This window comes from Nicotiana tabacum, chromosome 23 (genome assembly GCF_000715075.1).
Source record: "Nicotiana tabacum cultivar K326 chromosome 23, ASM71507v2, whole genome shotgun sequence".
In the NCBI taxonomy this organism is placed as follows: domain Eukaryota; kingdom Viridiplantae; phylum Streptophyta; class Magnoliopsida; order Solanales; family Solanaceae; genus Nicotiana; species Nicotiana tabacum.
Genome location: NC_134102.1, coordinates 38,169 through 110,257, shown reverse-complemented (window position 1 = coordinate 110,257; position 72,089 = coordinate 38,169). Strand labels below are relative to the sequence as shown.

At 42.6% G+C, this 72,089-nt stretch overlaps 1 pseudogene; it reads left to right on the top strand.

Moving 5' to 3' along the window:
- Window positions 1–57,796: 57,796 nt before the first annotated feature.
- On the top strand, window positions 57,797–63,393 carry LOC107815062 (protein CHROMOSOME TRANSMISSION FIDELITY 7-like; annotated as a pseudogene).
- The last annotated feature ends 8,696 nt before the right edge of the window (window positions 63,394–72,089 follow it).

The following is a 72,089-nucleotide window of genomic DNA, read 5'->3' as shown; positions in this document are numbered from 1 at the left end:
AATCTTGCATTTAGAGTTGGGAAATTACTTAAATAGTTGGGATATGAACTTTTAAGCCTATATTGATTAGTTTTTACACTATTTGGATAGTTTTGGATTGTTCGACACCAAATCAAGGGTTTGGGCATAAGCTTGGACCGGAAAGTAGGCCTTGAAGCGAGGTAGGTCTCTTTTTTAACCTTGTAAGAGGGAAATTTTCCCATGGGTGAACTTAATCTATATGTGATTATTTGTGGGGGCTACGTACGCACGAAGTGACGACAGTCCTGTGATGACCCAAAATGTCATCTTTAAATTTAATAAGAAATTATGTGTTCTAAGACCTCGAAAAACACCATTTATCATTCCTCGACTTGCGTGCGCAACCCGTAAAATTTTCCGAAAAGTTTTCATGTGAAAAATAGATTAAAATATGAAATATAGCTTTAAAACTCAATTGAGTTGACGTTGGTCAACATTTTTAGTAAACGGATCCGGATCAGTATTTTGACAGTTCCAGTAGCTTTGTATCATGATTTGGGACTTTGGCGTATGCCCGGAATTTAATTTGGAGGTCCCTAGCTCACGTTATGACCATTTAACTGAACTAGCAATTTAAAGGTTAAAGACTTCCAAGTTTGACCACGGGGTTGACTTTTTGATATCGGAGCCGGAATTCGATTTTGGAAATTTGAATAGCTCCGCTGTGTCATTTATGACTTGTGTGCCAAATTCGAAGTCATTCCGGATTAATTTAATATGTTTTGGCACAAACTTTACAAATTGAAAAGTTTAAAACTAAAAAGATCGAATCGAGGTGTGAATTAAAATTTTGATATTGTTTGGCGTGAATTGAAACCCCGAGTAAGTCCGTACTATGTTCTGGACTTGTTGGTATATTCGGATGGGGTCCCGAGTACCCCGAGCGTGATTCGAATCGAAATCGGAACAAGAAATGGACTTAAGCCAATTCTGGAAATTTATGCCTCTAATGTAATCGCACCTGCGAGGGTCTTGGTCGTAGGTGCGGTGGAATTGCGCAGATACAGGATTGGGCTGGCCTGGGATCTTCACAGGTGCAGCCATTTTGCGCAGAAGCGGATGTCGCAGGTGCGACAGGAATGTCCGCAGATGCGGAACTTCACCTGGCAGCCTGGCATTGCAAATGCGAGCCTTGTCTCGCAAATGCGAGTCCGCAAATGCGAAAATGACTAGGCAGAGCCCATAAATTCGGAAAGTCGCTATTTTTACTCATTTTTGAGTTTCAAGTCTCGGATTTGTGCGATTTCAAGGGGGATTTTCACGACTTTGAATTGGGTAAGTGTTCTATAACCAAAAGTGAGTATATTTCACAAATCCGTGTCTATATTCATCATTTGTTTCGGATTTAGATGGAAGAAATTGGAATTTTTGTAAAACTTTCCAAAAAACAAAAATTTAGATTTGAAGGTCCATTTGACATCGGAATTGGATAATTTTTGTACGGTTGAACTCGTAGCGGAATGGGTGTTCGGATTTCGTGAGTTTTTCGGGGATTTGAGATGTGGGTCCTACTGTCAAATATTTTAATGAATTTCGGATTTTTATCCGAAAAATTAGTAAATTCATATGGAATTAATTCCTATAATTAGTATTGAATATATCGAATTGTTTGTGAATAGATTTGAAGCTTTTGGAGACAAATTTAAAAGGAAAAGTTGTGATTGAGTAATTGATTGGAATTTGCAAAGCGAGGTAAGTGTCATGGTTAACCTTGACTTGAGGGAATAGAAACCTAAACTATTTGTTATGTGAAATGCATGTGAACGATGTATAGGCGAGGTGACGAGTGTCTATACGTGGTCAAATTAATTGTTTGCATAATTACTTGAAAAATCATAAATCGTTTTAAATCATGAATTAATTATTATAATAATTGTTTCTCTATTCTTTGTCAAATATTAATTCTTGAATTCTTGCATTAATTGTTACCTGCTATTTGAATTATGTATCTTAATTGTTATTTGACATTTAGCATATTAAATATTAAACTGCCTATTTTCTCACTGATTTCCTTAATAATTTATTATTTGTCATTGTTTGTTTCATAATTAAATCATAATTATTGTATGCTTGTTGTCTTATAATTTTATATTAATTGTTGCATTTATTGGGAAAATTTCTTCTATAAGAATTGGGGATCGTATTGCACGCCGCAATAGACTTATTTAAAATTCAATATATATACTTGATTAAAAATAATTATATGAGAGGATTGAAAATGAATATATTGTGAGAGCAGGTTGCACGCTGCAACAGAATTGAATGTGAATATATTGTGAGAGCGGGTTGCACGCTGCAACAGAATTGAATGTGAATATATTGTGAGAGCGGGTTGCACGCTGCAACTGAATTGATAGAAATGATTATTGGTTATGACTGCTGAGTTGGCTTCAATTATTATAAATGAGTTACCTGATTTATTTCTATTATTGTTGTTGTTACTAATATTGCGTACATGTAATGTAAGTGACCCGCCTCGTCACTACTTCGTCGAGGTTAGGCTCAGCACTTACCGGTACATGGGGTCGGTTGTACTGATACTACACTCTGCACTTCTTGTGCAGATTTTGGAGTTGGTCTCAGCTACTCGGAGGAAACTTGAGGTATAACTGCATGGCGTCCGCAGTTCTGAAGTCCCCGTCTATTTTACTTTAGCTGTGTGTTTATTTCCATACAGCTTTATTTTATTCAGACCTTTATTTGTATTATTCTAGAAGCTCGTGCACTTGTGACACCAATTCTGGGATGGTATTTAGACACCATTGTTTTTATGGATTATTCACTACATTTTAGACTTTACTTCCGCATTTGTTCTTTGATTATTAATAAATTTAAAAATTGTTTTAAAAATAGATAATATTATTCTAACGCTGGCTTGCCTAGCAAGTGAAATGTTAAGCGCCATCACGGTCCGAAGGTGGGAATTTCGGGTCGTGACAAGTCCGTACATAGCTACTATACATGTCATGTCCGGGTAGTTCTAGGTTTACACCATGCTTTGTGGACACCGTTATTTGATTATACTTGCTAATTGTAACAAATGGAATTTAGTTGAGGATTCCTAAGGATTTAAAGGTTTCAAGTTAAATTGTCTTTATTTTCAAATGATTCAAGAAAGGATTATGACTTAAATGATTAACTTTAGACCTGACTGCGTCTCACGTATGATCCGCGAGCGGGGTAATTCTTTTACTTTATGTTTGACTGTGTCGCATGTATGATTCGCGAGCAGGGTGAATAGATGCATCTATGGTTCACGCCATTCGACCCTCGACCGTGCACATTTTACATTTATGTTGGATCGGGCCGAACGTTCTCGGTGGTATTCGTGTGTGATAATAGAACTGGAAACTAATCTTAATTTGTATAAATTTGTTGTTAAGAGATCATTTTTACTAAATGAAGGAAGTGTTTTATTGTGGTTCTTAAGTATGATGGAAGAATTGTTCAGTTATTCTTTTCCTGTTTTGAGTTTACTATTATCTGCATGTATTATGCTTAAGTTAGAAATTTCACACTATTATACTATTGGCGGGTAAGTGTCTGAGTCAATCCCTTGTCACTACTTCTTCGAGGTTAGACTAGATACTTACTGGGTACATATTTTTAGGTACTCATGCTACACTTTTGTACTTGATTGTACAGGATTTGAGGCGGGTGCATCTGGCCACCAGACCGGCGCATAGACTTGATTCCCCAGCTTGAGAGTTCCAGGTGAGCTGCCCTTTTGAGCCGTTCTGCAGCAACTGGAGTCTCTCTTATTCTTTTACTTTTTGTCTATTTCCTTTCGGACAGTATGCTAGCATTTGTTTTGTATATTCTACTAGATTGACCGCATACTTGTGACACCAGGTCTTGGCACACACACTATAGACTTATGGTTTTGGATTACTTCCATTTATATATGCTAAAATTGCAAACTTCTGATCCTTTTTATAAATAAGGAAAAGCTATTACTTACTAAATTATTTAGAACGGATAATCACTAGTTGATCACTATTGGCTTGCCTAACAAGGGTGTTGGGTGCCATCACGGCCTATAATGGAATTGAGTCTTGACAACATGGTATCAGAGCACTAGGTCCATGTAGGTCTCACAAGTTATGGGCATGCCTAGTAGAGTCTTGCAGATCGGTGCAGAGACGTTCGTACTTATCTTCGAGAGGCTATAGGGTGTTATGAAACTACTATTTATTTATCTCCTATCGTGCAGTTGATGGTATACTAAGTTTCCTTCTTCTATTCTCTCATAGATGGCAAGGACGCGTTCAACGAACGTTCCATACATGGGAGGAGCTTCTCCCCCTATTGCTAGAGGCTGAGACGGAGGCCGGGGGAGGGCACCGACCCGAGGGAGGGGACGAGAGCGTCCCAGAGCTGCCCCAGTAGCACCACCAGCAAATCCAGTTGAGGATCCCATCATGGAGGAGAAGTGCGAGGTGCCTGTTCCAGAGCCAGCCCTAGTAGATTTCATGACAGCACCGAGATTTCAGGAGGTCATGGGTCGTATGTTGCGGTTCATGGATACTATAACTCGGGCTGGTTTATTTCCAGTAGACCTAGCCACATCTCAGGCAGGAGGGGAGCACAGACCCCTATTTCTCAGGCTCCTGGGCACGCAACCACAGTATATCAGACTCCGGGTACACTGCCCGTAGACGGGGCCCAGCCAGTTGCCGCAGCTGCACCTGAGCCTAGACTAGCTGCGGACGGCAATCTACAAAAGCTATTGGATAGATGGACTAGGCTACACCCTCCTATCTTCGGGGGTGAGCGACATGATGACCCTCAGGACTTCATTGATCGGTGCAGGGGCAGACTGCACAACATGAGGATATTGAAGTCCCATGCAGACTTCATTGATCGGTGCAGGGTCCGTAGATGGTGGCAGTCTTACTTTCTTGACAGACCAGCGGGTTCTCTTCCCATGACTTGGGACCAGTTTACACGACTTCTATTGGACATGTATATTCTACCCTCTTCGAGGGAAGAGTTGCGGTGTCAGTTTGAGCAGCTCGAGCAGGGTTAGATGTTTGTGACTGATTATGTGGCAAGGTTTTCTGAGTTGTCTTGCCATGCACTTATGATACTTCCTACACACGTAGAGAGAGTGCAAAGATTTGTTGCAGGGTTGCACCCCAGTATTCGGGCTAGCATGGCCCGAAAGGTTAACATGGGTACTGATTATTAGCTAGTGGTAGAGATTGCTCGGAGGATTGAGGGATATCGCCAGAGGGGTAGAGATCATATGCAGCAGGACAAGAGGACCCGATTCTCTGGAGAGTTTAGAGGTGCCCCGGCTAGGGGCAGAGGTCAGTTTGGGAGGGGTCAGCCTAGCAGGCCCATATATCCAGCACCACCACCTCCTCCCCGGGGTGCTCCAGCGCGACTCTATTTCAGTGCCATGCCAGAGAGTTCTTATCATCCACCAGTTCATCAGGGTTCTTCTGGTGCCTATTTCAGTGCCATGCTAAAGAGTTCTTATCTCCTACTAGTTCATCAGCGTTCTTCCATGCCAGAGAGTTCAAACCGCCCACCAGCCATTCAGGGTTCTTCTAGTGGGTATTCGGGCGATCAAGGTCAGGCTTTGGGAAAACAGTCTATGGTACTAAGAGGTTGTTACGAGTGTGGAGATCCAGGTCATATGAAGAGGACTTGCCCCAGACTTCAGGGCAAGGCAGTACAACAGGGTCATCAACCCATAATTGCAGCACCAGCCGCCCGACTGCCTAGAGTTGGGGGACATGCTGGTAGGGGCCGTCCTAGAGGTGGAGGCCAGGCAGGGGGAGGCCAACCAGCTATTGTTCAGCCAGGTGGAGGCCAGCCAGCTGTTGCTCCAGCTAGATTCTATGCTTTTTCGGCCAGACCAGAAGCAATGGCCTCAGATGCTGTGATCACAGGTATTATTTGTGTATGCGGTAGGGCTGCTTCGGTATTATTTTATCCAGAGTCTACCTATTCATACGTGTCATCTATGTTTGCACATTTCCTGGATATTCCTCGTGAGTCCTTGTGTACTCCTATTTATGTGTCCACTCCTATGGGCGATTATGTGGCCGTGGATCGGATCTACCGGTCGTGTGTGGTTACATTCTATGGTTACGAGACTAGAGAGGACCTTCTGTTACTTGATATGATCGACTTTGAGGTCATCCTGGGCATGGACTGGTTATCCCCATATCATGACATCCTTGATTGTCATGCCAAGACTGTTACTTTAGCGATGCCAGAGTTGCCGAGATTGGAGTGGGAGGGTTCCTCCGTTAGTACATCAAGTCGGGTTATCTCTTTTCTGAAGGCTCGACATCTTGTCGAGAAGGGTTGTTTGGCTTATCTAGCTTATGTTCGAGACACCACCGCAGAGTCTCCGATGATTGATTCAGTGCGGGAGTTCGTCGATGTATTTCCTTCTGACCTTCCAGGCATGCCGCCAGATCGTGATATTGATTTCTGTATTGATTTGGCTCTAGGTACCCAACCTATATCTATCCCATCGTATGGTATGGCTCCGAAAGAGTTGCAAGAGCCGAAGGAGCAGCTCGAGGAGTTATTGGCAAAGAGGATAATTGCTAAATTATTTTGAAAGGATAATCACTAGTTGATCAGTGTTGGTTTGCCTAACAACGGTGTTGGGCGCCATCACGGCCTATAATGGAATTGGGTCATGACACCCTGGACCTGTATCACCTAAAAAAATTTCGAAACATCAAATACAACCTAAGGAACCATAGTCACCGCCCCACCGTGACCGTTTCTCATTTTTTGGCGTTTTACGGCCATAAAACTGGAATTCCGCCTGGTTCCCATATTTTCGTGTGCTATAGCCCACGCCTTCCGCCGTGGGCCCGGGCCCCTAGACCCGGATTGCCTAAAATTTTCCCGAGACATCAAATACGATCTAATGAATGTATTTGAACACCCCGCTATGATCGTTCCTCATTTTTTGGCATTTTACGACCATAAAACTGGAATTTCGCCCGATTTTTATATTTTCGCATGTTATTGCACATACCTTCCGTCGTGGGCCCGGGCCCCTAAACCCAGATCACCTAAAAAATTTTCGGGACATAAATACAACCTAAGGAACCCTAGTCACCGCCCCGCCAAGACCGTTCCTCATTTTGTGGCATTTTACGGCTATAAAACTAGAATTTCGCTCGATTCCCATATTTTCGTGTGCTAGAGCCCACGTCTTCCGCCGTGGGCCCTGGCCCCCATACTCGGATCACCTAAAAATATTTCGGGAAGTCAAATTAGACTTAAGGAACCATAGTCACCTGCCAAGACCGTTCCTCATATTTTGGCGTTTTACGGCCATAAAACTTGAATTCCAACCGATTCCTGTATTTTCGTGTGCAATAACCCATGCTTTTCGTCGTGGTCCCGGGCCTCCGCACCCAGATCGCCTAAAACTTTTCTGGGACATCAAATATGACCTAAGGAACCATAGTCACCGCCCCACCATGACTGTTCCTCATATTTTGGCATTTTACGAACATAAAAGTAAAATTCCGCCCAATTCCCATATTTTCGTGTGCTACAACCCATGCCTTCTACCGTGGGCCCGGCCCCCCGGATCACCTAAAATTCATCGCCCCGCCGTGAATGTTCCTTATTTTTTGGCATTTTACGGATATAAAACTGAAATTCCACCCGGTTCCCATATTGTCGTGTGCAATAGCCCATGCCTTCTGTCGTGGGCCCGGGTCACTTGACTTGGATCGCCTGAAATATTAACGGGACATCAAATACGATCTAATGAACATATGTGAACACCCCTCCATGACTGTTCTTCATTGTTTGGCATTTTATGGCCATAAAACTGGAATTCCGCCTTATTCCTATATTTGCGTATGCTTTGCCCACGCCTTCCGCCATGGGCCCGGGCCCCTGGACCCATATCGCCTAAAAATTTTCCGGGACATAAATACGAACTAAGAAACCATAGTCACCGCTCCGCCATGACTGTTCCTCATTATTTGGCATTTTATAGCCATATAACTGGAATTCCGCCTGATTCCTATATATGTGTGTGCTATAGCCCACGCCTTCCGCCGTGGGCCCAAGCCCCCGTACCCGGATCAGCTAAAAAAATTTCGGGACGTAAGGAACAAATTATGAACACCCCGCCATGATCGTACCTAAATTTATTGGCATTTTACAGCCATAAAACTGGAATTCCACCCGATTCCTATATTTTCGTGTACTATATAGCCCATGCTTTCCGTCGTGGGCCCGGTCCCCAGACACGGAACGGCTAAACCTTTTCCGGGGCATAAAATACAACCTAACGAACAAATTATGACTGCCCCACCATGACCGTTCCAAACCTTTTTGGCGTTTTACAGCCATAAAACTGGAATTCCACCTGATTCTCATATTTTCCTGTGCTATAGCCCACGCATTTCGCGTGTGGACCCGGGCCCCCGGACCTGGATCACATAAATATTTTACGGGACATTAAATAAGACTTAAGGAATCATAGTCAACCACCAAGACCGTTCCACATTTTTTGGCGTTTTACGACCATAAAACTGGAATTCCGTCGGATTCCCATATATTCGTGTGCTATAGCCTACGCCTTCCGCCGTGGGCCCCGGCCATCGGACCCGGATCACCTAAAAAATTTTCGGGACGTCAAATACGACCTAAGGAACAAATTATGACCACCCCACCATGACCGTTCCTAAATGTTTTGGCGTTTTACACCCATAAAACTGGAATTCCACGTGATTCCTTATTTTCGTATGCTATTGCCCATGTCTTCTGCCATGGGCCTGGGCCCTTGGACCCGGATCGTCTAAAATATTTTTGGGAAGTAAATACGACCTAAGGAACCATAGTCACCGCTCCGTCGTGACCGTTCCTCATTGTTTGGCATTTTACGGCCATAAAACTGGAATTCCGCCTAATTCCCATTTTTTCATGTGCTATAGCCCACGCCTTCCGCCATGGGCCCGGGCCCCCAAACCCGGATCACCTAAAAAATTTCTGAGACGTGAAATAATACCTAAGGAACCATAGTCACCTGCCACAACTGTTCCTCATTTTTTGGCATTTTACGGCAATAAACCATGAATTCTACCGGATTCCCATATTTTCATTTGCTATAGCCCACGCCTTCCGTCGTGGGCCTGTGCCCCTGGACCCGGATCGCCTAACATTTTCCCGGGACATCAAATACAACTTAATGAACAAATTTTGAGCACCCCTCCATGACCGTTCCTCATTCTTTGGTGCTTTACGGCCATAAAACTTGAATTCCGCTCGATTCCTGTATTTTCGTGTGCAATAGCCCATGCCATCCGCCGTGGTCCAAGGGCCCCGGACCTGGATCGCCTAAAACTTTTTCGGGATATCAAATATGACCTATGGAACCATAGTCACCACCCCTCCATGACCGTTTCTCATTTTTTAGTGTTTTGCGACCATAAAACTTGAATTCCACCCGATTCCCATATTTTCGTGTGCTATAGCCCACACCTTCCGCCGTGGTACCTCTCCCCTAGACCTGGATCACCTAGAAGTTTTTCGGGACGTCAAATAATAACTAAGAAACCATAGTCACCCGCCAATACCATTCTTCATTTTTTGATATTTTACGGCCATAAAACAAGAATTCCACCCGGTTCCCATATTTTCTTATGCTATAGCCTATGCCTTCCGCCGTGGGCCCGGATCCCTGGACGCGGATCGCCTAAAATTTTCCCGGGATATCAAATACGATCTAATGAACATATTTGAACACCCTGCCATGACCGTTCCTCATTTGTTGGCGTTTTACGGCCATAAAACAGGAATTCCGCCATTCCTCTATTTTCGTATGCTATTGCCCACGTCTTCCGACATGGGCCCGGTCCCCTGGACACGGATCGTCTAAAATATTTTTGGGAAGTAAATACGACCTAAGGAACCATAGTCACCACCCCGTCATCACCGTTCCTCATTTTTCTGGTTTTTTCGGCCATGAAATTGGAATTCATGCCTGGTTCCCATATTTTTGTTTGCAATAGCCCACGCCTTCCGCCCTGGTCCTGGGCCCCCATACCCGGATCACCTAAAAGTTTTCCAGGAAGTCAAATAAGACCTAAGGAACCATAGTCACTCGCCAAGACCGTTCTTCATTTTTTGGCATTTTACGGCCATAAAACTGGAATTCCGCCCGGTTCCCATATTTTCGTGTGCTATAGCCCATGCCTTCCGCCATGGGCCCGGGTTTCTGGACACGAATCGCCTAAAAATTTTCCGAGACATCAAATACAATCTAATGAACATATTTGAACACCCTGCCATGACCGTTCCTCATTTTGTGGCATTTTACGGACATAAAATTGGAATTCTGCCCGATTCCTATATTTTCGTATGCTATTCCCCACGTCATCCGCCATGGGCTCGGCCCTTGGACCCGGATCGCCTAAAAAAATTTCGAGACGTAAATACGACCTAAGGAACCATAGTCACCGCCCCGCCATGACTGTTCCTCATATTTTCTGCCGTGGACCCAGGCCCCCGGTCTCGGTTCAACTAAAAAATTTTCGGGACGTCCAATATGACCTAAGGAAAAAATTATGACTGCCCGCCATGACCGTTCCTAAATGATTTGGCGTTTTACAGCCATAAAACTGAAATTCCATGTGATTCTCGTATTTTCGTGTACTATAGCCCAAACTTTCCGCCATGGGCCCCTGACCCGGAATGGCTAAAACTTTTCCGGGACGTAACATATGACATAACGAACTATAGTCACCACCCCGCCAAGACCGTTCCTCATTGTTTGGCGTTTTACGGCCATAAAACTGGAATTTTGCCTGATTCATGCCTTCCGCCATGGGCCTGGGCCCCCAAACCCGAGTCACCTAAAACTTTTTCGAGGCATCAAATAAGACCTAAGGAACCATAATCACCTGCCAAGATCGTTTCTCATTTTTCGGCGATTTACAGCCATAAAACTGTAATGCAGCCTGATTCCCATATTTTCATGTACTATAGCCCACGCCTTCCGCCGTGGGCCTGGGCCCCTCGACCCGGATCGCCTAACATTTTTCGGGGACATCAAATACAACCTAATGAACAAATTCTGACCACATTTCCATGACCGTTCCTCATAATTTGGCATTTTACGGCCATAAAACTTGAATTCCGCTCGATTCCTGTATTTTCGTGTGCAATAGCCCACACCTTCCGCCATGGTCCCGGTCCCCCGGACCTGGATCGCCTAAAACTTTTTCGGTACGTCAAATACGACCTATGGAACCATATTCACCGCCCCGCTAAGACCGTTCCTCATTTTTGGTGTTTTACGACCATAAAATCAGAATTTCGCTTGATTCCCACATTTTCGTATGATATAGCCCACGCCTTCCGCCGTGGGCCCGAGCACCCAAACCCGGATAACCTAAACATTTTCCAAGACGTCAAATAAGACCTAAGAAACAATAGTCACCCGCCAAGACCGTTCTTCATTTTTTGTCGTTTTACGCCATAAAATTGGAATTCCGCCTGATTTTCATATTTTCGTGTGCTATAGCCCACGCCTTCCGCCGTGGGCCTCGGCCCCTGGACCCAGATCGCCTAACATTTTCCCGGGACATCAAATATAACCTAATGAACAAATTTTGACCACCCCGCCATCACCATTCCTCATTTTTGGTGTTTTACGTCCATAAAAATTAAATTTCGCCCGATTCCTGTATTTTCATGTGCAATAGCCCACGCCTTCCGCCGTGGTCTCGGGCCCCTAGACCCGGATCACCTAAAACTTTTTCGAGATGTCAAATACGACCTATGGAACCATATTCACCGCCCCACCATGACCGTTCCTCATTTTTGGTGTTTTACGACCATAAAATCGGAATTCTGCCCGATTCCCACATTTTCGTATGCTATAGCCCACGCCTTCCGCTGTGGGCCCGGGCACCCAGACCCGGATAACTTAAAAATTTTCTATGACATCAAATAAGACCTAAGGAACCATAGTCACCCGCCAAGACCGTTCTTCATTTTTTGGCGTTTTACGCCATAAAATTGGAATTCCGCCTGATTCCCATATTTTCGTGTGCTATAGCCCACACCTTCCGCCGTGGGCCTCGGTCCCTGGACCCGTATCGCCTAACATTTTCCCAGGACATCAAATATAACCTAATGAACAAATTTTGACCACCCTAGTTTTATGGCTATTCCAGTTTTATGGCTGTAAAATGCCAAATAATGAGGAACCGTCATGGAGGGACATTGATTGTGGATCATAGGGCTGGTAAGTGGGCCGGTCCCGGGCCTAAACGGGCCAAGTGGGCCGGTCCAAACGGTCCCGGGCCGGTCCCAAACTAAACGGGTCAAACGGGCCCGGACCTAAACGGGCTTTTTGTAGGGACCGGCCCGGGACCGTGACCGTTTGGTCCCGGGCTAAACAGTTCCGACCCGCGGGCTAAACGGGCTAAGTGGGCCCAACATATTTTTTAAAAAAAAAATTAAATAGATATTAGAGACAAAGGGATGTTAAAAAAATATCTAACACAATGCTTTGTAAATTTTATTATAGAATTGTGACCTAAATTTTAATATTCAATATTTAATATCGAATATATATAGTATATAAGATGTATATATAGTATATATATATATATATATAGAAGCTATATATATATATATATATATATATCGATATAAGAATATATATATATATATATAAAAGCTATATTCGATAAGCTATATATACATCTTATATACTATATATAAGATGTATATATAGTATAGTATATATATATATATTAAATGTATAAAAAGTTTGGGGTTAAAACAAAGTTTGGGGTTAAATGACTTTTTTATAAATAGCCGTTGGGACCGTTTGGCCCGCTAAGGTACCGGTCCGATCCCGGTCCCTGGCGGGCTAAATGGTCTCGGGCCTGGCGGGCCCAAATCATAGGATCGTCCCACGAGACCGGTCTAGGCCCACTAAAACCGGGCCAAACGGTCCTGGCCCATTTTAGCCCGTTTGGCCCGCGGTCCCGAACCTGGACCGGCCCACTTGCCACCCTTACTGGATCCATAGGTCATATTAGATATCCCGGAAATATGTGAGGCGATCGAGTCTGGGGTCCGAGATCACGGCGGAAGGCGTGGACTGTAGCACACGAAAATGTGGGAATCGAGGAATGGTCATGGCCGTAAAACGCAAAGAAATGAGGAACGGTCATGGAAGGGTGGAAAATGTGGTTCCTTAGGTTGTATTTGATATCCCGTAAATATTTAAGATTATTCAGGTCCTTGGGCCTGGTCCCACGGCATATGGCGTGGGCTATAGCACACGAAAATCTAGCAATCAGGCGGAATTCCAGTTTTATGGCCGTAAAATGCCAGAAACAGAGGAACAGTCACGGCGGGGCAGTGCCTATGGTTCCTTAGGTTGTATTGGATATCCCGGAAGAATTTTAGGCGATCCGGGGCCTGGACCCATGGCAGAAGGCGTGGGATATAGCACACGAACATCTGGGAATCAGGCGAAATTCCAGTTTAATGGTTGTAAACACACAAAACAACTGTGGAAAGGTCATAGAGGGGCGGTGAATGTGGTTCCTTAGGCCGTATTGGATGGCCCAGAAACTTTATAGGTGATCCGGGTCCGGGGGCATAGGCCCAAGGCGGAAGGCATGGACTATAGCACACAAAAATCTGGGAATCGGGCGGAATTCCAGTTTTTTGGCCGTAAAATGGATAAAATGAGGAACGGTTATGGAGGTGCAGTGACTATGGTTCCATAGGTCATATTTTATATCCCGGGAAATTTTTAGGCGATTCGGGTCCTAGGGCATGGGCCCATGACGTAAGGAGTGTGCTATAGCACACGAAAATTTGGGAATCGGGCGGAATTCTAGTTTTATGGCCGTAAAATGAAAAATACGACTAACGATCATGGCAGGGCGGTGCTTGTGGTTCCTTAGGCCGTATTGGATGTCACGGAAAAATTTTAGGCAATCCGTGTCCGATGGCCCGAGCTCAAGGCGGAAGGTGTGGTCTGTAGCACACGAAATTATGGGAATCAGACGGAATTCTAGTTTTATGGCCGTAAAACGCAATACAATGAGGAACGGTCATGGAAGGGTGGAGATTATGGTTCCTTAGGTCATATTTGATGTCCCGTAAAACCTTTAGGCGATCCGAGTCCAGGGGCCCGAGCTCACGGCGGAAGGCTTGGACTGTAGCACACGAAAATATGGGAATCAGGCGAAATTCTAGTTTTATGGCCGTAAAATGCAAAAAACAAGAAACAGTCATAGAGGGGCAGAGACTATAGTTCCTTAGGTCGTATTGGATTTCTCAGAAGAATTTTAGGAGATTCGGGTCTGGGGCCCTAGGCCCACGGCGGAAGGCGTGGGCTATAGCACACTAAAATCTGGGAATCAGACGGAATTCATGTTTTATGGCCATAAAATGCAAAAAACGAGGAATAGTCATGAAGGTGAGGTTACTGTGGTTTCATAGGTCCTATTGGATGTTCCGTAAATATTTTAGGCGATTTTGGTCCAGGGAACTGAGCCTACGACGGAAGGCGTGGGGTGTAGCACTTGAGAATCGGGTGGAATTCTTGTTTTATGGCTATAAAATGCCAAACAACGAGGAATGGTCATGGAAGATCAGTGACTGTGGTTCACTAGGTCGTATTTGATGACCCGAAAAACTTTTAGGCGATCCGGGTATGGGGGCCACGGATGAAGGCGTGGGCTATAGCACAGAAAAATATGGGAATGGGGCAGAATTCTAGTTTTATGGTTGTAAAATGCCAAAAAATGAGGAATGGTCATGACAGGGTGATGACTATGGTTTCTTAGGTCGTATTAGACGTCCCGAAAAAAAATTTGGCGATCTGGATCCAGGGGCCCGAGCTCACGGCGGAAGGCGTGCGCTGTAGCACACGAAAATAGAGGGGCAGTGACTATGGTTCCTTAGGTCGTATTGGATGTCCCGAAAAGATTTTAGGCAATCTGGGTCTAGGGGTACAGGCCCACGATAAAAGGCGTGGGCAGTAGCACACGGGAATCGGGCAGAATTCCAGTTTTATAGCCGTATAATGTCAAATAACGAGGAATGGTCATGGCGGGGCGGTGACTATTGCTCCTTAGGTCGTATTGGATGTTCGGGAATTTTTTTAGATGATCCAAGTATGGGGGCCCGGGCCCACGGCGAAAGGCGTGGGCTGTAGGACTCCACAATCTGGGAATCGGGTGTAATTACAGTTTTATGGCCGTAAAACGCCAAAACACGAGGACCATTCATGGAAGAGCGGTTACTGTGGTTCCCTGGGTTGTATTTGATGTCTCGAAAATTTTTTAGGCGATCCGAGTATGGGAGCCATGGCGGAAGGCGTGGGCTATAACACACAATAATATGGGAATTAGGCGGAATTCTTGTTTTATGTTCGTAAAATGCCAAAAAATGAGAAATGGTCATGGAAGGGTGGTGATTGATGTTCGTTAGGTCGTATTAGATGTCCCGGAAATTTTATAGGAGATCCAGGTCTGGGGGCCCGAGCGCACGATTGTAGGCGTGGGCTGTAGCACACCAATATATAGGAATCAAGCAAAATTCTAGTTTTATGGCCGTAAAACGCAATCAACAGAGGAACGGTCATGGAAGGGCAGAGACTATGGTTCCTTAGGTCATATTGGATGTCTCGAAAAAAGATTAGGCGATCCGGGTACCGGGGTCTGGGCCCACGGCGGAGGCATGGCCTATAGCACACGAAAATCTAGGCATCTGGCGGAATTACAATTTTATGGCCGTAAAATGCCAAAAGATGTGGAACGGTCATGGTTCCTTAGGTCATATTGGATGTCCCTAAAAACCTTTAGGCAATCTGGGTCTGGGGACCTGGGCCCACGGTGGAAGGCGTTGGCTATAGCACATGAAAATCTCGGAATCAGGCGAAATTCTGGTTTTATGGTCGTAAAACACCAAAACATGTGGAACGGTCAAGGACGGGCAGTGTCTGTTGTTCCTTAGGTCGTATTGGATGTCCGTGGAAAATTTTTAATCAATTCGGTTATGGGGGAATGGGTCCACGGCGGAAGGCGTGGGCTATATAACACACGCAAAATCTTGAAATCGGGCGAAATTCTAGTTTTATGGCCGTAAAATGCCAAGAAAAGTTTTAGGTGATTCGGGTCTGGGGGCCTGGGCCCACGGAACAAGGCGTAGGCTACATGAAACTCTAGGAATCGAGCAAAATTTCAGTTTTATGGCCGTAAAACGCAAAAAATGAGGAATGGTCATGGTGGGGTGGTGACTGTGGTTCCTTAGGCCATATTCGATGTCCCGGAAACATTTTAGGTGATCCGGGTCCGGAGGCTTAGGCCCACGGCGGAAGGCTTGGGCAATAGCACACAAAAATCTTGGAATCGGGGCGGAATTCTATTTCTATGGCCATAAAATGCAAAAAACAAGGAAAGGTCATGGAGGGGGCGATGACTGTGATTCCTTAGGTCATATTGGATTTCCCGTAAAACTTTTAGGTGATCCGGGTCCGGGGACCTAGGCCCACAGCGGAAGGCGTTGGCTATCACACACGATAGTCTTGGAATCAGGCAGAATTCCTGTTTATGGTCGTAAAATGAAAAACAAAAGAGGAACATTCATGGCGAGGTGGTGACTCTGGTTCCTTAGGTCATATTTGATGCCCCAAAAAACATTTAGGCAATCTGGGTATCGGGGTCCGGGCCCACGGCGGAAGGCATGGGCTATAGTACACGAAAATATGGGAATGAGGCACAATTCTAGTTTTATGGCCATAAAACACCAAAAGAAGAGCAACAGTCATGGAGGGGCAGTGACTGCATTTCCTTAGATCGTATTTGATGTCCTGGAAAAATTTAAGGCGGTCCGGGTCCGGGGCATAGGCCCACGGCGGAATACCTAAGCTATAGCACACTAAAATCTAGGAATCTGATGGAATTCAAGTTTTATGGCCGTAAAATGACAAAACATGAGGAATGGTCATGACGGGGTGATGACTGTGGTTCCTTAGGTCGTATTGGATGACCCGAAAACATTTTAGGCGATCCGGGTCCAGGGGTCCAGGCCCATGGCGGAAGGCGTGGTCTATAGCACATGAAAATCTAGGAATCGGGCAGAATTCTAATTTTATAGCCGTAAAATGCCAAACCATGAGGAACTGTTATAGAGAGGGAAGTAATTGTGGTTCCTTAGGCCGTATTGGATGTTCCAAAAATTTTTTTAGGTGATCCGGGTCTAGGGGCGTGAGCCCACGGCGGAAGGCGTGGGATGTAGAAAATGAAAATATGGGAATCCGGTGGAATTCAAGTTTTATGGCCATAAAATGAAAAATAATGAGGAACCTTCATGAAAGGTGGGTGATTGTGGTTTATTAGGTCGTATTTGATGTCCTAGAAAATTTTTTGGCGATCCGAGTCCGGGGGCTCTGGCCCACGACGGAAGGCGTGGGTTACAGCACATGCAAATCTGGGAATCACGCGCAATTCTTGTCTTATGGCCGTAAAACGCCAAACAATGAGGAATGGTAATGGACGGGTGGTGACTGTGGTTCCCTAGGTCGTATTTGATGTCGCTGAAATTTTTTAGGCGATCCAGGTATGGGGCCACGGCGGAAGGCGTGGTCTATAGCACACAAAAATATTGGAATCGGGCAGAATTCTAATTTTATGACAGTAAAATGCCATAACACGAGGAACGGTCATGGAGGTTCGGTGATTGTGGTTCTTTAGGTCATATAAGATGTCCCAGAAATATTTTAGGCAATCCGGGTCCGGGGGTCCGAGCTCACGGCAGAAGGCGTGGGCTGTAGCACACAATATATGGGAATCGGTCGGAATTCCAGTTTTATGGTCGTAAAACGCAAAAGAACGAGGAACAATCATTACAGGGCAGAGACTGTGGTTCCTTAAGTCGTATTTGATGACCTAGAAAATTTTTAGGCGATTCGGGTCGAGGGGCCCGAGCTCACGGCGGAAGGCGTGAGCTGTAGCACACGAAAATCTGGGAATCGGGCACAATTTCTGTTTTATTGCTGTAAAATGCCAAACAACGAGGAACAGTCATGGAATAGCGGCAACTGTGTTTCCCTAGGTTGTATTTGATGTGTCGGGAGAATTTTAGGCGATCCGAGTATAGGAGCCGCAGCGGAAGGCATGGGCTATAGCACACAAAATATGGGAATCGGGCGGAATTCTAGTTTTATGACCGTAAAACGCCAAAAACGAGAATGTGTCATGGTATGGAGGTGACTGTAGTTTTTTAGGTCATATTAAATATCCCGAAAATTTTTTAGGCGATCCAGATCTGGGGGCCTGAGCTCACGGCGGAAGGCGTGGGCTGTAGCACACAAAAATATGGGAATCACGCGAAATTCTAGTTTTATGGCCGTAGAACGCAAAAAACCAAGGAACGGGCCTGGAAGGGCAGATAATATGGTTCCTTAGGTTGTATTGGATATCTTAAAAAAATTTAGGCGATCTGAGTAACGGGGCCTAGGCCCACGGCGGAAGGCATGGGCTCTAGCACACAAATATCTAGGCAACAAGCGGAATTCCAATTCTATCGTCATAAAATACCCAAAAACGAGGAACGGTCATGGCGCTGTTGTAACCATGGTTCTTTAGGTCATATTGGATGTCCTTGAAAAAATTTAGGCAATCCGGGTCCGGGGGCCTGAGCCCACTGCGAAAGGTGTTGGCTATAGTACATGAAAATCTGGGAATCAGGGAATTCTAGTTTTATGGTCGTAAAACACCAAAAAGCGTGGAACGGTCAAGGAGGGACAGTGTTTGTCGTTCCTTAGATCGTATTGGATGTTCCTGGAAAATTCTTAGGCAATCCGATTATGGGGTCCCGGACCCACGGCGGAAGGCGTGGGTTATAGCACACGAAAATCTAGGAATCAAGCGGAATTCCAGTTTTATGGTCGTAAAATGCAAAAAATGAGGAACGATCATGATAGGGCGGTGACTGTGGTTCCTTAGGGAATATTCGATGTAACGGAAATGTTTTAGGCAATCCTGGTCTAGGGGCCCAGGCCCACGGCGGATGTCGTGGGCTATAGCATACGAAAATCTACGAATCGAGCCGAAATTCCAATTTTATGACTGTAAAAAGTGAAAAAATGAGGAACGACCATGAAGGGGATGTGACTGTGGTTCCATACGGTGGAAGGCATGGGCTGTAGCATACGAAAATCATGCGGAATTCCAGTTTTATGGCTATAAAATGCCACATAACGAGGAACGGTCATGGCGGGGCGGCGATTGTGGTTCCTTAGGTCGTATTGGATGTCCCAGAAATATTTTTTAAGTGATCCGGGAACAGGGCCCAGTCCCACGACGGAAGGTGTGGGCTGTGGCACACGTAAATCTGGGAATTTGGTGGAATTTCAAATTTTATGGTACTAAAAAGCCAAAAAAATGAGGAACGATCGTGGAAGGTTGGTAATTTTGGTTACGCAGGTCGTATTGGATGTTCCGAAAATTTTTTAGGTGATCTGGGTCTAGGGGCTTGAGCCCAGGACGGAAGGCGTGGGTTGTAGCACACGAGAATCGGGTGGAATTCCAGTTTTATGACCGTAAAATGCCAAATAATGAGTAACGGTCATGGAGGGGTAGTGATTGTGGATCCTTAGGTCGTATTATATATCCCAGAAAAATGTGAGGCGAACGGGTCCGGGGCCTAAGCTCACGACGGAAGGCGTGTGCTGTAGCACACGAAAATATGGGAATCGAAGAACGGTCATGGCCGTAAAATGCAAAGAAATGAGGAACGATCATTGAAGGGTGGAGACGGTGGTTCCTTAGGTCGTATTTGATATCCCAGAAATATTTAAGGCGATTCAGGTCCTGGGGCCTGGGCCCACGGCGTAAGGCGTGGGCTATAGCACACGAAAATCTAGGAATCGGGTGGAATTCCAATTTTATGGCCGTAAAATGCCAGAAATGGAGGAACAGTCATGGCGGGGCAGTGCCTATGGTTCCTTAGGTCGTATTGGATATCCTGGATGAATTTTAGGCGATACGGGTCCTGGACCCATGGCAGAAGTTGTGGGCTATAGCACACGAACATCTAGAAATCAGGCGGAATTCTAGTTTTATGGTTATAAAACACAAAACAAATGTGGATCGGTCATAGAGGGGTGGTGAATGTGGTTCCTTAGGCCGTATTGTATGGCCCAGAAAAATTATAGGTGATCCGAGTCTGGGGGCATAGGCCCACGACGGAAGGCGTCGACTATAGCGCACAAAAATTTGGGAATCGGGTGGAATTCTAGTTTTATGGCCGTAACATGCATAAAGCGAGGAACGGTCATGGCCGTGCAGTGACTATTGTTTCATAGGTCATATTTGATGTCCCGGAAAACTTTTAGGTGATTCGGGTCCTGGGGCATGGGCCCACGACATGAGGTGTGTGCGATAGCACACAAAAATTTGGGAATTGGGCGGAATTCCAGTTTTATGGCCGTAAAATGAAAAATACGACTAACGATCATGGCAGGGTGGTGACTATAGTTCCTTATGCCGTATTGGATGTCACGGAAAAATTTTAGGCGATCCGGGGCCGGGGGCCCGAGCTCAATGCGGAAGGCGTGGGCTGTAGCACACGAAATTATGGGAATCGGACGAAATTCTAGTTTTATGGCCGTAAAATGCAAAACAATGAGGAACAATCATGGAAGGGCGGAGACTGTGGTTCCTTAGGTCGTATTTGATGTCCCGGACAAATGTTAGGTGATCCGAGTCCAGGGGCTCGAGCTCACGGCGGAAGGCTTGGACTGTAGCACACGAAAAAATGGGAATCGGGCGAAATTCCAATTTTATGGTCGTAAAACGCAAAAAACAAGAAACAGTCATAAAGGCATGGAGACTGTTGTTCCTTAGGTCGTATTGGATTTCTTAAAAGAATTTTAGGCGATTCGGGTCTGGGGCCCTAGGCCCACGGCGGAAGGCGTGGGCTATAGCACACTAAAATCTAGGAATCAGACGGAATTCATATTTTATGGCCATAAAATGCAAAAAACGAGGAACGGTCATGAAGGTGAGGTGACTGTGGTTTCACAGGTCCTATTGGATGTTCCGGAAATATTTTAGGCAATCTGGGTCCAGGGGCCTAAGCCCACGACGGAAGGCGTGGGGTGTAGCACACGAGAATCAGGTGGAATTCTAGTTTTATGGCTGTAAAATGCCAAACAATGAGAAATGGTCATGGAAGAGCAGTGACTGTGGTTCCCTAGGTCGTATTGTATGAGGCGTTTCGGGTATGGGGGCCACGGATGAAGGCGTGGGCTATAGCACAGAAAAATATGGGAATGGGGTAGAATTCTAGTTTTATGGTCGTAAAATGCCAAACCATGAGAAATGGTCACGACAGGGCGATGACTATGGTTCCTTAGGTCGTATTAGATGTCCCGAAAAAAATTTAGGCGATCTGGGTCCGGGGGGCCGAGCTCACGGTGGAACGCATGGGCTGTAGCACACGAAAATATGGGAATCAGGCAGAGTTCTAGTTTTATGGCTGTAAAATGCAAAAAAACAAGGAACGGTTATGGAGGGGCAGTGATTGTGGTTCCTTAGGTCATATTGGATGTCCCAAAAAAATTTAGGCGATCCGGGTCCAGGGGCTCAGACCCACGACGGAAGGCGTGGGCAGTAGCACACGGGAATCGGACGGAATTTCAGTTTTATGGCCTTATAATGTCAAATAACGAGGAATGGTCATGGAGGGGCGGTGACTATCGTTCCTTAGGTCGTATTAGATGTCCCGGGAAAATTTTTAGATGATCCAAGTATGGGGGCCCGGGCCCAAAGCGGAAGGTGTGGGCTGTAGGACACCACAATCTAGGAATCGGGTGTAATTACAGTTTTATGGCCGTAAAATGCCAAAACACGAGGACCATTCATGGAAGAGCGGTTACTGTGGTTCCCTGGGTTGTATTTGATGTCTCGAAAACTTTTTAGGCGATCCGAGTATGGGAGCCATGGCGGAAGGCGTGGGCTATAACACACAATAATATGGGAATTAGGCGGAATTCTTGTTTTATGTTCGTAAAATGCCAAAAAATGAGAAACGGTCATGGAAGGGTGGTGATTGATGTTCGTTAGGTCGTATTAGATGTCCCGGAAATTTTATAGGAGATCCAGGTCCGAGGGCCCGAGCTCACGGCGGAAGGCGTGGGTTGTAGCACACAAATATATGGAAATCGGGCGAAATTCTAGTTTTATGGACGTAAAACGCAATCAACCGATGAACGGTCATGGCATGGCGGAGACTATGGTTACTTAGGTCGTATTGGATGTCTCGAAAAATGTTTAGGTGATCCGAGTACCGGGGCCTAGGCCCACAGCGGAAGGCATGGGCTATAACACACGAATATTTGGGCATCGAGCGAAATTCTAATTTTATGGCGTTGCGGTGACCATAGTTCCTTGGGTCATATTGGATGTCCCTAAAAAGGTGTAGGCGATCCGGGTCTGGGGCCTAGGCCCACGGCAGAAGGCTTTGGCTATAGCACATGAAAATTTGGGAATCACGCGGAATTCAAGTTTTATGCCCATAAAACGCGAAAAAATGAGGAACAGTCATGGCAGGGTAGTGACTATGGTTTGTTAGGTCGTATTTACTTCCCGGAAATCTTTTAGCCGTTCTGGGTCCTGGGGCCCGAGCCCACGGAGGAAGGCGTGGTCTATCGTACATGAAAATACGGGAATCGGGTGGAATTTCAGTTTTATGGCTGTAAAACGCCAAATAATTTATGAACGGTCATGGCAGTGCGGTCATAATTTGTTCCTTAGGTCGTATTTGACGTCTCTAAAAACTTTTAGGTGATCCGGGTCCGAGGGCCTGGGCCCATGACGGAAGGCGTGGGCAATTGCACACGAAAATATGGGAATCGGGCGGAATTCTAGTTTTATGGCCATAAAACGCCAAAAAATGAGGAACGATCATGGAAGGGCAGTGACTATAGTTCCTTAGGTCATATTTACATCCCGGAAAAAATTTATGCGATCCGGGTCCAAGGACCCTGGTCCACAGCGGAAGGCGTGTGCAATAGCATACGAAAATATAGGAATCGTGCCGAATTCCAGTTTTATGGCCGTAAAACGCCAAAAAATGAGGAATGGTCATGTCAGGGTGTTCAAATATGTTCATTATATCGTATTCGATATATCGGGAAAATGTTACGCGATCTGGGTCCAAGTGCCAGGGGCCACGACGGTAGGCATGGGCTATAGCACATGAAAATTTGGGAACCGGGAGGAATTCCAGTTTTATGGACGTAAAACGCCAAAATATGAGGAACAGTCATGGCGTGGCGATGAATTTGGTTTCTTAGGTCGTATTTGACGTCTCGAAAAATTGTTAGGTGATCCGGGTCCGGGGGCCCGAGCCCACGACGGAAGGCGTGGGCAAAAATAGAAGAATCACGTGCATTTCAAGTTTTATGGCCGTAAAACGCCAAAAATGAGGAACGACCACGGAGGGGTGGTCAAAATTTGTTCATTAGGTTGTATTTGATGTCCCAGAAAATTTTTAGGCGATCCGGGTCTAGGGGCCCAGGCCCAAGGCGGAAGGCGTGGGCTATAGCACATGAAAATATAGGAATCGGGCAGAATTCCAGTTTTATGGTCGTAAAACGCCAAAAACTAAGGAATGGTCTTGGCGGGTGACTGTGGTTCCTTAGGTCTTATTTGACGTCCCGGAAAAGTTTTAAGTGATCCGGGTCTGGGGGCCCACGCCCACGGCGGAAGGCGTGGGCTATAGCACACGCAAATATGGGAATCGGGCGAAATTCTAATTTTATGGCCGTAAAATGCCAAAATATGAGGAACGTTCTTGGTGGGGTGGTGACTATGGTTTATTAGGTCGTATGTTATGTCCAAGAAAGGTTTTAGCCATTTCGGGTCCGGACCCCAGGCCCACGGCGGAAAGCGTGGGCTATAGTACACGAAAATACGGGAATCAGGTGGAATTCCAATTTTATGGTTGTAAAATGCCAAACATTTTGGAACGGTCATGGCGGGGCGGTCATAATTTGTTCCTTAGATCATATTTGACGTCCCGGAAAATTTTTAGGTGATCTAGATCGGGCGGAATTCGAGTTTTATGACCATAAAATGCCAAAAAATGAGGACCAGTCATGGCAGGGCGCTGACTATGGTTCCTTAGGTCGTATTCATGTCCCGATAAAAATTTAGGCGATCCGGGTCCAGGGGCCCGGGCCTATGGCGGAAGGCGTGGGCACTAGCATACGAAAATATAGGAATCAGGTGAAATTCCAGTTTTATGGCCGTAAAATGCCAAAAATGAGGGACGTTCTTGTCGGGGTGGTGACTATGGTTCGATAGGTCATATGTTGCATCCTAGAAAAGTTTTAGCCGTTCTAGGTCCGAGGCTCGGGCCCACGACGAAAATCGTGGGCTATAGTACACGAAAATATGGGAATGAGGTGGAATTCCAGTTTTTCTGGTTGTAAAATGCTAAAACATTTTGGAACGGTCATAATTTGTTCCTTAGATCGTATTTGACGTCCCGGAAAACTTTTAGGTGATCCGGATTCGGGGATCTGGGCCCACAACAGAAGGCGTGGGCTATAGCACACGAAAATATGGGAATCGGGCAGAATTCCAGTTTTATGGCCATAAAAAGCCAAAGAATGAGGACCAGTCATGAAAGAGCGATGACTATGGTTCCTTAGGTCATATTTAGGTCCCGAAATATTTTTAGGCGATCCGGGTCCAGGGGCCCGAGCCCATGGCAGAATGCGTGGAAAATAGCATACGAAAATATATGAATCAGGTGGAATTCCAGTTTTATGGCCGTAAAATGACAAACAATGAGGAACGGTCATAGCGGGGTGTTCTAATATGTTCATTATATTGTAATTGATGTCCCGAGAAAATTTTAGGCGACTCGGGTCGAGGGACCTGGGGCCAAGGCGGAAGGCATGGGCTATAGCACACGACAATACGGGAACCAGTGAAATTCTAGTTTTATGGCCGTAAAATGCCAAAAAATGAGGAATGGTCTTGGCGGGGTGGTCACTATGGTTCGTTAGGTCGTATGTTACATCCCAGATAAGTTTTAGCCGTTCCGGGTCTGGGGCCCACTGCGGAAAGCATGGGTTATAGTACACGAAAATACGGAAATTAGGTGAAATTCCAGTTTTATGGCTGTAAAATGCCAAATAACTTAGGAACAGTCATGGCGTGGAGGTCATAATTTGTTCCTTAGGTCGTATTTGACGTCCCGATTTTTTTTAGGTGATCCAGGTCCGGGAGCCTCGGCCCACGACGGAAGACGTGGGCTACAGCAGAAGAAAATATGGGAATCGGGCGGAATTCCGATTTTATTGTCATAAAATGCCAAAACATGAGGAGTACTCATGGCGGGGCAGTGACTTTGGTTACTTTGGTCGTATTTATGTCCCGGAGAAATTTTATGCGATCCGGGTCCAGGGGCCCGGGCCCACGATGGATGGCGTTGGCAATAGCATACGCAAATTTCAGAATCGGGCAGAATTCCAGGTTTATGACCGTAAAACGCCAAAAGAAATATGGAACGGTCATGGCGGGGTGTTCAAATATGTTCATTATATCGTATTTGATATCCAGGAAAATTTTTAGGCGTTCCGGGTCCAGAGACCCGGGCCCACAACAGAAGGCATGGGCTATGGCATACGAAAATATGGGAAGCGGGTAGAATTCCAGTTTTATGGCCGTAAAACGCCGAAAAATGAGGAATGGTCTTGGCGAGGTGGTGACTATGGTTTGTTAGGTCGCATATTACGTCTTGGAAAAGTTTTAGCCATTCCGGGTTCGGGGCCCTGGCCCACGGCGGAAAGTGTGGGCTATAGTACACGAAACTACGGGAATCAGGTGGAATTCCAGTTTTGTGGTTGTAAAATGCCAAAACATTTTGGAACGGTCATGGCGGGTGGTCATAATTTGTTCCTTAGATCGTATTTGATGTCCTGAAATTTTTTTAGGTGATCCGGATCCGGGGTCTTGGGCCCACAGCAGAAGGCGCGGGCTATAACACACGAAAATATGGGAATCAGGCGGAATTCCACTTTTATGGCCATAAAACGCAAAGACATGAGGACCAGTCATGGCAGGGCGGTGACTATGGTTCCTTAGGTCGTATTTACGTCCCGGAAAATTTTTAGGCGATCCGAGTCCAGGGGCTTAGGCCCATGACGGAAGGCGTGAGCAATAGCATATGAAAATATAGGAATCGGGCGGAATTCCAATTTTATGGCCGTAAAACGCCAAACAATGAGGAACGGTCATAGCAGGGTGTTCAAATATGTTCATTAGATCTTAATTGATGTCCCAGGAAAATTTTAGGCGACTCGGGTCTAGAGACTCGGGCCCACGGCGGAAGGCATTGGCTATAGCACATGACAATACGGGAATCAGGAGGAATTCTAGTTTTATGGCCGTAAAACGCCAAAAAATGAGGAACGAGCATGGCGGGGCGGTGACTTTGGTTTCTTAGGTTGTATTTGATGTCCCGAATTTTTTTTAGGCGATCCACATCCAGGGATTCGGGCCCACGGCGGAAGGCGTAGGCTATAGCAAATGAAAATATGGGAATCGGGCGGAATTCTAGTTTTATGGCCGTAAAACGCCACAAAATGAGGAATGGTCTTGGAGGGGTGGTGATTATGGTTCGTTAGGTCGTATTTTATGTCCTGGAAAAGTTTTAACCGTTTTGGGTTCGGGGCTCAGGCCCACGGCGGAAAGCGTGGGCGATAGTACACGAAAATATGAGAATCGGGTGAAATTCCAGTTTTAGGGCTATAAAACGCCAAAATATTTAGAAATAGTCATGGAGGGGGGTCATAATTTGTTCCTTAGGTCGTATTTGACGTCCCAGAATAATTTTAGGTGATCCGGGTCCGAGGGCGTGGGCCCACGCATAAGGCGTCGGCTATAGCACACGAAAATATTGGAATCGGCGGAATTCCAATTTTATGGCCATGAAACGCCAAAAAAAGAGGAACAGTCATGGCGGGGTGGTGACTATGGTTCATTAGGTTGTATTTACGTCCCGCAAAATTTTTAGGCGATCCGGGTCGAGGGTCCAGGGCCCACGGCAGAAGGCATGGGCTATAACACATGAAAATTTGGTAACCGGGTGGAATTCCAGTTTTATTGTCGTAAAATGCCAAAAAATGAGGAACGGTCACGGTGAGGCGATGACTATGGTTTCTTAGGTCGTATTTGATGTCCCAATTTTTTTAAAGTAATCCGGGTCCGGGGGCACGGGCCCATCGCCTAAAATTTTCCTCGGACATCCAATACGATCTAATGAACATATTTGAACACCCATCTATGACCGTTCTTCATTTGTTGGCATTTTACGACCATAAAACTGAAATTCCGCCCGATTTCTATTTTTTCGTATGCTATTGCCTACGCCTTCAGCCATGGGCCTGGGCCCTGCACACGGATCGCCTAATTTTTTTCCAGGACGTAAATACGACATAAGGAACCATAGTCATCTCCCCGCCATGACTGTTCCTCATTATTTCGCATTTTAAGGCCATAAAACTGGAATTCCGCCCAATTCCCATATTTCCGTGTGCTATAGTCCATGCATTCCGCCGTGGGCCCCGGCCCATGGACCCGGATCAACAAACAACATTTTTCGGAATGTCAAATACGACCTAAGGAACAAATTATGACCGCCCGCCATGACCGTTCCTAAATCGTTTGGCATTTTATAGCCATAAAACTGGAATTTCGCCCGATTCCTGGATTTTCGTGTACTATAGCCCACGCCTTACTCCGTGGGTCCGGTCCCCCAGATCCGAAACGGCTAAAACTTTTTCGGGGCGTAAAATACGACCTAACGAATCATAGTCACTACCCCGCCAAGACCGTTCCTCATTTTGTGGCGTTTTACGGCCATAAAACTAGAATTTCGTTCGATTCCCATATTTTCGTGTGTTATAGCCCACGCCAAATAGCACATGAAAATATGGATATCATGCGGAATTCCAGTTTTATGGCCATGAAACGCCAAAATATGAGGAACAGTCATGGAGGGGTGGTGACTATGGTTCCTTAGATCGTATTTACGTCCCAAAAAGTTTTTAAACGATCCGGGCCTAGAGGCCCGGGCCCACGACGGAAGGCATGGGAAATAGCACACGAAAATTTGGTAACCAGGCGGAATTCCAGTTTTATGGCCGTAAAATGCCAAAAAATGAGGAACGATCATAGCGGGGCGATGACTATGGTTTCTTAGGTCGTATTTGACGTCCCGAAATTTTTTTAGTGATCCGGGCCCAAGGCGGAAGACGTGGGTTGTAGCACACGAATATATGGGAATCAGGCGGAATTCTAGTTTTATGGTCCTAAAATGCCAAAAATCGAGGAAAGGTCATGGTGGGGCGGTGACTATGGTTCCAAAGGTCGTATTTGATGTCTCGGAAAAGTTTTACGCGATCCGGGTCTGGGGACCGAGGACGAAGGCGGAAGGCGTGGGCTATTGCATATGAAAATATAGGAACCAGGCGGAATTCAAGTTTTATGGACGTAAAATGCCAAACAATGAAGAATGGTCATGGCGGGGCGGTCATAATTTGTTCCTTAGGTCGTCTTTTACGTCCCGGAAAATTTTTAGGTGATCTGGGTCGGGAGGCCTGGGCCCACGGCCGAAGGCGTGGGCTATAGCACACGAAAATATGGGAATCAGGCCAATTTCGGTTTTATGGCCGTAAAATGACAAAACATGAGGAATATTCATGGCGGGGCGGTGACTTTGGTTACTTAGCTCATATTTACGTCCTGAAAACTTTTTAGGCGATCGGGTCCAGGGTCCGTTGTGGGAAATAGTATACGAAAATATCGGAATCTAGCAGAATTCTAATTTTATGGCCGTAAAATGCCAAAAAATGTGGAACGGTCATAGCGGGGTGTTCAAATTTTTTCATTAGATCGTATTTGATCTTGTGGGAAAATATTAGGCATTTCGGGTCTAGGGACCCGGGCCCACAGTGGAAGACATGGGCTATAGCACACGACAATACGGGAACCAGGCGGAATTCCAGTTTTATGGCCGTAAAATGCCAAAAAATGGGGAACGGGCATGGAGGGGCAGTGACTTTGGTTTCTTAGGTTGTATTTGACGTCCCAAAAGTTTTTTAGGCGATCATCGTCCAGAGACCCGGGCCCACGGTAGAAGGCGTGGGCTTATAGCACACGAAAATATGGGAATCATGCAAATTTTCAGTTTTATGGCCGTAAAATGCCAAACAATGAGTAATGGTCATGGCGGGGTGGTGACTATGGTTCGTTAGGTCGTATGTTACATCCTGGATAAGTTTTAGCCGTTCCGGGTCCGGGGCCCGGGCCCACGGCGGAAAGCATGGGTTATAGTACACGAAAATACGGGAATTAGGTGAAATTCCAGTTTTATGGCTGTAAAATGCCAAATAACTTAGGAACAGTCATGGCGGGGAGGTCATAATTTGTTCCTTAGGTCGTATTTGACGTCACGAAAAAAAATTAGGTGATCCGGATCCGGGAGCCTCGGCCCACGACGGAAGATGTGGACTACCGCACAAGAAAATATGGGAATCAGGCGGAATTCCGGTTTTATTATCATAAAATGCCAAAACATGAGGAGTACTCATGGCGGGATAGTGACTTTGGTTACTTTGGTCGTATTTACGTCCCGGGGAAATTTTAGGCGATCCGGGTCCAGGGGCCCGGGCCCACGATGGATGGCGTTGGCAATAGCATACGAAAAATTCAGAATCGGGTAGAATTCCAGGTTTATGGCCGTAAAACGCCAAAAGAAATATGGAACAGTCATGGCGGGGTGTTCAAATATGTTCATTATATCGTATTTGATGTCCAGGGACCCGGGCCCACAACGGAAGGCATGGGCTATGGCATACGAAAATATGGGAACCGAGCGGGATTCCAGTTTTATGGCCATAAAACGCCAAAAAATGAGGAACGGTCTTGGCGGGGTGGTGACTATGGTTTGTTAGGTCGCATATTATGTCCTGGAAAAGTTTTAGCCATTCCGGGTTCGGGGCCCTGGCTCACGGCGAAAAGCGTGGGCTATAGTACACGAAACTACGGGAATCAGGCGAAATTCCAGTTTTGTGGTTGTAAAATGCCAAAACATTTCGGAACGGTCATGGCGGGTGGTCATAATTTGTTCCTTTTATCGTATTTGACGTCCTGGAAAAATTTTAGGTGATCCGGATCCGGGGGCCTGGGCCCACAGCAGAAGGCGCGGGCTATAACACACGAAAAATATGGGAATCGGGCGGAATTCCAGTTTTATGGCCATAAAACGCCAAAACATGAGGACCAGTCATGGCAGGGCGGTGACTATGGTTCCTTAGGTCGTATTTACGTCCAGTAAAAAATTTAGGCGATCCAGGTCCAGTGGCTTAGGCCCATGACGGAAGGCGTGAGCAATAGCATATGAAAATATAGGAATCGGGCGAAATTCTAGTTTTATGGCCGTAAAATGCCAAACAATAAGGAACGATCATAGCGGGGTGTTCAAATATGTTCATTAGATCTTAATTGATGTCCCGGGAAAATTTTAGGCGACTCGGGTCTAGAGACCCGGGCCCACGGCGGAAGGCATGGGCTATTGCACAAGACAATATGGGAACGAGGAGGAATTCTAGTTTTATGGCCGTAAAACGCCAAATAATGAGGAACGAGCATGGCAGGGATGTGACTTTGGTTTCTTAGGTCCTATTTGACATCCTGAAAATTTTTTAGGCGATCCGCGTCCAGGGACCCGGGCCCACGGCGTAAGGCGTGGGCTATAACACACCAAAATATGGGAATCACGTGGAATTCTAATTTTATGACCGTAAAATGCCAAAAAATGAGGAATGGTCTTGGCGGGGTGGTGACTATGGTTCGTTAGGTCATATTGTACGTCCCAGAAAAGTTTTAGTCATTTCGGGCCCAGGCCCACGGTGGAAAGCGTGGGCTATAGTACACGAAAATACGGGAATCGAGTGAAATTCCAGTTTTATGGCTGTAAAATGCCAAATAATTTAGGAACAGTCATGGCGGGGCGGTCATAATTTGTTCCTTAGGTCATATTTGACTTCCCGAAATTGTTTTAGGTGATCCGGGTCCGGGGGCCTCTGCCCACGACGGAAGACGTGGGCTACATCACAAGAAAATATGGGAATCAGGCGAAATTCCGGTTTTATTGTCATAAAATGCCAAAACATGAGGAATACTCATGGCGGGGCAGTGACTTTGGTTACTTTGGTCGTATTTACGTCCAGGAAATTTTTTAGGCGATCCAGGTCCGGGGGCCCGGGCCCATGACGGATGACGTGGGCATTAGGATACGAAAATTTCAAAATCGAGCGGAATTCCAGTTTTATGACCGTAAATCGCCAAAAAATGTGGAACGGTCATGGCGGGGTGATCAAATATGTTCATTAGATCGTATTTGACGTTCCGGGAAAATTTTAAGCGTTCCGGGTCCAGGGACCCAGAGCCACGGGGGAAGGCATGGGCTATGACATACGAAAATATGGGAACCGGGTGGAATTCCAGTTTTATGGCCAAAAAAGCCACAAAATGAGAAACGATCTTGGCGGGGTGGTGATTATGGTTCGTTATGTCATAATTTACATCCTGGAAAAGTTTTAGCCATTTCGGGTCTGGGGCCCAGGCCCACGACGTAAAGCGTGGGCTATAGTACACGAAAATACGTGAATCAGGTGGAATTCCAGTTTTATGGCTATATAATGCCAAAATATTTAGGAACGGTCATGGCGGGAGGTCATAATTTGTTCCTTAGGTCGTATTTGATGTCCAGGAAAATTTTTAGGTGATCCGGGTTTGGGGGCCTGGGCCCACGGCGTAGGGCGTGGGTTATAGCACACGAAAATATGGGAATCGGCCATGACTATGGTTCCTTTGGTCATATTTACGTCCTGGAAAATTTTTAAGCAATCCAGGTTCACTGCCCCGCCATGACTATTCCTCGTGTTTTGGTGTTTTATGGCCATACAACCGGAATTCCGCCCGATTCCCATATTTTCGTGTGCTATAGCCCACGCCTTCACCGTGGGCCCAGGCCTCCAGACCCAGATCCCCTAAATATTTTTCAGGACGTCACATACGACCTAAGGAACAAATTATGACCGTCCCGCCATGACTATTCCTAAATTATTTGGCGTTTTACAGCCATAAAACTGGAATTGCACCCGATTCCAGTATTTTCATGTACTATAGCCACGCTTTCCGTCGTGGGCCCGGGCCTAGGACCCGGAACGACTATAACTTTTCCGGGACGTAAAATATGACCTAACGAACCATAGTCACCACCTAGCCAAGACCGTTCCTCTTTTGTTTTGGCGTTTTACGACCATAAAACTAGAATTCCGCCTAATTCCCATATTTTCGTGCTACAGCCCACGCCTTCCGCGAGTTTGGTTTCTTTGGTCGTATTGGATATCCCAAATTTTTTTAGGTGATCCGGGCCCACGACGGAAGGCGTGGGCTGTAGCACACACAAATATGGGAATCGTGCAGAATTTCAGTTTTATGGTCGTAAAATGCCAACAAATGAGGAACGGTCATAGCGGGGTGTTCAAATATGTTCATTAGATCTTAATTGATGTCCCATGAAAATTTTAGGCGACTCGGGTCTAGAGACTCGGGCCCACGGCAGACGGCATTGGCTATAGCACATGACAATACGGGAACCAGGAGGAATTCTAGTTTTATGGCCGTAAAACGCCAAAAAATGAGGAACGAGCATGGCGGGGCGGTGACTTTGGTTTCTTAGGTTGTATTTGACGTCCCGAATGTTTTTTAGGCGATCCACGTCCAGGGATTCGGGCCCACGGCGGAAGGCGTAGGCTATAGCAAACGAAAATATGGGAATCGGGCGGAATTCTAGTTTTATGGCCGTAAAACGCCACAAAATGAGGAATGGTCTTGGAGGGGTGGTGATTATGGTTCGTTAGGGCGTATTTTATGTCCTGGAAAAGTTTTAACCGTTCTGGCTTCGGGGCTCAGGCCCACGGCGGAAAGCGTGGGCGATAGTACACGAAAATACGAGAATCGGGTGAAATTCCAGTTTTATGGCTATAAAACGCCAAAATATTTAGAAACAATCATGGAGGGGGGGTCATAATTTGTTCCTTAGGTCGTATTTGACGTCCCAGAATAATTTTAGGTGATCCGGGTCCGAGGGCCTGGGCCCACGCGTAAGGCGTCGGCTATAGCACATGAAAATATTGGAATCGGCGGAATTCCAGTTTTATGGCCATGAAACGCCAAAAAAAGAGGAACAGTCATGGCGGGGTGGTGACTATAGTTCCTTAGGTTGTATTTACGTCCCGCAAAAAATTTAGGCAATCCAGGTCGAGGGTGTAGGGCCCACGGCAGAAGGCATGGGCTATAACACATGAAAATTTGATAATCGGGCGGAATTCCAGTTTTATTGTCGTAAAAAGCCAAAAAATGAGGAACGGTCACGGTGGGGCGATGACTATGGTTTCTTAGGTCGTATTTGACGTCCCAATTTTTTTAAAGTAATCCGGGTCCGGGGGCACGGGCCCATCGCCTAAAATTTTTCTGGGACATCCAATACGATCTAATGAACATATTTGAACACCCATCTATGACCGTTCTTCATTTTTTGGCAATTTACGACCATAAAACTGAAATTTCGCCCGATTTCTATTTTTTCGTATGCTATTGCCTACGCCTTCCGCCATGGGCCTGGGCCCTGCACACGGATCGCCTAATTTTTTTCCAGGACGTAAATACAACATAAGGAACCATAGTCATCTCCCCGCCATGACTGTTCCTCATTATTTCGCATTTTAAGGCCATAAAACTGGAATTCCGCCCAATTCCCATATTTTCGTGTGCTATAGTCCATGCATTCCGCCGTGGGCCCCGGCCCCCGGACCCGGATCAACAAACAACGTTTTCCGCGATGTCAAATACGACCTAAGGAATAAATTATGACCGCCCGCCATGACCGTTCCTAAATCGTTTGGCATTTTATAGCCATAAAACTGGAATTTCGCCCGATTCCTGGATTTTCGTGTACTATAGCCCACGCCTTACTCCGTGGGTCCGGTCCCCCGGATTCGAAACGGCTAAAACTTTTCCGGGGCATAAAATACGACCTAACGAATCATAGTCACTATCCCGCTAAGACCGTTCCACATTTTGTGGCGTTTTATGGCCATAAAACTAGAATTCCGCTCGATTCCCATATTTTCGTGTGCTATAGCCCACGCCAAATAGCACATGAAAATATGGATATCAGGCGGAATTCCAGTTTTATGGCCATGAAACGCCAAAAAATGAGGAATAGTCATGGAGGGGCGGTGACTATAGTTCCTTAGATCGTATTTACGTCCCAAAAAATTTTTAAACGATCCGGGCCTAGAGGCCCAGGCCCACGGCGGAAGGTATGGGAAATAGCACACGAAAATTTGGTAACCGGGCGGAATTCCAGTTTTATGGCCGTAAAATGCCAAAAAATAAGGAACGATCATAGCGGGGCGATGACTATGGTTTCTTAGGTCGTATTTGATGTCCCGAAATTTTTTTAGTGATCCGGGCCCAAGGCGGAAGGCGTGGGTTGTAGCACACGAATATATAGGAATCAGGCGGAATTCTAGTTTTATGGTCCTAAAATGCCAAAAATCGAGGAAAGGTCATGGTGGGGCGGTGACTATGGTTCCAAAGGTCATATTTGATGTCTCAGAAAAGTTTTACGCGATCCGGGTCTGGGGACCGAGGACGAAGGCGGAAGGCGTGGCCTATTGCATATGAAAATATAGGAACCGGGCGGAATTCAAGTTTTATGGACGTAAAACGCCAAACAATGAGGAACGGTCATGGCGGGGCGGTCATAATTTGTTCCTTAGGTCGTATTTTACGTCCCGGAAAATTTTTAGGTGATCTGGGTCCGGAGGCCTGGGCCCACGGCCGAAGGCGTGGGCTATAGCACACGAAAATATGGGAATCAGGCCAATTTCGGTTTTATGGCCGTAAAATGCCAAAACATGAGGAATATTCATGGCGGGGCGGTGACTTTGGTTACTTAGCTCATATTTACGTCCCGAAATTTTTTTAGGCGATCGGGTCCAGGGTCCGTTGTGGGAAATAGCATACGAAAATATCGGAATCCGGCGGAATTCTAATTTTATGGCCGTAAAATGCCAAAAAATGTGGAACGGTCATGGCGGGGTGTTCAAATTTTTTCATTAGATCGTATTTGATCTCACGGGAAAATATTAGGCATTTCGGATCTAGGGACCCGGGCCCACAGTGGAAGGCATGGGCTATAGCACACGACAATACGGGAACCAGGCGGAATTCCAGTTTTATGGCCGTAAAATGCCAAAAAATGGGGAACGGGCATGGAGGGGCAGTGACTTTGGTTTCTTAGGTTGTATTTGACGTCCCAAAAGTTTTTTAGGTGATCATCGTCCAGAGACCCGGGCCCACGGTAGAAGGCGTGGGCTTATAGCACACGAAAATATGGGAATCATACAAATTTTCAGTTTTATGGCCGTAAAATGCCAAACAATGAGTAATGGTCATGGCGGGGTGGTGACTATGGTTCGTTAGGTCGTATGTTACATCCTGGATAAGTTTTAGCCGTTCCGGGTCCGGGGCCCGGGCCCACGGCGGAAAGCATGGGTTATAGTACACGAAAATACGGGAATTAGGTGAAATTCCAGTTTTATGGCTGTAAAATGCCAAATAACTTAGGAACAGTCATGGCGGGGAGGTCATAATTTGTTCCTTAGGTCGTATTTGACGTCACGAAAAAAATTTAGGTGATCCGGGTCCGAGAGCCTCGGCCCACGACGGAAGATGTGGCCTACCGCACAAGAAAATATGGGAATCAGGCGGAATTCCGATTTTATTATCATAAAATGCCAAAACATAAGGAGTACTCATGGCGGGGTAGTGACTTTGGTTACTTTGGTCGTATTTACGTCCCGGGGAAATTTTAGGCGATCCGGGTCCAGGGGCCCGGGCCCACGATGGATGGCGTTGGCAATAGCATACGAAAAATTCAGAATCGGGCAGAATTCCAGGTTTATGGCCGTAAAACGCCAAAAGAAATATGGAACAGTCATGGCAGGGTGTTCAAATATGTTCATTATATCGTATTTGATGTCCAGGGACCCGGGCCCACAACGGAAGGCATGGGCTATGGCATACGAAAATATGGGAACCGGGCGGGATTCCAGTTTTATGGCCGTAAAATGCCAAAAAATGAGGAACGGTCTTGGCGGGGTGGTGACTATGGTTTGTTAGGTCGCATATTATGTCCTGGAAATGTTTTAGCCATTCCGGGTTCGGGGCCCTGGCTCACGGCGAAAAGCGTGGGCTATAGTACACGAAACTACGGGAATTAGGCGGAATTCCAGTTTTGTGGTTGTAAAATGCCAAAACATTTCAGAACGATCATGGCGGGTGGTCATAATTTGTTCCTTTGATCGTATTTGACGTCTTGGAAAAATTTTAGGTGATCCGAATCCGGGGGCCTGGGCCCATAGCAGAAGGCGCGGGCTATAACACACGAAAAATATGGGAATCGGGCGGAATTCCAGTTTTATGGCCATAAAATGCCAAAACATGAGGACCAGTCATGGCAGGGCGGTGACTATGGTTCCTTATGTCGTATTTACGTCCAGTAAAAAATTTAGGCGATTCAGGTCCAGTGGCTTAGGCCCATGACGGAAGGCGTGAGCAATAGCATATGAAAATATAGGAATCGGGCGGAATTCCAGTTTTATGGCCGTAAAATGCCAAACAATGAGGAACGGTCATAGTGGGGTGTTCAAATATGTTCATTAGATCTTAATTGATGTCCCGGGAAAATTTTAGGCGACTCGGGTCTAGAGACCCGGGCCCACGGCGGAAGGCATGGGCTATTGCACAGGACAATATGGGAACGAGGAGGAATTCTAGTTTTATGGCCGTAAAACGCCAAATAATGAGGAACGAGCATGGCGGGGATGTGACTTTGGTTTCTTAGGTCCTATTTGACGTCCCGAAAATTTTTAGGCGATCCGCGTCCAGGGACCCGGGCCCACGGCGTAAGGCGTGGGCTAAAGCACACCAAAATATGGGAATCACGTGGAATTCCAATTTTATGACCGTAAAATGCCACAAAATGAGGAATGATCTTGGCGGGGTGGTGACTATGATTTGTTAGGTCATATTGTACGTCCCAAAAAAGTTTTAGTCATTTCGGGTCCGGGCCCACGGTGGAAAGCGTAGGCTATCGTACACGAAAATACGGGAATCGAGTGAAATTCCAGTTTTATGGCTGTAAAATGCCAAATAATTTAGGAACAGTCATGGCGGGGCGGTCATAATTTGTTCCTTAGGTCATATTTGACGTCCCGAAATTTTTTTAGGTGATCCGGGTCCGGGGGCCTCTGCCCATGACGGAAGACGTGGGCTACATCACAAGAAAATATGGGAATCAGGCGAAATTCCGGTTTTATTGTCATAAAATGCCAAAACATGAGGAATACTCATGGCGGGGCAGTGACTTTGGTTACTTTGGTCGTATTTACGTCCAGGAATTTTTTTAGGCGATCCAGGTCCGGGGGCCCGGGCCCATGACGGATGACGTGGGCAATAGGATACGAAAATTTCAAAATCGGGCGGAATTCTAGTTTTATGGCCGTAAATCGCCAAAAAATGTGGAACGGTCATGGCGAGGTGATCAAATATGTTCATTAGATCGTATTTGACGTCCCGGGAAAATTTTAAGCGTTCCGGGTCCAGGGACCCGGAGCCACGGGGGAAGGCATGGGCTATGATATACGAAAATATGGGAACCAGGTGGAATTCCAGTTTTATGGCCAAAAAAGCCACAAAATGAGAAACGGTCTTGGCAGGGTGGTGACTATGGTTCGTTATGTCGTAATTTACATCCTGGAAAAGTTTTAGCCATTTCGGGTCTGGGGCCCAGGCCCACGACGTAAAGTGTGGGCTATAGTACACGAAAATACATGAATCGGGTGGAATTCCAGTTTTATGGCTATAAAATGCCAAAATATTTAGGAACGGTCATGGCGGGAGGTCATAATTTGTTCCTTAGGTCGTATTTGATGTCCCGGAAAATTTTTAGGTGATCCGGGTCTGGGGGCCTGGGCCCACGGCGTAGGGCGTGGGCTATAGCACACGAAAATATGGGAATCGACCATGACTATGGTTCCTTTGGTCATATTTACGTCCTGGAAAATTTTTAAGCAATCCAGGTTCACTGCCCCGCCATGACTATTCCTCGTGTTTTGGTGTTTTATGGCCATACAACCGGAATTCCGCCCGATTCCCATATTTTCATGTGCTATAGCCCACGCCTTCATCGTGGGCCCAGGCCTCCGGACCCAGATCCCCTAAATATTTTTCGGGACGTCACATACGACCTAAGGAACAAATTATGACCGTCCCGCCATGACTATTCCTAAATTATTTGGCGTTTTACAGCCATAAAACTGGAATTACACCTGATTCCAGTATTTTCATGCACTATAGCCCACGCTTTCCGTCGTGGCCCCGGGCCCAGGACCCGGAACGACTATAACTTTTTCGGGACGTAAAATATGACCTAACAAACCATAGTCATCACCTAGCCAAGACCTTTCCTCTTTTTTTTTGGCGTTTTACGACCATAAAACTAGAATTCCGCCTAATTTCTATATTTTCGTGCTACAGCCCACGCCTTCCGTGACTTTGGTTTCTTTGGTCGTATTTGATATCCCTAATTTTTTTAGGTGATCTGGGCCCACGACGGAAGGCGTGGGCTGTAGCACACACAAATATGGGAATCATGCGGAATTCCAGTTTTATGGTCGTAAAATGCCAACAAATGAGGAACGGTCATGGCGGGGTGGTGACTATGGTTCATTAGGTCGTATTTCACATACCAAAAAAGTTTTAGGTGATCCGATTCCAGGGCCCCGAGACCACGGCGGAAGGCGTGGGCTATTGCACACGAAAATACAGGAAATGGGCGGAATTTAAGTTTTATGGACGTAAAACACCAAAAATGAGTAATGGTGATAGAGGGGTGGTCAAAATTTGTTCATTAGGTTATATTTGATGTCCCGGGAAAATGTTAGGCAATCCGGGTCCAGGGGCCGAGGCCCACGGCGGAAGGCGTGGGATATAGCACACGAAAATATGGGAATCAGGCGGAATTCCAATTTTATGGCGTAAAACGCCAAAAAATGAAGAACGGTCTTGGCGGGTGACTATGGTTCCTTAGGTCTTATTTGACGTCCTGGAATTTTTTTAGGTTATTCGGGTCTGGGTGCCCGGGCCCACGGCGGAAGGCGTGGGCTATAGCATACGAAAATATGGGAATCGGGCGGAATTCCGATTTTATGGTCGTAAAACACCAAAAATGAGGAACGGTCATGGCGGGGCGGTGAATATGGTTCCATAGGTCGTATTTGACATCTCGAAAAAGTTTTAGGTGATCCGGGTCTAGGGGCCCGAGACCACGGCAGAAGGAATGGGCTATTTCACACTAAAATACAGGAATCGGGCGAAATTTAAGTTTTATGGAAGTAAAACACCAAAAATGAGGAATGGTGATGGCGGGGTGGTCAAAATTTGTTCATTAGGTTATATTTGATGTCCCGGGAAAATATTAGGCGATCCGGGTCCAGGGGCCGAGGCCCACGGCGGAAGGCGTGGGCTATAGCACACGAAAATATGGAAATCAGGCGGAATTCCAATTTTATGGCGTAAAACGCCAAAAAATGAAGAACGGTCTTGGCGGGTGACTATGGTTCCTTAGGTCTTATTTGACGTCCTGGAAAATATTTAGGTTATCCGGGTTTGGGTGCTCGGGCCCACGGCGGAAGGCTTGGGCTATAGCATACGAAAATGTGGGAATCGGGCAGAATTCCGATTTTATGGTCGTAAAACACCAAAAATGAGGAACGGTCATGGCGGGGCGGTGAATATGGTTCCATAGGTCGTATTTGACGTCCCGAAAAAGTTTTAGGCGATCCGGGTCCGGGGTCCCGGGACCATGGCGGAAGGCGTGGGCTATTGCACACGAAAATACAGGAATCGAGCGGAATTCAAGTTTTATGGCCGTAAAATGCCAAAAAATGAGGAACGGTCATGGAGATGTGGTCAGAATCTGTTCATTAGGTTGTATTTGATGTCCCCGGAAAATGTTAGGTGATCCGGGTCGAGGGGCCCAGGCCCACGGTAGAAGGCGTGGGCTATAGCACATGAAAATATGGGAATCAGGCAGCATTACAGTTTTATGGCTGTAAATCGCCGAAAAATGAGGAATGATCTTGGCAGGTGATTATGGTTCCTTAGGTCTTATTTGACGCCTCGAAAATTTTTTAGGTGATTCGGGTCTGGGGGCCCAGGCCCACGGCGGAAGGCGTGAATCGGGCAGAATTCCAGTTTTATGGCCGTAAAACGCCAAACATTGAGGAACGGTCTTGGCGGGGTGGTGACTATAGTTCGTTATGTCATATGTTATGTCCCGGAAAAGTTTTAGCCGTTCCGGGTCAGGGGCCCACGGCAAAAAGCTTGGGCTATAGTACACGAAAATACGGGAATCCCGTGAAATTTCAGTTTTATGGCTGTAAAATGCCAAATCATTTAGGAACGGTCATGGCGGGGCAGTCATAATTTTTTCCTTAGGTCACATTTGATGTCCCGAAAAATTTTTAGGTGATCCGGGACGGGGGCCTGGGCCCACGGCAGAAAATATAGCACACAAAAATATGGAAATCGGGCGAAATTTCAGTTTTATGGCCATAAAATGCCAAACATTGAGGAACAGTCATGGCGGGGAAGTGACTATGGTTCCTTAGGTCGTATTTACGTCCCGGAAAATTTTTAGGCGATCCGGGTCCAAGGGCCGTAAAACATGGGCTATAGCACACGAAAATATGGGAACCGGGTGGAATTCCAGTTTTATGGCCATAAAATGCCAAAAAATGAAGAACGGTCTTAGCGAGTGAATATGGTTCCTTAGGTTTTATTTGACTTCCTGGAAAACTTTTAGGTGATCCGGGTATGGGAGCCCAGGCCCACGGCGGAAGGCGTAGGCTATTGCATACGAAAATATGGGAACCAGGCATGAATTCCAATTTCATGGCCGTAAAAAACTAAAAAATGAGGAACGGTCATGACGGGGTGGTGACTATAGTTCCTTAGGTCATATTTACTTCCCGAAAATATTTTAAACTATCCGTGTCCAGGGGACCGGGCCCATGGCGGAAGACGTGGGCAATAGCATACGAAAATAGAGGAATCGGACGAAATTCCTATTTTATGGCCGTAAAACGCCAACAAATGAGGAACGGTCATGGCAGGGTGTTCAAATATGTTCATTAGATTGTATTTGATGTCCCGGGAAAATCTTAGGCAATCCGCGTCCACGTACCCGGGCCCACGGCAGAAGGCATAGGCTATAGCATAAGAAAATATGGGAACTAGGTGGAATTCTTGTTTTATGGCCGTAAAATACCAAAAAATGAAGAATGGTATTGGCGGGTGACTATGGTTTCTTAGTTATTATTTGACGTCCCGAAAAACTTCTAGGTGATCCAGGTCTAGGGGAGAGGTACCACGGCGGAAGGTGTGGGCTATAGCACACGAAAATATGGGAATCAGGTAGAATTCAAGTTTTATGGTCGCAAAACACCAAAAAATGAGAAACGGTCATGGAGGGGTGCTCCCAAAAAAGTTTTAGGCGATCCGGATCCGGGTGCCTTGGACCACGGCGGATGGCATGGGCTATTGCACACGAAAATACAGGAATCGAGCGGAATTCAAGTTTTATGGTCGTAAAGCACCAAAGAATGAGGAACCGTCATGGAGGGGTGCTCAAAATTTGTTCATTAGGTTGTATTTGATGTCCCGGGAAAATGTTAGGCGATCCGAGTCCAGGGGCACATGCCCATGACGGAAGGCGTGGGCTATAGCAAATGAAAATATGGGAATCAGGCAGAATTCAAGGTTTATGGCCGTAAAATGCCAAAAACTGAGGAACGGTTGTGGCAGGTGACTATGGTTCCTTAGGTCTTATTTCATGTCTGAGAAAATTTTTAGGCGATCCGGGTTTGGGCGGAATTCCAGTTTTATGGCCGTAAAACGCCAAACAATGAGGAACGGTCACGACGGGGTGGTGACTATGGTTCCTTAGGTCGTATTTACTTCTCAGAAATATTTTAGACGATCCGGGTCCAGGGGCCCAGGCCCATGGCGGAAGACATGGGCAATAGCATACGAAAATAAGGAAATCACGTGGAATTCCAGTTTTATGGGTGTAAAACGCCAAAACATTTAGGAACGGGCATGGCGGGGTGGTCATAATTTGTTCCTTAGGTCGTATTTGATGTCCCGAAAAATTTTTAGGTTATCCGGGTCCGATGGCCGGGGCCCACGGCGGAAGGCGTAGACTATAACACACGAATATATGGGAATCCGGCGGAATTCCAGTTTTATGGTCGTAAAACGCCAAAAATGTGGAACGGTCTAGGTGGTTGACTATAATTCCTTAAGTCTTATTTGATGTCCTGTAAAATATTTAGGTGATCCAGGTCCCGGGGCCCGGGCCCACATGCGGAATGCGTGGGCTATAACACACGAAAATATGGGAATCAGGTGGAATTCCAGTTTTATGGCTGTAAAACGCCAAAAAGGTTTGGAACGGTCATGGCGGGGCAGTCATAATTTGTTCGTTAGGTCGTATTTTACGCCCCAAAAAAGGTTTAGCCGTTCCGTGTCTGGGGACCGGGCCCACGACGGAAAGCATGTGCTATAGTACACGAAAATATAGGAATCGGGTGGAATTCCAGTTTTATGGCTGTAAAATGCCAAACAATTTAGGTACGGTCATGGCGGGGTGTTGATAATTTGTTCCTCATGTCCTATTTTATGTCCCAAAATTTTTTTAGCTGATCCGGGTACGGGGGCTTGGGCCCACGGCGGAAGGCGTGGGCTATAGCACACGCATATATGGGAATCAAGCGGAATTCCAGTTATATGGCTATAAAATGCCAAATAATGAGGAACAGTCATGGCGGAGCTGTGACTATGGTTTCTTAGTTCGTATTTATGTCCCGGAAATATTTTAGGCGATCTGGGTCCAGGGGCTCGGGCCCATGGCGGAAGGCGTGGGCAAAGCATATGAAAACATAGGAATAATGCAAAATTCCAGTTTTATGGCTGTAAAATGCCAAACAATGAAGAACGGTCATAGAGGGGTGTTCACATATGTTCATTAGATCGTATTTGATGTCCCGTTAATATTTCAGATGATCCGAGTGAAGTGACCTAGGCCCACGACAGAAGGCATGGGCTATTGCACACGACAATATAGGAACCTGGAGGAATTTTAGTTTTATATCCGTAAAATGCCAAAAAATGAGGAACGTTCACGGCGGGGCGATGAATTTTAGGTGATCCGGGGGCCCGGACCCACGGCAGAAGGCGTGGGTTGTAGCACACGAAAATATGAGAATTGGGCGGAATTTCACTTTTATATTCGTAAAACGCCAAAATATGAAGAACAGTCATGGTGGGGAGGTGACTATGGTTCCTTAGGTCATATTTGACGTCCCAGAAAATTTTTAGGCGATCCGGGTGCGGAGGCCCGGGACCACGACGGAAGGCGTGGGTTATTGCACACTAAAATACAGGAATCGATTGGAATTCAAGTTTTATGGCCGTAAAACGCCAAAATATGAGGAACTATGATGGTGAGGTGGCCAAAATTTGTTCATTAGGTTGTATTGGATGTCCCGGGAAAATGATAGGCGATCCGGGTCCAGGTGCCCAGGCCCACGGCGGAAGGCGTGGGCTATAGCACATAAAAATATGGGAATCCGGCGGAATTCTAATTTTATGGTCGTAAAACCCCAAAAAATGAGGAACGGTCTTGGCGGGTGACTATGGTTCCTTAAGTCTAATTTGACTTCCTGAAATTTTTTTAGGTGATCCGAGTATGGGGGCCAGGGCCCACGGCGGAAGACGTGGGCTCTAGCACACGAAAATATGGGAATCGAGCAAAATTCTAGTTTTATGGCCGTAAAATGCCACAAAATGAGGAACGGTCTTGGCAGGGCGGTGAATATGGTTCCCTAGGTCGTATTTATGTCCTGAAATCTTTTAGGCGATCTGGGTCCAGGGGCCTGGGCCTACGACGGAAGGTGTGGGCAATAACATGCGAAAATATAGAAATCGAGCGGAATTCCAATTTTATGGTCGTAAAATGCCAAAAAATGAGGAACGATCATGGCGGGGTGTTCAAATACGTTCATTAGATCGTATTTGATGTCTCGGGAAAATTTTAGGCGATCCGGGTCTAGGGGCCCGGGCCCACGGTGGAAGGCATGGGCTATAGCACCCGAAAATATGGGAACCGGGCGGAATTCTAGTTTTATGGCCGTAAAACACCAAAAAATGAGGAACGGTCACGGTGGGGCAGTGACTATGGTTCCTTAGGTTGTATTTGATGTTTCGATTTTTTTTTAGGTGATTCGGGTCCAGGGTGTCATGACCCAATTCCATTATAGTCCGTGATGGCGCCCAACACCATTGTTAGGCAAGCCAACACTGATCAACTAGTGATTATCCTTTCAAAATAATTTAGCAATTATCCTCTTTGCCAATAACTCCTCGAGCTACTCCTTCGGCTCCTTCAACTCTTTCGGAGCCATACCGTACGGTGGGATAGATATAGGTTGGGTACCTAGAGCCAAATCAATACAGAAATCAATATCACGATCTGGCGGCATGCCTGGAAGGTCAGAAGGAAACACATCGACGAACTCCCGCACTGAATCAATCATCAGAGACTCTGTAGTGGTGTCTCGAACATAAGCTAGATAAGCCAAACAACCCTTCTCGACTAGATGTCGAGCCTTCAGAAAAGAGATAACCCGACTTGATGTATTAAAGGAGGAACCCTTCCACTCCAATCTCGGCAACTCTGGCATCGCTAAAGTAACAGTCTTGGCATGACAATCAAGGATGGCGTGATATGGGGATAACTAGTCCATGCCTAGGATGACCTCAAAATCGATCATATCAAGTAACAGAAGGTCCTCTCTAGTCGTAACCATAGAATGTAACCACACACGACCGGTAGATCCGATCCACGACCACATAATCGCCCATAGGAGTGGACACATAAATAGGAGTACCCAAGGACTCACGAGGAATATCCAGGAAATATGCAAACATAAATGACACGTATGAATAGGTAGACCCTGGATAAAATAATACCGAAGCAGCCCTACCGCATACACAAATAATACATGTGATCATAGCATCTGAGGTCATTGCTTCTGGTCTGGCCGAAAAAGCATAGAATTTAGCTGGAGAAATGGCTGGCTGGCCTCCACCTGGCTGAACAATAGCTGGCTGGCCTCCCCCTGCCTGGCCTCCACCTCTAGGACGGCCCCTACCAGCATGTCCCCCAACTCTGGGCAGTCGGGCGGCTGGTACTGCAATCATGGGCTGATGACCCTATTGTACTGCCTTGCCCTGAAGTCTGGGGAAAGTCCTCTTCATGTGACCCGGATCTCCACATTCGTAACAACCTCTCAGTACCATAGACTGTTTTCCCGAAGCCTGACCCTGATGGCCCGAATACCCACTAGAAGAACCCTGAATGGCTGGTGGGCGGTTTGAACTCTCTGGCATGGAAGAACGCTGTTGAACTAGTAGGAGATAAGAACTCTTTAGCATGGCACTGAAATAGGCAGCAGAAGAATCCTGATGAACTGGTGGGCGATAAGAACTCTCTGGCATGGCACTGAAATAGAGTCGCGCTGGAGCACCCCGGGGAGGAGGTGGTGGTGCTGGATATATGGGCCTGCTAGGCTGACCCCTCCCAAACTGACCTCTGCCCCTAGCCGGGGCACCTCTAAACTCTCCAGAGAATCGGGTCCTCTTGTCCTGCTGCATATGATCTCTACCCCTCTGGCGATATCCCTCAATCCTCCGAGCAATCTCTACCACTAGCTGATAATCAGTACCCATCTCAACCTTTCGGGCCATGCTAGCCCGAATACCGGGGTGCAACCCTGCAGCAAATCTTTGCACTCTCTCTGCGTGTGTAGGAAGTATCATAAGTGCATGGCGAGACAACTCAGAAAACCTTGCCACATAATCAGTCACAAACATCTGACCCTGCTCGAGCTGCTCAAACTGACACCGCAACTCTTCCCTCGAAGAGGGTAGAATATACATGTCCAATAGAAGTCGTGTAAACTGGTCCCAAGTCATGGGAGGAGAACCCGATGGTCTGTCAAGAAAGTAAGACTGCCACCATCTACGGGCCCTGTCCTCCAGCAAGGAAGAAGTGAAATCTACTCCATGGGACTCCAATATCCTCATGTTGTGCAGTCTGCCCCTGCACCGATCAATGAAGTCCTGATGGTCATCATGTCGCTCACCCCCTAAGATAAGAGGGTGTAGCCTAGTCCATCTGTCCAATTGCTTTTGTAGATCGCCATCCGCAGCTAGTCTAGGCTCAGGTACAGCTGCGGCAACTGGCTGGGCCCCGTCCACGAGTAGTGTACCCGGAGTCTGATATACTGCGGTTGCGTGCCCAGGAGCCTGAGCAATAGGGGTCTGTGCTCCCCCTCCTGCCTGAGATGTGGCTAGGTCTGCTGGAAATAAACTAGCCCGAGTCATAGTATCCATGAACCGTAACATACGGCCCATGACCTCCTGAAAGCTCGGTGTTGTCATGAAATCTACCAGGGCTGGCTCTGGAACAGGCACCTCGCACTGCTCCTCCATGATGGGATCCTCAACTAGATTCGCTGGTGGTGCTACTGGGGCAGCTCTGGGACTCTCTCGTCCCCTCCCTCGGGCCGGTGCCCTCCCCCGGCCTCTGTCTCGGCCTCTAGCAACGGGGGGAGAAGCTCCTCCCATGTCTGGAACGTTCGTTATACGCGTCCTCGCCATCTATGAGAGAATAGAAGAAGGAAACTTAGTATACCATCAAATGCACGATAGGAGATAAATTAATAGTAGTTTCCTAACACCCTATAGCCTTTCGAAGATAAGTACGGACATCTTCGCACCGATCCGTAAGACTCTACTAGGCATGCCCATAACTTGTGAGACCTACGTGAACAAAGTGCTCTGATACCATGTTGTCAAGACCCAATTCCATTATAGGCTATGATGGCACCCAACACCCTTGTTAGGCAAGCCAACACTGATCAACTAGTGATTATCCGTTCTAAATAATTTAGTAAGTAATAGCTTTTCCTTATTTATAAAAAAGGATCATAAGTTTGCAATTTTAGCATAAATAAATGGAAGTAATCCAAAATCATAAGTCTACTAGTGTGTGTGCCAAGACCTGGTGTCACAAGTATGCGGTCAATCTAGTAGAATATACAAAACAAATGCTAGCATACTGTCCAAAAGGAAATAGACAGAAAGTAAAAGCATAAGAGAGACTCCAGTTGCTGCAGAACGGCTCAAAAGGGCAGCTCACCTGGAACTCTCAAGCTGGGGAATCAAGTCTACGCACCGGTCTGGTGACAAGATGCACCCGCCTCAAATCCTGTACAATCAAGTACAAAAGTGTAGCATGAGTACCTAAAAATATGTACCCAGTAAGTATCTAGTCTAACCTCGAAGAAGTAGTGACGAGGGATTGACTCAGACACTTACTGGGGCTAATAGTATAATAGTGTGAAATTTCTAACTTAAGCATAATACAAGCAGATAATAGTAAACTCAGAACAGGAAAAGAATAACTGAACAATTCTTCCATCATTCTTAAGAACCACAATAAAACACTTCCTTCATTTAGAAAAAATGATCTCTCAACAAAAAATTTATACAAATTAAGATTAGTTTCCACTTCTATTATCACACACGAATACCACCGAGAACGTTCGGCCCGATCCAACATAAATGTAAAATGTGCATTGTCGAGGGTCGAACGGCGCGAACCATAGATGCATCTATTCACCCCGCTCGCGAATCATATATGCGACACAGTCAAACATAAAGTAAAAGAATTACCCCGCTTGCGGATCATACGTGCGACGCAGTCAGGTCTAAAGTTAATCATTTAAGTCATAATCCTTTCTTGAATCATTTGAAAATAAAGACAATTTAACTTGAAACCTTTAAATCCTTAGGAATCCTCAACTAAATTCCATTTGTTACAATTAGCAAGTATAATCAAATAATGGTGTCCACAAAGCATGGTGTAAACCTAGAACTACCCGGACATGACATGTATAGTAGCTATGTACGGACTTGTCACGACCCGAAATTTTCACCTTCAGACCGTGATAGCGCTTAACATTTCACTTGCTAGGCAAGCCAGCGTTAGAATAATATTATCTATTTTTAAAACAATTTTTAAATTTATTAATAATCAAAGAACAAATGCGGAAGTAAAGTCTGAAATGTAGTGAATAATCCATAAAAACAACGGTGTCTAAATATCATCCCAGAATTGGTGTCACAAGTGCACGAGCTTCTAGAATAATACAAATAAAGGTCTGAATAAAATAAAGCTGTATGGAAATAAACACACAGCTAAAGTAAAATAGACGGGGACTTCAGAACTGCGGACGCCATGCAGTTATACCTCAAGTTTCCTCCGAGTAGCTGAAATTCGAGCAAGTCTATGGCACGCCGCTGAGACCAACTCCAAAATCTGCACAAGAAGTGTAGAGTGTAGTATCAGTACAACCGACCCCATGTATCGGTAAGTACTGAGCCTAACCTCAACGAAGTAGTGACGAGGCGGGTCACTTACATTACATGTACGCAATATTAGTAACAACAACAATAATAGAAATAAATCAGGTAACTCATTTATAATAATTGAAGCCAACTCAGCAGTCATAACCAATTATCATTTCCATCAATTCAGTTGCAGCGTGCAACCCGCTCTCACAATATATTCACATTCAATTTTGTTGCAGCGTGCAACCCGCTCTCACAATATATTCACATTCAATTCTGTTGCAGCGTGCAACCTGCTCTCACAATATATTCATTTTCAATCCTCTCATATAATTATTTTTAATCAAGTGTATATATATATATATATATATATATATATATATATATATAAATATTTTTAATCAAGTATATATATATTGACTTTTAAATAAGTCTATTGCGGCGTGCAATCCGATCCCCCAAATATTGACTTTTAATAAGTCTATTGCGGCGTGCAATCCGATCCCCCAAATATTGACTTTTTAATAAGTTTGTTGCGGCGTGCAACCCGATCCTCCAATATGGACTTTTTAATAAGTCTGTTGCGGCATGCAACCCGATCCTCCAATATATTCATTTCTATCAATTCTTATAGAAGAAATTTTCCCAATAAATACAACAATTAATATAAAATTATAAGGCAACAAGCATACAATAATTATGATTTAATTATGAAACAAACAATGACAAATAACAAATTATTAAGGAAATCAGTGAGAAAATAGGCAGTTTAATATTTAATATGCTAAATGTCAAATAACAATTAAGATACATAATTCAAATAGCATGTAACAATTAATGCAGAAATTCAAGAATTAATATTTGACAAAGAATAGGAGAGAAACAATTATTATAATAATTAATTCATGATTTAAAATAATTTATGATTTTTCAAGTAATTATGCAAATAATTAATTTGACGACGTATAGACACTCGTCACCTCGCCTATACATCGTTCACATGCATTTCACATAACAAATAGTTTAGGTTTCTATTCCCTCAAGTCAAGGTTAACCACGACACTTACCTCGCTTTGCAAATTCCAATCAATTACTCAACCACAACATTTCCTTTTAAATTTGTCTCCAAAAGCTTCAAATTTATTCACAAACAATTCGATATATTCAATACTAATTATATGAATTAATTCCATATGAATTTACTAATTTTTCGTATAAAAATCCGAAATTCATTAAAATATTCGACAGTGGGACCCATGTCTCAAATCCTGGAAAAACTCACGAAATTCGAACGCCCGTTCTGCTACGAGTTCAACCATACAAATATTATCCAATTCCGATGTCAAATGGACCTTCAAATCTAAATTTTTGTTTTTTTGGAAATTTTACAAAAATTCCAATTTCTTCCATCTAAATCCGAAATAAATGATGAATATAGACATGGATTTGTGAAATATAATCACTTTTGGTTATAGAACACTTACCCAATTCAAAGTCGTGAAACTTTCCCCTGAAATCGCACAAATCCGAGACTTGAAACTCAAAAATGAGTAAAAATGGCGACTTCCGAATTTATGGGCTCTGCCCAGTCATTTTCGCATCTGCGGATAAAAGTTCCGCATTTGTGAGACAAGGCTCGCATTTGCGATGCCAGGCTGCCAGGTGAAGTTTCGCATCTGCGGACATTCCTGCCGCACCTGCGACATCCGCTTCTGCGCAAAATGGCCGCACCTGCGAAGATCCCAGACCAGCCCAGTCCCACATCTGTGCAATTCCACCGCACCTGTGGCCAAGACCCTCGCAGGTGCGATTACATTAGAGGCATAAATTTCCAGAATTGGCTTAAGTCCAATTCTTATTCCGATTTCGATTCGAATCACGCTCGGGGTACTCGGGACCCCGTCCGAATATACCAACAAGTCCAGAACATAATACAGACTTACTCGGGGTTTCAATTCACGCCAAACAATATCAAAATTTCAATTCACACCTCGATTCGATCTTTTAAGTTTTAAACTTTTCAATTTGCAAAGTTTGTGCCAAAACATATTAAATAAATCCGGAATGACTTCGAATTTGGCACACAAGTCATAAATGACACAGCGGAGCTATTCAAATTTCCAAAATTGGATTCCGGCTCCGATATCAAAAAGTCAACCCCGTGGTCAAACTTGGAAGTCTTTAGCCTTTAAATTGCTAGTTCAGTTAAATGGTCATAACGTGAGCTAGGGACCTCCAAATTAAATTCCGGGTATATGCCCAAGTCCCAAATCACGATACGAAGCTACTGGAACTGTCAAAACACTGATCCGGATCCGTTTACTAAAAATGTTGACCAAAGTCAACTCAATTGAGTTTTAAAGCTCTATTTCACATTTTAATCCATTTTTCACATGAAAACTTTTCGGAAAATTTTACGGGTTGCGCACGCAAGTCGAGGAATGATATTTCGAGGTCTTAGAACACATAATTTCTTATTAAATTTAAAGATGACATTTTGGGTCATCACAGGACTGTCGTCACTTCGTGCGTACGTAGCTCCCACAAATAATCACATATAGATTAAGTTCGCCCATGGGAAAATTTCCCTCTTACAAGGTTAAAAAAGAGACTTACCTCACTTCAAGGCCTACTTTCCGGTCCAAGCTTATGCCCAAACCCTTGATTTGGTGTCGAACAATCCAAAACTATCCAAATAATGTAAAAACTAATCAATATAGGCTTAAAAGTTCATATCCCAACTATTTAAGTAATTTCCCAACTCTAAATGCAAGATTCCTAAAATTCATCCTCGGGCTTACGTGCCCGAATTCCGGAAATGTTCGAATAAAGTTGTTACCCATAATCTTAGGAACATAAATATATGATTTTAATTAAGTTCCATAACCATTTTCGTGGTAAAACTCCATTTTTATCAAAAACCTAGGTTTTCCTCTAAACCCATGATTTTCAATAATTTACATGTTATAATTTACCCATAAACTATGTATTAAACTCACATTAGGTAGAAATTACTTACCTCACAAAGCTAGGTTGAAATCCCCTCCTTAAGAGCTCTCAAATCGCCCAAGAGTGTAATAAATGACCCAAAAAAATGCCTAAGTCCCAATTTAAAACTCACTACACAGCTGCCTCCTTCTTCGCGAACGCGAAAGAGGCCTCGCGTTCGCGAAGGCAAATGACTCAGGCCCCCTGAAGTCCCTTCATCACGAACGCGACCAAGGTCTTGCGAATGCGTAGATTGGCTTGTCCTACCCTTCGCGAACGCGAAGAACAAAGCGGCCCCCAGCCCAGCCCAGCAACTCTATGTGAACGCGAGTCGCCTCACGCTAACGTGAAGGTCACTGGCCCCAGACTTTCGTGAATGCGGACTAGCTATCGTGAACGCGTAGCACTTTTTCCCCCCAGTCCCAACTCCATCTACGCGAAGGCGATGGTCCCTTCGCGTTCGCGAAGAAGGAAACCCGAAGTGGGCATTTCTGGTCTTGCATATTGCTCCGAGGGGTCCGAAACTAACCCGAGCCACTCGGGATCCCATCCAAAGGCACTAACAGGTCTGTAATCATAATACAGACTTGCTCAAACTCTCAAAACATGAAAACAATAATGAAACCAAGAATCATACCCCAAACCCAAATTGAATCAAACTTTGAACTCCAAGTTTTCCAAATTCTCCGAATGCGCCGAATCATACTTAGACTACTTGGAACGATACCAAATTTTACGTGCAAGTCTTAAATGACATTACGGAACTATTCTCGGACTCGCAATTCAATTCGGACCTCGATAACAACAAAATCCGCTCCAAACCAAATTTAAAGAACTTCAAAGTTCTTCAAGAATCAACTTTCACTATTATGCGCCAAAATACTCCCGGATCATCCAAAACCCGATCCGAATATATTCCCTAGTCCGAAATTATCATATGAACCTATTGGAACCGTCAAATCCCGATTCCAAGGTTGTTTACTCAAAATATTGACCAAAATCAAACTTGACATTTTAAGCCAACCTTAAGGAACCAAGTGTTCTGATTTCAACCCGAATTCTTCCAAATCCCGAACTAACCATCCCTGCAAATCATAAATCAGTAAAAGCAAGTACACGGGGTCTTATTTAGGGGAACAAGGTTCTAGAAAGCAAAATGACAAGTTGAATCATTACACGAAAATATGGGAATCGGGCGGAATTCCAGTTTTATGGCCGTAAAACGCTACAAAATAAGGAACGGTCTTGGTGGGTGACTATGGTTCCTTAAGTCTTATTTGACGTCTCGGAAAATATTTAGGTGATCCGGGCCCACGGCGAAAGGCGTGGGGTATAGCACATGAAAATATGGGAATCGGGCGTAATTCCAGTCTTATGGCCATAAAATGCCAAAACATGAGGAACGGTCTTGGCGGGGTGGTGACTATGGTTCGTTAGGTCGTATGTTACATCCTGGAAAAGTTTTAGCCGTTCTGGTTCTGGGGGCTTGGGGCCACGGCGGAAGGCGTGGGCTATAGTACACGATAATATGGGAATTAGATGGAATTCCTGTTTTATGACCAGACAGTTGACTTTTTGATATCGGAGTTGGAATCCTGTTCCAAAAAATTTCATAGCTCTGTTATGTCATTTATGACTTGTGTGCAAAATTTGAGGTCAATCGGACTTGATTTGATAGGTTTCGACATCGAATGTAGAAGTTGAAAATTCTAAGTTTTATTAAGCTTGAATTGGAGCATGATTCGTGATTTTAGCATCGTTTTATGTGATTTAAGGTTTCAAATAAGTTTATATGATGTTTTAGGACTTGATGGTGTATTTGGTTGAGGTCCTGAGGGCCTCGGGTGAGTTTCGGATGGTTAGCGGATCAAAAGTTGGACTTAAAAAGGTGCTGCAATTATCTTCTGCTGTAACTGCAGAAATCGAGCCCAAGGTCGACGGCCAGGATCGAAGCTAGGGACGAGGCTCAGGATCGAAGGCCCAAATCAAAGCCAGGGACAAGGCTGAGGATCGAAGGCCCAGCTCGAGGGCCATGATCGAAGGCAAGATCGAAGGCCCAGCTCGAGGGCCATGATCGAAGGTATAATCGAAGGCATGATCGAATGCCCAGCTCGAGGGTTAGGGATCGAGGCCCAAGCTCGAGGGCTAAGACCGAGGACAGGATCAAGGGTCATAAAGATCGAAGCCATGATCGATACCCACGATCGATGGCTACCTCGACAGTTTATAAAACTGGGGATTTCGTCCCCAGTTGCCATTTTTGACGAACTTGAGCTTGAGCATAATCGATTTTTGGCATATTTTCAAGGAGAAACATTTGAGTAAGTGATTCTAACTCGGATTTGGTCAATATACACGAATATATTATTATTTTCACCATTTAATTAGTGTATTGAGATGAAAATTTAGAAATTTTTTAGAAATCTCATAAAAATAATTTTTTGAGATTTCGGTGTCGATTCAGAGTCGGATTTGAGTGAAACTGGTATAGTTGGACTCGTAATTGAATGGGTTGTCAGATTTTATAAATTTCACTGGATTCCGATAGGTGGGCCCCACGAGCAATTGTGAGCTAATTTCGAATTTTATTTAAAAATATAGTATTTTCTTATGAAATTGATTACTATAATTTTTGTTGACTGCATCGAATTAATTATGACTAGATACGAGTCGATCGAAGTCGAAAAATTAAGGAAAAAGCATAATACTTGGTTAAATTAGAGCAAATCGAGGTAAGTGACTTGTCTAACCTTGTGTGGGGGAAATTTTCCCAGGATTGGTATTGATGTGATTATTAAAATGTGTTGAAAGTCGTGTACATGAGGTGACGAGTGTGTACACGGGTTAAATGTGAAAGATTATATTTTTAAATTGTGTAGATCATTATTGTGCATTTATTAAATTATTTTATCTTGTTATATTCTTCATCATTGATCTGAGATATATACTTTAAATTTGTTTGATCTTTTCCTGCTAATTGTTTTACTTGTTTAGTTGAAACTTGATTTTTTTTATTCTGTGCATTATTTGAAGGTTGATTTTCTTTAAATTAAATATTATTAATATGAAGTATTTGACATTTTTAAATTTTACATTAAAGCAACGTATTAAAGATTTTGAAATATTATTTTCCTGAATTATTTATTTCTGACTATTTTTGTAAGATTTTCATACTCATTATGATGGAGCCGTGAGCTCTTTATTGTGTAAAAATATTATTGATGATTTATTTTGGCATAAGCCGTGAGCTCTTTATTGTTGAAAAATATTGTTGTTGAATTATTTTGGCAAGTTAAATTATTTGAGCACTTGAGGTGCAAATTCTGATATATTGTGATATTGATACGCATGCGGTGGTATAAGGTCTAGGTATTGAAATGCATGCAGTGAGATAAGGGTGGCTTGGTACGCGTGGCTAGTAAGGGAAACTACTAGAAGTCATACGGTGTGATAAGGATGGCTAAAACGCGGGATGCTATTTCGGAAAAAATGTTTTCTTTAAAATAAATTGTGAAGGCTCCCGCTGTGAGATAAGAAAATGAGATATTGTGAATTTATTTATGATTTGGGACTACGAGGCGGTACCTCAGGAGTGCCCTTGTTGATATTGATTTATGGTCGCAGTTGCCTTTGATTATTTGTTGTTATTTTCTTAAAGTTGAAAGGAATTCTGTTTTGATTCCACGAGATATTATTGCCTTTATTTTGTGAAATTAAATGGTGACATGCTACTTGATTCATTTCCATTGTCATTTTATTTTATTATATTGTTAAATATTTTACTATGCAATTATTATTTTTCAGTAGGGTCTGACCTGACCTCGTCACTACTCTACTGAGGTTAGGCTTAATACTTACTAGGTACCGACTGTGGTGTACTCATACTATACTTCTGCACATCTTTTTGTGCAGATCCAGGTATAATTTATCAGACTATCAGTAAACTAGCTGTATGAGGAGACTTCGAGGTATATATTTGCCAGCGTCCGCAAATTTTGGAGTCCCTTTCTATCTTACTATGTTGTCTTCCTTATTTGTTTTAGACTCTGATGTATGGAGACATAGAGAATAAATTCTTAGAAGTTTGTGACTTATTTCTACCAGGTTTTGGGAGTTGTAATTATGTAAAGTTTTAGATTTTTATTTTTATTCCGCATTGATAATCTTACCTAGTCTTAGAGACTAGGTGCTATCACGACATCATACGGAGGGAATTTGGGGTCGTGACACATGCGGCATAACACTTTGATGATTATATGAAAGTTTAACCAAGTTCTAAAAGCCAGTAAATTTAGTTCAAATATTATATTCCCATATCAAAAGTAATGACAATAATGATAAGAATTTAAAACATAGGAATACATAACAAAAAAAATAGAGCTTTTTGAATTATATCATCAAAAACAAATATTGCATGAACTTAATACAATGCAGACTCGTTCTATTAATAATCAACAATAACAATACAATTTGGATAAACTCCTATATAGCAGATAAATGACCAAAAGAATATGTTCTTAGTATGTTAACATCTTATTTTGTCGTGTGAGTTGCGAGAGGTAGTATGATTTAAAATAAAATATTCTCATTGTGTGCTTTCTATGTGTAGGAGTAAGTTTCGATGATAAGTGATTGAAAGATGTCCTTGACATCATTACAACTATCTCCAGAAGCTATTTTTTCATTTAATGTTTACATATATTATTTTTATATAAATATATGTTATTTTGCCTATTTATTGGTGCATATTAGTCTTTTTTTTTCAATTGGAATTATTAGCGGGAGTGAGCAACTGTAAGTGAATACAATGAATGAGATTACAAAGGTGATATACATTGCATGAAGAAAAGAATGTGATGGTTTATTAATATGAAGGAAGAAAATAACTGATATAAGATAGGATGAACCAGAAAGAGGTGTTAAAATCTTTTGGTTGAATCTAACCGGTTATGGGATGTATACCCAATAATTGAGCGAAGCGAGAGTAGGGGATAATGGGTGGGATGACTAAAGAAGAAGATGGCATAGGGAATATTGGTGGACAAGAATTTATTTTTTAAATATATTTTTACGTGAAACCTCACTTGGACCGCATGTACTATACCCCTCAATTTATGATTGGTTTTGAGTGTGACAATGAGGTAATAGTTTCATTCTGAACAAGAATAGGGTGGTTATAGGACGCACGCAATGCTGAAGTGTGCAATTGATTTTTCGAGAGAACATATTAAAAGGAAACGTTTGCTTTGACAAACTTTAGGGGGTGAAATACCATATCTCCTAAACTTGTGGGCATCCAAGTGATAAATAGAAGTATCACTCTCTCGAGTAGGGGTATAAAAATTCGAAAAATCGAACCAAACCGAAAACCGAACCGATACATTTTAGGTTTGGTTTGGTTTTGATTTTGAATTTTAAAAATCGATCAAATTTGGTTTGGTTTTGGTTTTAATCAATAAATAACCGAAAAAACCGAACCAAACTGACTATAAAAGTAGCTATTTAAATTTATTATGACACCTGTATATATGTATATTTTTATATAAAATTTCTAAAATTTTATAGTACATATTAGTAGTTTGTATTTTCAGTATAGTTCTTTGCTATTATAATAATCTAATTATTTGCATTTACATTCTAGTTTGATTGGTAGTTGTTTTGCTAAGTATAAGAATTTATTTTATGTTAAAAATAATCGATTTTTAACTGAGTACTTAAATTATTCATCACTATTTGATTCAATTATCATTAATATATCTTGGTAAATTATAGATTTCTCAAAGATCAATTGGTTTGATAGTGTTACGTTGAAAATGTAACCGTCGTAATATGCGTTTGGTAGTGTATGTCTCATATTTAAGAAAAAATCGATAAACAACCGAAAAACCGAAAACCGACAAAAACCGAATCGATAAAAAACCACTTAATTGGTTTGGTTTCAATTTTCTTTGGTTTTTCTTTAGAAAAAAAACGACTCAAATCGAACCGAACACACCTTAATAAATAGTCTCGACTTATTTCAGTTTAATGAGGCGGGAAGCGCTAATTTAGCAGAATTTTCACAGGGCCGAGAGAGAGAGAGAGAAAATCAAATGCAATCGAAAATTAGCAGCTTCTTCAAACCCTCTTCTTCTACTGCAGACCCATCCCAATGTTGTAGTGATATGTTTGATTAAGGGAGGTTACAACCAGAAATTGTTGTTACTTACCAGCGCAGACCTCAAAATTCATTTGGGTACATTCTCTATTACTTCTTTTATCTTTACTTAATTCCTTTTTCTCTACTATTGAATCTTGAAATTTTTGTCCTCAAAATCTTTGATTGGAACTTTTCTTAATCCAATTTTTTATTTCCCTCTATATTTTCTAGTTTTGCTTTTTGGACATTTTTTTACATATTACCCAATTCTTTTGTGCTGTAGTTTTCCCTCCTTTCAGATTTACCTAATTACTAGCTGTATAATCCAGCTTTGTTTTCTGCCTCTATGAGAGATTGATTGGATATTACCTCAGTAGAATTACGAGTAAAACTAGAATCTTTTGACTCTCAACATATGAAACTGATGTATTATATAGCTTTCGTTTAGCTTTTCGAGTTGGATTCTTAGCAGCCTTCAATTCAGCACCCTATTTATTTTTCTTATTTGAGGTAGTAATCAATTTTTGTGTGCTAAAAGGAAAAATAAAAGAATGAAAGCAAATTGTAGTAAAAGAAAGAAATTTTGAGAAAGTCAAACACGAAAGGGAAATCTATGTTAATGAGCAAGCACACTAAATCAAAATGTTGTGGTTGGATTTTATCCAAAGTGGAAGGACCTAAAGAGAGGTAAAAGGAAAATGGAGATGATCAATTACTAAATAAGTGAGAAAACGTATATATTTGCTTATCATCTCGGTCGTCTACTTACAATTACCTTGTTTGTTGATTGAAACTAGCCTTTTCTCTCTTCTACAAGACGCAGATAAGGGGAACCAATTTAAGGACAGTGTCTTATCATCACATCATTAAACTATTCATTATGATTTTAAGTACAAAAGTATGATCGTTATAATCTTTCCTAAATCATTTTCTTAATTTTCTTAAACAAGTAGGTTTTCTGCCAAAATTATGTGTTTGGAAAAAAATTACATCTCCGTGTTGTTACTACCTAACATTGATGACCATTTTTATTTCCCCTTCAAGTTCTTTGCTAATGCTAAGCTGATTTTGCAGTGAAATCAATGGTGCATCAACTGATGAAGCATCCAAGGAAATAGACTTGGAGAAAGTTGCGCCAGACCTGGGGGTGGCAAAGTCTGTGAAAGTTTTGAATAAGAAGAGAAAGTACGCCCAATTTTATTTGGAACTGGGTCAGTCTGATTTTTTATTGTATACTTGTACCGTCTGTGGCTTCAAGTATGCCAGAGGTGATGAAGGGGATGAAAAGTTTCATAAGACGTTTCACAAGAATTATACGCATGGTATTCCATTTAAGGTAACTCAGCAACAGAGTATGTTATTTCAAATTTGTGTAAAATTATTAAAAGATTAAAGTTCTATCCTGCTGGGATTTGATAAAATGTCCAGGGTTGGCGGAATGAAAGAGTTCTTCAAATTCCTCCACTTGAAATTGGCCGAATTATCTTGGTGCTGGACGATGACCCTCCTCCTCAGAGAAACAAGGTTTTCAGATACTATTTGGTTATACATGAAACACGATATTTTGACGTTCATGATTGATATTTCTCTAGTTAATCATGTTAGACATAGGTTTCATAGACTTAAAGAGAGTGTGTTGTTGGCAGGTACAGGAAGTTGTGAAGATGATGGAGATGGAACTTGGAGATGGGTGGATATATCATCAGCTATGCAAGGTTCCGTTCTCTTGCAATTATAAGAAACTTACTGTCATAGAAAATAAACTTCATTGTTCAAAGTTATTCACTAATCAATATCAAATTTCAACTGTCCAGCTTTCTACTTATATTTTTTATAATTTGAGTTGTAAGTTACTTGAGCTCAATGAAGCTTCTTAATTGTGCTATGACGTTGAATGGTTGTCCTCATTTTGCCGACTAATTTTTATGAAGAATTCTCCCTTCATGTGGTGGTTATGTGAGAGGCTGAGTTTGTCTAGCTATGTGAATGAAACTCTGAAACATTTCTCCTGTTAACAGGTTTATCTGTTTATATCTTCTCAAAGAATATCTGGATGTCTGGTAACATAGCCCATAAAGAAGGCGTATAAGATTCTCTCAAGATCAGAAAGCAGCAGGTGTAAGGTTTCACCTGAGAAGGAAGCAAGACGGACTTCAACCACACTCCAATTTGGGGGAGTGAGTTTCCAAAGGGAAATTGTAAGAATAAATCAATCAACCAAAAGCCATGAATAGTCTGATAGTGGAGTAATCTTGTGTGAGAAGGAAGGTGTATCTGCTTTATGTGGCATTAGAGCCATTTGGGTCAGTCCCTCCAACAGAAGAAAACATATTGCCAGCTATTTGCTGGATGCTGCTAGGTAATGCCATTCACTTTCTCAGAGTTGTTATGGTTCCTTGAAGTTTTTTTATTGTAAATATATTGCATGCTTAATGAACTGACAATAGTTAAATTTACGGGGTTCACACTAGTAATTGCTCCTTTTGAATTGGAAACAAAAATTCATGTCTGAGAAACGAGACCACTGGAAAGAGGAAGAAAGGCGACAGTGACTGATAAAACAAAACTAAATTCCATAAGCGAGAGTCTGATGCTCTCACTTGACAAGTGTCTTTGTAAACTTGAAGCTGAGTTTTTCTTCGCTTGCACTTGATAATTTATGAAAGGGGTCCTGGTATGCAAGTATTCACAGAATCAGAGTGGTGTACGCCATCAATGTAGTATGAGAAGATCCTACCACAGTGTACTCTATCTATATTGCAGAAACAGAATGGTGTAGTACTCTCTGCTGCTCAAGTACATGATCGAGTCGCTTGATTGGTGCTTCTCAAGATGAAGATCTGTCCTCCAGCTTCGTAAAGTTTACCAGAGACTTCTACTCTCCCGGTACAATTGCAGTTTCAGACATAATGCCTCTAGTTTTTCCATGCAGTAATTATCTTGATAAGGAAATTGTTCTGAGGAATATAGCTGAGTGCTATCAAGGAGGTTTAGAGATGATTAAGAAGGTTTTGCCCACTACTTCCTATATTCAACGTGCAACAATTTCAAATTCATGCTATTACAAAGGTGTCAATGGTGATTAAGTGGCTGTTACGGGAAAGGATTATGCTTTACTCAAGCCTACTGAAGAACAGTGGATACAAATGCAAACGTCCTTAGATATCAGTTTTGTAGGAGTTCTGGGATTCTTGGGGTGGTATTTACTTGCATAACGCGAAGTTGGTTCTTGAATTCAATTGCCAAATGATAATGTCTTTAATATCTGCAGTCATACAGAAGAAACTGAAAACATTGTTGTTGAGCATCACTGGTCTCTACTCTCATTGTTTTTTAAGAGTTTGGCTAAGATACATTCCACAGGTGATAGGAAAATGAATGTGATAAAACAAATTATTCGAACTCCATGGCCTGGTCTGGTCAGTACCCAGCTGGGCCTCTTTTGTTCCATTAAAATTTAGGATACGACACTATGTAAAATACTACCCTATGATTGCCCCCAGGGTTTTGGTCTAGTGGTAAGAGTGTAGCATGTGATTTGAGGATTAGGCGCATGTCACGGGTTTGAACCCTGCCGCACTCAAGAGCCTGGTTTTTGAGTAGAGAAGGGTTAGTGGCGGTCCCATTATTCACAGAGTTTCGGACCGTGCACTATTGCCCCCCTGAGATTTCTCCGTCATCAAAAAAATAAAAAATAGAAACATATTACCCTCATATTAGACTATGCCCCTGAGATTTGGTAAAAGAAAGGTGCATTAGAGGTTAATACATTGTAATTGGATAAGTTATAATGAATATGTCAAAACGAAATGACCAAGGAAAGAAAGAAGAGCACACCAAAATGAAAGATTGGATGTTGCTTAGTAGATGCTCACACACAAAGTTCGTCGTTGAAGCATCGGATGTGCTTCTATTTCGCAAATAGAGTTTGTCTGACCGTGTTCTCTGCAAAATGACTGTTGCATTATAAATTTGGTCAAATAAGTTACTTGGAAGTTGGTAAAATGGGCAATAACTATTTTCTTTAAATTAAACTCCTTGTTTGCCATTTGCAGTCTGGAATGCCAAAGTTCCGCATAGATTTGGATTGCTTATGATTTATATTTAGTCTGAACTTGCTTCTCATTCTTCAATGACCTTTTGCAAGGATTTAGCTCTTAAACGCTCAGAGTTAGCCTATTCTCAGCCAACCTCAGTTGGAAGGGCCTTCATATCCAGTTATACAAGCAGTGACTCTTTCTTTGTTTATACAACTTCTGATCTGTAGTAAGGGTTTAAGAAATAGCATGTTGATTTTTTTATGCCAAGTATATTTCAGTTAGCCTAGTAATTTACTGGATAATCCATCTATGTTCATGTGTGGAAACTTACTGATATTTCTTTGTTTTGACTGGAGCAGACAAAGCTATTCTTTCCCAATATATTACATGGTTAAGGTAAGAGTCTGGCCAAGCTCTGTTACAGGTGTAGACTGAGTCTAGTCTGTAATAATCTTCTTGCTCTCAGCAGGTTGTTGTATATCTTTAACTGGAAGTCAATTATTTGGCTCCATGCGAGAATCAGTTTTCTCTACGTTAAATGCTTCTTTGAATTTCACAGGTTCATTCATTTCTCTATTCATTTTACTTTCAACTGTGTTGCACGTCAAATGACTCATCTAGTCAAATGCATTAATGTAAAAGAGGGGTTGAACTAATATAGATGACCATTGCAAGCTAAACTGGGAGAGCATAGTGGACTTTGGCAGTCAATGTTTGTGGTTTGATGTGCCATCTGTAGTATGGCTCTGATTTCGAAGAGATACGGGGAATGAATCTCTGAGGAGATGATTGCGACATTGATAACTGGAGCACAAAGAAAAAACACACTGCTGTAGCCCATAAGACATCTGCATAGGGAAGCCAATTCTCTAAGCACAAAACAAATGCCTTGAGTGAAAGGAGAAACCAATTTCTGGTCCTTCTTCCTTTCATTTCCTTCTCATTTCCAGTTTTCTTTTCCATCTATCTCTCCTCTTTTTGACCTTTCATTTTCTTTCTTTGTTCTTTTTTTGTTTCCTTCCTCTTTGTGATCCCTTGTAGTCCATCCACTACAACTCAGTGTTTGCTCCTCTATGGACATTGGACACCTACAGAAGCCAACACAAACCTCTTTGAATGATCTTTCTATTTGAAGAAGGATTTACTAGGAATGATTCAGAATACTCAACTCTACCTCTCCAGGTAGGGATAAGGTCTGCGTACACACTACCGGCGGGATTATACTGAGTATGTGGTTGTTGATTCAGAATAACTCTCAGAAGCACCAGAATTTGTATTTGTTTTAACTGATATGACAACGTTGCTTCCTTTTTGTCTTCACAGTACTAGACTAGATCGTTGATGTACTCCAAATCCCTCTTGCATCAACCCCCTTTGTTAATAGGTGCATTACTGATAGTTTGCATGCTCTTTGTATTCATACACAACAGAAGTATCCTTGAAGTGTTTCGGGACCTATAGTGTTCGTTACAGGTTCTGGAAAAGAGTAATTTTGGGATATGACATGACATGACATGACAGTTTTCTTTTCTTGACATTGGGATGAGAAAAGGTATGTTTACAGTTTATTTAATAGGCAGAAGTGTGCAATTTAGCTTCCTTTGGTGTTCAACTCTCTTACATGAGGTAGCTTTGTTGGCTGCTATTAAGGCATTCAAGAGCATCCTAGTACATGATTGCGTAGATGTAAAGTTGAGTATCGGAACAGCTGACAAATATGCAAGTCTTGTTCACTTTGCATTGGAATTGGATGCACAATTTATCAGAATGTTTGATACACGCTCTGCCAAAACTGTCTGTGTACTCATTTTATAACTCTTATGTGGACACTGGCCAAAGCATTAAAGAAGGTATTGTACAAACTGATTATGTGGACACTGCCAAACTATAATCATTTTTGTACATCCCTGCCCTTTCATTTAGCAGAAAGGATTAAGCAGGATAGGATAGAAATCTTCTGAGCTAATTACACTACTCAATTAGTCATTCATAGAATATCTGAAATCAGTCACTATAACAACAGCAACAACAACCTAGTATAATCTCACTAGTGGGGTCTGGGGAAGGTAGTGTGTACGTAGACCTTACCCCTACCCTGAGGTAGAGAGGTTGTTTCCAAATGACCCTCAGCATTCTTCCCTCCAAGAACTCCCCACCTTGCTCTTGGGGTGACTCGAACTCACAACCTCTTGGTTGGAAGTGGAGGGTGCTTACCATCTGATTGGTTAAACTCATATTTTTACTCAACAGACAGTGAGATAATATGGTTCTTATTCATATTTGATTCGTTTTTAAAAAGTTCATTATCCAACCCATTTTTAGTGGATAATATGGGTGGATAACTGTTTTCTTTTAACCATTTTGTTAGCACTACGCCCGCTAAACTAAACCTAAAATAGCACTAAAACAGAATATATATACGTATGCAAAGGAGTGAATCCTCATAAATGCCTTTTATGGGACAGCCAGAGGATGTTTGGAGCAATCGCTATTGTTATTTCGTTACGCTACTGTAGTGTCCTTCACTGGTCTACATTAAAACAATAAATGACGATCAGTTTGTGACTGCTCCCTCTCCCCCAAAATTGTCGAAAGAAACCTATTTATTCTCTCCTGATAAACATTTCTGTATTTTGACATTTATATGAAAAATATTGGACTAACATTACTTTGGGTTCTTTTTTTCAGCTGCGAGTTATTGTGATCCTTACACAGGCTCTCTGACTCGTCTAACGGTCACTTTATTTAATCCAATTTATGGTCTACTTTTTAACGAACCCACCAACTCAATTTAAGTGTAGTGTATTAATAATATATTGTCCCAATAAGCCAACGGTCATTTCACTTGGCAAAGTAAAGTATCAAAATACACATTGTTAAGAAACCAAACCACTTAATTAAAAAATAGTACTAGTAATCAGTAATGCCCTGTTTTACAAAACAAAAACAAAGGTACCATGAAAATCAGTTACACCGGGAAAAAAAATAAAAACAAAATCTAAAGAATTTGATTGGAGAGTGGTGGAAGTCGCCGGAAAAAGTGACGGGGACGGAAGGCATGTCGTCGTGAAAGCGAGGGTGGCGCAAGTAATACATCCTCGATCCTAACACAAATGCCTTGAACGAAACCACATAGAACAACAACAACATTTTCCTTGCCTATATACGTTTTCTCTCTTATTTAGCAATTGATCATATCCATTTTCCTTTTACCTCTCTTTAGTTTCTTCCATTTTGGATAAAATCCAACCACAACATTTTGATTTAGTGTGCTTGCTCATTAACATAGACTTCCCTTTCTTGTTTGACTTTCTCAAATTTCTTTCCTTTACTACAATTTGCTTTCATTCTTTTATTTTTCCTTTTAGCACATAAAAAATGATTACTACCTCAAATAAGAAAAATAAACAAGGTGCTGAAGTGCAGGCTGCTAAGAATCCAACTCGAAAAGCTGAACGAAAGCCATATAATGCATCAGTTTCATATGTTGAGAGTCAAAGATTCTAGTTTTACTGGTAATTCGACTGAGGTAATATCCAATCAACCTCTCATAGAGGCAGAAACCAAAGTTGGGTTATACAGCTAGTAATTAGGTAAATCTGAAAGGGGGGAAAACTACAGCAGAAAAGAATTGGGTAATATGTAAAAAATGTCCAAAAAGCAAAACTAGAAAATATAGAGGAAAATAAAAAATTGGATTAAGAAAAGTTCCAATCAAAGATTTTGAGGACATAAATTTCAAGATTCAATAGTAGAGAAAGATGAATTAAGTAAAGATAAAAGAAGTAATAGAGAATGTACCCAAATGAATTTTGAGGTTTGCGCTGGTAAGTGACAACAATTTCTGGCTGTAACCTCCCACAATCAAACATATCACTGCAACATTGGGATGGATCTGCAGTAGAAGAAGAGGGCTTGAAGAAGCTGCTAATTTTCGATTGCATTTGATTTTCTCTCTCTCGGCCCTGTGAAAATTCTGCTAAATTAGCGCTTCCCGCCTCATTGAATTGAAACAAGTCGACACTATTTATTAAGGTGTGTTCGGTTCGATTTGGGTCGTTTTTTTTTTCTTAAAAGAAAAATCAAAGCAAGTAAGCCGGTTTTTCAAAAATTGAAACCAAACCAAATCAATTAAGTCGGTTTTTGGTTTTTTCGGTTGTTTATAAGTTTTTTCTTAAATATGAGACATACACTACCAAACGCATATTACGATGGTTACATTTTCAATGTAACACTATCAAACCAATTGCTCTTTGAGAAATCTATCATTTACCAAGATATATTAATAATAATTGAATCAAATAGTGATGAATACTTTAAGTACTCAATTAAAAATCAATTATTTTTAACATGAAATAAATTCTGTACTTAGCAAAATAAAACTACCAATCAAACTAGAAAGTAAATGCAAAGAATTAGATTATTATAATAGCAAATGACTATACTAAAAATACAAATGACTAATATGTACCATAAAATTTTAGAAATTTTATATAAAAAATATACTTATGTACATGTGTCATAATAAATTTAAATAGCTACTTTTATAGTCGGTTTGATTCGTTTTTTCGGTTATTTTTTGATTAAAATCAAAACCAAATAAAAATTGATCGGTTTTTAAAATTCAAAATCAAAACCAAACCAAACCTAAAAAGTATCAGTTTTTTGATCGGTTTGGTTCGATTTTTCGGATTTTTATACCCCTACTCGAGAGAGTGGTACTTCTACTTATCACTTGGATGCCCACAAGTTTAGGAGAAATGGTATTTCACCCCCTAAAGTTTGTCAAATTAAACGTTTCCTTTAATATGTTTTCTTGTTTGGGGAGCTTTTATGGATCAGTAAATTTGTAATGTCTCTCGAAAAATCAGTTGCACACTTCAACGTTGCGTGCGTCCTATAACCATTCTATTCTTGTTCAGAATGAAACTATTACCTCATTGTCACACTCAAAATCAATCATAAATTGAGGGGTATAGTACATGCGGTCCAAGTGAGGTTTCACGTAAAAATATATATAAAAATAAAATTCTTGTCCACCAATATTCCCTATGCCATTTTCTTCTTTAGTCCTCCCACCCCTATCCCTTACTCTCGCTTCACTCAATTATTGAGTATACAACCCATAACCGATTAGATTCAACAAAAAGATTTTTACGTCTCTTTCTGGTTCATCCTATCTTATATCGCTTATTTTCTTCCTTCATACTAATAAACCATCACATTCTTTTCTTCACGCAATATATATCACCTTTGTAATCTCAGTCATTGTATTCACTTACAACTGCTCACTCCCGCTAACAATTCCAATTGAAAAAAAAGACTAATATGCACCGATAAATCGACAATATAACATATATTTATATAAAAATAATATATGTAAACATTATATAAAAAAATAGCTTCTGGAGATAGTTGTAATGGCGTCAAGGACAAGAAGTGCCAGAGTTTTGTGCACTTTAATACTGAAGCCACTAGAAACACATCTTTCCTCATGTGGGGACGCTAAAGTTATAATCGATCGGTGAAAGATTCGCAGTTGAAGCATAAAAAATGGTAACAATAGCCTGTGCGTTGTTATAATTGTAAGTTTATTTTTCAAATCTTGCGTCTCTAGTCAATAATTTGCACGTTTGCTTATAATTTTTGAATATATAGTATTTAATCACACTTAATTTATTTTGATAACGCAAATTATTTATAAAGATTTATGTTATTGCACGAGGTATGATCGAAGAGGATATGTTGTTGGGTTCTGAAGAAGGTAATGGGGACGGAGAATGAAAGATAAGGAGAAAAAAAGACTAAAAAGTATAAAAAAAATAAAAAGGTTCACAAAGAATTAATTGTATTTAGTAGTATAATACTCAATAGAAGAATGACATGTGGCCAATTTAATTTGCTTTTTAATCTTTTTCGGCTCTTGTGCGTTTCAAAAGATGTAACTTTTTTCTTTACCATGTTACCTTTTTGGGGGATAATTAATACCATCTGAATAAGAGTATAGTGGGAACAAGACGTCCGCAAAGTTGGGGTGTCTAATTGAGTTCTCGGCACAAGTTTAGAGTGTAGCTTATATATTTTTCTTTTCTTTTTTACACGCTATATGTTATTGCTTTAACCAATTCAATTAAGAAGCTAAATTCGTGTGACGCATGAACACTAACCATATCAAATTATGATCTGGTTATTTGAATATATTAGCCAGATCATATTAATCACTTTTTACCGAATGTTTTTTGCTGGAGTTTTTTTTGTATTGCATTCTAACTGAATTGAATCGTAGACGTTTCTCAAACTTATTAGTACGTGCACTAGAGATGCTAAGCATTTTATTCATCAAATAGAATATAGGTAAAAGATTAAGGAAAGGAACATTGATTAAAGAATATAAATCCTCAAGCTAAATTACATGCGACATAACACTTTGATGATTATATGAAAGTTTAACCAAGTTCTAAAAGCTAGTAAATTTATCTCAGATATTACAGTCCCACGTCAAAAGTAATGCCAATAATGATAAGAATTTAAAACATAGGAATGCATAACAAAAAAATAAAGCTTTTTGAATTATATCGTCAAAAATAAATATTGCATGAACTTAATACAACGTAGACTCATTCTATTAATAATCAACAACAACAATACAGTTTGGATAAGCTCATATATAGCTGATAAATGACCAAAAGAATATGTTCTTAGTACATTAACATCTTATTTTGTCGTGTGAGTTGCGGGAGGTAGTATGATTTAAAGTAAAATATTCTCATTGTGTGCTTTCTATGTGTAGGAGTAAGTTTGGATGATAAGTGATTGAAAGATGTCAATTTATTGCAAAAAGAAGAGATGAAAAGAACTTAGATCTCGTCTATCACTAATAAAAACACAACATTTTTCCACATAAATTTCCCACAAAAATATTGTCAGTGGCAATTCCCATCGAAATTCAATGGAAAAAATGAAATTTTTTTTACAGAAAAAAATAATAACGTTTCCCGTTGATTATCCATGGGAACGTTTTGGCGCAAAAATGCGATAATTTAGTTCCCTTTGATTTTGTGGGAAAAGTCGTTAAAAATAATTTTATAAAACTGAAAAAAATTCCCGAGAAAAATAATGGAAAAATAAAAATAAATAAATAAAATCCTTTTTAAATATTCCCATAGAGTCAGTGTGATTATCCATGGGAACGTTTTGGGGCAAAAATGCGATAATTTAGTTCCCTTTGATTTTGTGGGAAAAGTCAAAAATAATTTTATAAAACTGAAAAAATTTCCCGAGAAAAATAATGGAAAAATAAAAATAAATAAATAAAAACTTTTTTAAATATTCCCATAGAGTCAGTGTGAATGAAAAAATTTTGAATTTTGAATAAGCTTGGAGAAGTTTATTCAAAGTCAGCTGATTGATGATCAAGGGAGGCCAATCCAACTATTCCAAGAGGAGATCATGGACATGTGGATTAAGGCAGCTGGTGGCATGCATAAGGGGAGAGTCTACAACCATGGATCAGAGTTTAATCTAGGTCATCGTACTTTTTGATTGTCAGGTTCTTATTCTTCTTCACATTGCTCGATTGATCTGGATGAGTTTGAGAAATTGAATAGGAAGGTAGAGAAGATTATTGAGTTGTATCTTCAAGAAAGGGCTGCAAAGGAAGAACAAACAAAGCGGAGGGAGGATGAAGACATGCAAAGAGAGGAAGAGTAAAGGCGAAAGGAGGAACAAATGAGGCGAAAGGACGATGCATTAAGACTTGTTACTAGTGATGTTAAAATCTCAAGTCTCAGATAAACTCCCTCTTAGCATCTATGTAATTCCTCTACCCCATTCTCCAACACCATCTGATGATAACTAAGGAGTAGTTTTTTTATTAGTCTGTCTTGGATGGTACTTGGATGTTGAATATTGAATATTAGATTTTTTGAGTTTTTGTTCTACTCTCTATTTAGTTGGATATTGTTTATGAAGTGGATTGAATTAGATGTTGTTCATAAAATGAATTGGATTAAATGTTGAATTTGGTGTTTGAATGATTAATTGTATTTAGTCTTGTATTGTTGGTTGTACTTTTTGTTTGGTAGGTGGTGTAGTTCTAAAAGAAGATTTGGCCATAAAATATTTTTTCAGATTTCCCACGGATTTTTCACAGACTCCATGGGAATTTTGTCCATATTTTTTCCACAATTTCAATATTGCCCACTGATTTTTGTGAGAATTTTCATATATTTATTTTCAAGTTATGCATGTTTCCCATTGTTTCCATGAGTAAAATAAAAAAATATCTAAATTATTTTTAATACTTCCTATAGATTCGGTGAGAAACTTAAGAAAATTAAATAATTATATTTTCTTACTTTTTTCACGACGGTCATGGAAAAATACACTATGTGACCCCACCAAGTTCACGTGAAACCCTCCCTAGAATACTCCTTGGGAATTACCCACGAATGTCCTGGGAAACTAATTTGCCACCAGCCTTTCTCCCATTGAGCGTATACCTTGGGAATGTGGGAATATTTAAATTTCACACACATTTTCCACCGATTCTTCCATGGAAAAAGACTGTAATTCTAGTGGTAAATCTCGTGCGTAGCACGGAAACAGACTCTGAGACAACTAAATGCACAAAAAGGCAAAGTAAAGCGAAGGCATGGATCACTTCGTCAAATGAAATATTTCAAAGGCTGAGTCCACGTCTTGGGCCCACAACGTGTAAGCGTGAACGCGAATTTTCCTATCCAAGATTGGATTGATAAGTTTCCCCCATAAAAACACTAATTGATATAAATACATCAAAGAACAATTGTTTGAGGTTTACACAACATCTTTGAAGACAAGAACAAGAAATCAAACTGGGAATGTGAGCGTATCGTATGGATTTTTGTGGTAGGATAGCCACTTGACTGGAGAAAGCTTCGTATAATTTGAGTCATGGTGGGTAGAAAACTAAGTCTATGTATTTCGTTTGGGATGCCGACTTCTATTCTTAGGAAGTTAAAATATGGCGGAAATGAGTTTGCATGGAATGAGGAGGGATATGAATGCTTGATTGTTGTTTTGGGATGCGATATGGCTTCGAGTTTCAAATGTGTTGTTGGACCTTTAGTTGATGCTAAATAGATGAACAAACTCTTATAGCTGGCGGATGAGTATGGACCTAGCAGAATTAATTAATGTCATAATCAGTGTTTTAAAAGGCGTGAGCGTAAAGCGAGGCGTTTTACATATGCCTCAGCGAGGCGTAAGCCCCATAGGTATTTAATTTTTAATATTTTATAAAATAATATAATTACAGTAAATATTAATAAATATGTAAAATTGCATAAAAATGAAAAAAACTATAAATATGTTTATATATATATATATATATATATGTGTGTGTGTGTGTGTGTGTGTGTGTGTGTGTGTGTGTGTGTGTGTGTGTGTGTGTGTGCACGCGCGATCCCTACAAAAAACTAATCAAAATAATCTATTATACGCTACTTAGAAGCTCAAGTAACTTGAGTCGAAACGAATAAAGTTTTCTACATGGAGGAACAAAAAGGATGACTAGCGTTCAATTTGAACTTTGAACTTGCTGCTACGAAGGAGAATGAAGTTCTCTTTGTATTTGATTTTTTTTTTTGAAGATTCGTTATTTTTGGGAGATATTAGCAGACTAGCAGACAAGATAAGGAATTAGGAAAGACCATGAATTGAGGCTTCAATTAATAAAAATGTCTTGGCTTTTAAATTTAATATATTTCAATACCTTTTTAAAACTTTTGAATAATTACCAAGCCGAATTTTGAAAATTTGGGTATTATATGAAGTACTTATTCAATAAATTTTGTTTTAATTTGAAAATATCTCTGGGGCTTAAGCTTCACTAAAAATACTCGCCTCAAACGCCCGGGCGTACGTCCCAAATTGCTGGGTGTACGCCTCTTGAGACTTTCGCCCCACACCATCGCCCCGGGGCATTTTTGGTACGCCTCGCCCCATACGCCTTTTAAAACACTGGTCATAATGAATGTGGTTATAGCTATGCCGTTGGAGGATGTCGATATGAAGTTACACATGTGGGTTATCTCCTGTGAGAAGTTTAGGGGTTGCATGATTTCTGATAAAGTTCCTATAAAGAGTTCTGCCTTCTGTCCTAAGGGATGC